The following is a 64,614-nucleotide window of genomic DNA, read 5'->3' as shown; positions in this document are numbered from 1 at the left end:
ATCATCTCCGGAAAGGTATCTTTTTCAATCCTCTCTGTCAAAAGAGGATAACCTTGCATCCAGTTCGCTTCCTCAGCATTATCCAAGACGTGAAATCGTCGGTCTAAGCTGGATTTCGGTGTTGAAGGGCTCTAATCCGCGGTCAGGTAAACCCTCTGATCCTCCTGCTGTTCATCCTTCTTCTCCTGATCTGGTGCCTGTTGTTTGTTTCTTTATTCCACATGTTGTGAACCCTAGTCCCTCACCACCAACTGCTTGACGAATTGCAAAAATTACTAAATTAGATGTGGAGCCTAAGATTAAGTATTGGGAGCTCTCTGTTGTTTGTGTTTGTCACTAGTGCCAACCCCCCTCTTCATGTTATAGATGGATTCATTCGTCGTATATGGAAGGACTTTCAGATTGATAAATTGGCATGGTTAATAGAGGTATTTTTCTTGTACGGTTTGCGTTGAAGGAACATCAGGATCAGGCTTGCAATATGAATGGCATCCTCTTCGACAAGAAGCCTTTCATAGTTAAGCCATGTTACCCGAATATATCATATGAGAAGTCTAGTCTAATCTCTATTCCGGTGTGGGTCAAATTACCTAATCTGGATGTCTGGTACTGGACCGAAAGCATGTTGAGGAAGATCGTAGGGTATTTGGATAACGTTTTGAAAATGGATAATGCCACTCTGACCAAGGCTAGGATGTTATATGCTAGAGTTTTGGTTGATATGAGTTTAGTGGATGGTTTTCCTAAGAAGCTCTTTTTCTCCAATGAAAATGATGAACTTATAACCCAACGGGTTCAATATGATTGGCTTCCTTCATGGTGTACAAAATGTGCACATTTTGGCCATGTGATTGATACTTGTAGGATGGGTTTGTCTAAGACTCAGCTACAAGTAGATGAGGATGGTTTTGGACCATTGAGGAAAGCTTTTCAACCTCGGGTTCGTACCGAACATCAACAAGGAGGCAAGAAGGATGATGTGGGGCTTGACAGTTCTCAACAATTTGGTCAGAATTCATCTGATTCTGCTGTTCAACCACCTGATATAGACACCAGGTCTGGTCCTGCACAACAACTTGATCAAGGTGATTTAATACCTAAGGTAGCCTCTAGTTTTGATTCAACACAACAGCTTGGTTGTTCTGATATGCTTTAGCAGACAAAGGTAGCTCTTGGTCAAGTTGTTGCTGCCTCTTCCTCTGTGTGGACTTCTTCTGCAGATTTGGTGAGACTACCCCCTTTACTTCTTAGTAATGGTTTTAATGTCTTGAATATGGAGCATGATGCTAGTGAGGCTGTTGATCTTTCGAATGTTATAGCGCTGGGAGCTGATCCCATCGAGGGTGATGATTAGGTTTGGTATATGAAATGTAAGGGGTGTTAATAAGACTAGGAAACAGTTTGAGGTGGCTCGTTTCATCTCTTACCACAATCTTAGTCTTATTGGTCTCCTTGAAACCAAAGTAAAGCGTAAAGGATTGGGGGCGCTTTATCTTCGTATGTTTCCCGATTGGTGTATTACAACTAAGTTGGCTTGGCATGATGGTGGCCGTATTATAGTAGGATGGAAAGGTGAGGATGTGCATGTGGACATTTTGAGTTGTCAAAGTCAATATATTCATGTTGTTGTCTCTCCAAATAGTGGTGATGAGTTTGTTTGTACCTTGGTGTATGTATCTAATGACAAAAACGAGCGTCAACACTTATTCTCTGATCTTCGGGCTATGAGTCAAACAATCACTCACCTTGGATTCTTTTAGGAGATTTTAACTATGTTGCTAATCTTGATGAGCGGATAGGCTCCCCGGTACGTTTATCGGAAGTTCAACCTCTTAGAGATTGTATGGTGATATGTAGTGTGCATGACTTGAAATACCATGGGAGATTCTTTACTTGGTCTAATAAGTAAGCCGGTTACAATCGGGTTATGAGTGAAATTGATAGAGTGCTAGGGAATGATCAATGAGAGGATTGTTTCCTCACTTTATTGGTTTAATTTCTTGCTAAAGGAGAATACAATCATACTCCCATGCTTGTCTCCTTTTCTCCTCTTCAACACTCAAAAAAACCTTTTCGTTTTTTCAATTGTTGGGCTTAGAAGGAGGGTTTCATTGACATCATTTGGGATCATTGGTGCATAGACATTGAGGGTTTTGTTAGTTATCAAATCATGCAAAAACTGAGATTGCTTAAATCTAAATTAACTCTTATTTATGGTGAATAGCATGTTCAAGTGGAGGTTTAAAAAGCTAAATTTGAGCTTCACTACTAGCAAAACCTGCTTCATGGTAATCTGGATGATCAGACCTTAGCTTCCCAAGAGAAGAATGCTATTGTTTTGCTTCGTCATCTTCAGCAAGAGTTGGATTCTACCCTTAAAAAAAAGCTAAGATGAATTGGGTCAGATTCGGAGATGATAATAATGCTTTCTTTTATCAAAGCATTAAGCACAGGATACGTCATAATAAAATCATGTTTATCCGTTTTAAGGGGAAGGATATCTCTGATCTGCCTCAGATTCATCAGCCGTTCTTTGAGTTTTACTTTGAGTTATTTTTCTTTAAGGATAAGGATTGGGTTCCAATCAATATTGATACAGTTTATCAAGGCCCAATCCTATCGTCTAATCGTCATACGATGGTCGATCTCAAGTTCACCCCTGCAGAGATTAAGCATGCTTTGTGGAGTATCCTAGATGATAAGGCCTTAGGTTTAGATGGTTATAACAGTGGCTTCTATAAGGCTTCTTAGGAGATTTTAGGAGATGATATCGTTAAGGCAGTTAGTCAATTCTTTGAGAATGGCAAGATGCTCAAGAGTTGGAATAACACGATCATTACATTGATTCCTAAAGTTCCTAATCCCTTACATCCAGGTAATTTCCGACCAATCTCTTATTGTCATGTGCTTTATAAATGTATTTCTAAGCTCATTTGTTCTAAGCTTCGACTTGTGTTGGATTTTCTGATTGATCAAGCTCAAGGAGCTTTTGTGGCAGGTAGAAGTATTATGCCTAACATCTTGCTTTGTCAGGACCTTGTCAAGCATTATGCTAGACAAAATTGTGCCCCGAGTTGTCTTATGAAGATTGATTTATGTAAAGCTTATGATACGATGAATTGGCAGTTTATCAAGGAGATGATGGTGGTCTTAACTTTCCCCACAAGTTCACCAAAATCATCATGACCTGTATCACATCCACTAGCTATGTCTTGATGATTAATGGCTCTCCCACCAAATTTTTTGTGGCTAAGCGAGGTTTAAGGCAAGGTGATCCTCTTTCTCCCTTATTATTTGTTCTTGGGATAGAGTATTTGTCTAGGAGTTTGAAACGCGTTGTTGGTACCTTCGGCTTTCATCCTAGATGTAAAGTCATTAAGCTAACTCACTTGTGCTTTGCGGATGACCAAATGATATTTTGCAAAGGAGATCTTTCATCAGTGCGAACTATTTGTGATTGTATTAAAGGTTTCTCTAAAATCACCGGGCTCCACGCTAACTCTGGTAAACCTGCAATCTATTTGGCTGGGGTTCAGAGCACCATCAAAGAGGATATCCGAAACACTTCTCAGTTCAATCTGGGTACTCTTCAGTTCAAATACTTGTGGGTTGCTCTATATTCCAAGCATCTTAGTATCGTAGATTGTGAAAATTGGCTGATATGATGACTAAACACATTAGTTCTTGGCAAGCTAAACACCTCTCGTATGTAACTCGTCAACAGCTTATCAATTTAGTTTTGATGGGAATTTCTTCATACTGGTGTCAAATTTTCATTTTGCCCAAGAGGGTAATATTGTTAATTTCATATGTCATTCTTTTCTTTGGTTTGGGGTTTCTCAATCCCATAAATCGGGAAACGTTAATTGGAGGGAGGTTTGCACTCCCAAAATGGTAGGTGGTCTTAGTGGGAGGAACATTCATATTTGGAATCAGGCAGCTGTTGATAACTTAGCTTGGCGTATTCATACTCTACAGGAGTCCTTATGGGTCAAGTGGGTACATGGTGTATATACCAAAGGGGGAAGATGAGAAATCTTTGATGCTCCTGTCACAGCTAGTTGGACTATTAAAAAACTTTTGTGCAGTGACTGTAGCCTTAAGAATTTGGATATGCAGCACAAACTATTCCATCAAGGAGGATTATGAACATAGTTTGGCGAATCAGCATAAGGTTCGTTGGAGACACCTAGTGTGGAATAGGATTTCGATACCCAAGACTAGGTTTGTTTTTTGGTTAATAGCTAGACAAGGACTAAAGACCAAAGAGAAGCTTTTTCAGTTGGGAGTGGTGGTTGATCACTCATGTCCCTTGTGTGGTTTACAACCTGAGACTCATAGACATCTTTTCTATAATTGCTCTTTTAGTCGTTTATGTGTGGAGGCGGTCAAATCATGGATTGGAATCTCCTTGAAGCCAATCACTCACATGAATTTTAGGAATCGTCGTCTATCCAAAACCAAGCAGCAAGTGTTAACATCCATTTTTACTTGCACGTTCTATCATATTTGGAAGTGCAGGAATAAAGCGGTTTGATATGCTTTTGTGCTTTCTCCTGGGCACGTACTTACCATGATCAAGCATGATATTAGTCATTGATGCCACGCGTTGAATCTCACGGATTCAATTGATTTTTGAAGCTGCAGTGCATAGTTTTTATACTTCGTTTATTTCTCTTTTCCTTATTTTGCTGGCTGTGGCTTTATATAGTTTGCTTCAGACTTGGTTTTGAGTTTTTTTTTTTTTTTTTTTTTTTTTTTTTTGATATTGTAGGCATCCCTAACTATGCACATGAAAAGTGTGTCTTGGTAGGCTTTGGTTTCCATACTAATGTAGTTCAGTCTGGGTGTATCCTCAATCTGGTTTTGTATTGTTTTGATTTTTCTGGTAAATAATAAAAAATTTTATTTGCCAAAAAAAAAGATGTTTTATAAGAAGAGGAGCAAAATAGAAAAAAAGTGTTTATAATGCAAAAACTTTAGTTGAAATTTAATATATATTCACTCTTTTAGCCATGACTTTTGATAGTAAAATCACATTAATGTAAGGTTGGGGAATTAAAACCTAGACTTTTAAGAGTTTTCCAACGATATTTTTTATGCCCAATTTCGACAATCAAGCAGAAAATGACAATCGTTAAAGTTTGCTTTGATTTTTAGTACACAGGTAAATTGACCCAATTATTTAAAATGTGCGACTAAATCACAGTAGAGCCGCGCAAAACACGTGACTGGACCATGGTTTTCGCATAAAACAGTACATATGAAAGTAAATTCATTGTTAATCACTTAATTACTTGGGAAATATATTAAAAATATATTTGATTCACACATAGGAATTTGTACTTATCAAATATATATTTATATAAATTATATCTATGTGATGAACAATCTCAACTAAAGATATAAACTAATAGTGAAATATCTCATATGTTATATACTATTGGTCCATATTATGCCCCTTTAATGAGAACTCTTTCGACTAGAAATTTAAATCCAACACGAACCAAATTCATATCTGATGCTAAAGTTTCAAAAACAAACAATGGGTGTATTTGATTTACATACAATGTGATGTTACATTTGGTGGTTGAAGACTCAAGATATATAATATTCTCTATTAGTACTCTACATGAGTAATTAATTGATTCACGCAACCATATGTAGTCTTTTCGGATCAAAAATTTAATTTTGTTATTGCTCGTTTTCAACCCAACTATTTACCCAAATTATTATAATTTTTTGCTTTTTTTAAAAAAAAATTGTGATATGCTAGAGAAATCAGTGTCGTTCCTGATAATTTTTTGGCCCTAAACGAAAATTAAAGAGAAAAAGGCCCTTAGTCATGCACTTAATTGAGAAACTTAATGCTGCAAGTTCGATTCATGCTAAATGCTACTTATGCAAATGCTAATTTAATTATAAGAATTAAATCAATTTGGGCCTCTTCATAAGTTGGGCCTTAGGCGGTTGCACCTCAAAATTACCCTCGAGAACGACCCTGAGAGAAACCTACGTATAAGGATAGAGGGAAAATTAATTCCTAGGGCCTGCCTGAAATCCTATTACTTATTTAGGTGGTAAATATTTATGAGTAAAATATTGTGGGAGAATATTTAAAGGAGAAAATAATTAGTGGGAAAAAATTCAGGTTGGTTTGGAAAATTTCTGACAAAATTATTATCACAACTCCACCCAAAAGAAAAAAAAGATTTCAGTTTCTTCATCACCCTCATTTTCTCTGTGTGCTTCAATGTCCTGGCTCACCTCGATGGAGTAAAGATTTTCATACACTGAAGTAGGGTAAATATTTATCCTCAAATAGTGGGAAAATAGTACTTTTTTATTTTATTTTTTTCATCCATTCCAGACAGTTAACTCTAGTAAAAAAAATTAAAGGATACTGTTTTTCTCTTAGTACCCTTATTCTAGGCGTGTCCTTATAGTAAGAACTAAGAAGCGAGAATCAAATTCTATCACAAAGCCATCTAAAAGCTAGATTAATAAGTTATTAACAATAATTCTCGACTATTTAATAGCGCGTGAGATTGAGCACGCTGAGGTCCAACAAAGAAGACAAAACCTATGTACGCATCACTATTTAAACCCACGCGCGAACACGTCATCTTCCAAAATAAATAAATAAATAAAATAAAAAAAGAGTAAGTATAAATATTAAGACCCCCCCTTGTTCTCCCATAAAAACTAGATACGCAAGATTTTGGTAGCCCTCTTCTCTCTCTTTCATTGTCTCCCACCACTATGAAAGACCATGATGTTTTTATCCTCATCATTCACAAATCACATTGCTTATTCAATTTAATTGTCACCCTTTATTTTTACGGAAATTCTTTATATGAGATTGTTTCACCGTGAGTTTTATCTGATACTTGGGTTAAATGGCCTAATAATAGACTCTTTTAACTTATGAGGTTTTTATTTTGAGGTTGTCTTATCATGAAACGGTTTCATACAAAACAGTTTGTTATTTTTATATTTTTTTGGTGCAAAATTATATTTTAAGATGTATTTGTCTTTTTAAATTAGCATAAAGAAAAAAAAATATTTTTCATAAAATATAACTATTTAATTATAAAAATAGAGTACAAAATAAATAAACAAATTAATATAACAATTAATATTTAATAAAAGTTGAGGGAGTATTCACTTTTATTGTAACACCCACAACTTTCTTATAAGAGGGTGGGTTAATAAAGTCCTAGCTACACAATATTGTACAATTGAATGCCACTATTGCTAGATCAAACCTTTTTTTTTTCTTAGTTTTGGTCATGGACCACTACTAGGCACTCACTAAGCTATCATATTGATTATTGATGGGCATATTTTACACTATTTAGAACTCTTTTTGATATTAGTGAAATTAGTGGGGATTAATGGTATGAAATGAGTATTCATGGACATGGTTTTTGAATTTGTCTAATCGCTATTTTGTTTCATTTTAGGGAAAAACTGTATTATATATAGTAATTTAAATGATGTAAATTAAGTGGTATATTAAACACATAATATGAAATTAAAATGAGTTTGTACTATAATATAATATACTTTTAGTAGGATATATTTAATGACATTTAATTTAAATGTCACTATTTTAAATTTCTAATGGTATATACATAGTGAATTTAGTGACATTTATTAGACCCTTTAAAAAATCATATTAAAGTTTTTCGCGACATAAGATCTAGTGATATTTCTCATAATTACCACTATAGATTATAGTAATAATTACATATGTCACTAAAGGTCAAATAAAGTGTCACTAAATCCCTTTATAGTGGAAATTAAAATAAAAACCAATAATTATTACACTAAAAAAATAAATTAGCGATATTTTTTTAATGTCACTAAATCTTATGTTGCGAAAAGTCAATTTAGTTTTAGTGTCATTATAGATATAAAGTAAAATAATTAAAAAGAATTTTAAAAAAAGTTTAAATGGGGATGTAAGGATAAATAGTTGGGTAATTAGTTTAATTGAAGGTAATGAGCATTTAATTTTGGAAAGTTGGACATGGTTTTTGAATTGTGTAGTTGCATTAGCTAAATTTGAACCGGTGTCACTACATCGATGATTGTCTAATAAACGAAAAGATAAAGAAAAAAGTTGAGTAAAATAATAAACATACATAAAAAGTTATGCAAATAGATAAAAGAAAAAAAAATACATTTTCATTTATAATATATTTTTCATGCCGAATCTTTTGTCAATCTAAACAATAAAAAATAAAAAAAATTAGTAGCATAGCATTTTATCCAAATTCAAAGTGTCTTAAGAAAAAGTTATTCAAGTTGAGAATCAAAGGCATATAATGCCTTTTGTTGGTATATATTTTCGTTGATGCAAAGCTTTCTTACATGTAATCAATCATCCAATGCCTTTAAGTTTAAGTAATAGCCAAAAAGAAGAATGTTTTTTCTAATATGGACCAAATGGAATTATGCAATTCAAGCAAATTTAAAGTCACTCTTTAAAAGTGAGAATAATGAGGAAAAACAGACTTGTAGAGTGGAGTTTTTGCATAAAAAATCCATTATTTTAAAAAAAAAAAATCTTATATTATAATTTAAAATAATACAGATTAAGTGAAACAGAGAAATACTAGAAATTAATTATGAGTTTATGACTATAAGGGTATTTATTCTCTAGGGATCTTGCTAAAAAAACATCAGGAATGTTCATCAACAAGAATAAAATCAATTTTAAATAGTAATTTATAATACATTATAAACTTTTAATTCTATAAGTGTTAATTTGTTTCTTAATTAAATATCAAAATAATATTTTTATTTTTAATTTATTTTCAATTTTAATCTTTCAAATGTATTATTATTCTTGAGCCGTTTGTTAACGTTTGTCATTCTCTAATAGTTGATATGTCTATAGTAAGATTTCTAGAAATTTTATAGACCAAACATAGTATAATCATGTTACAGTATCTTATAAAAGATGGATAAGAAATGATCAATTAAATTGATCCTTGTTTATTGATTTAAGACATATTGAATTAGGATTTTTCTATAATTGTTGTTTATATTTACGTTTAGAATATAATTGAAATTCCTAGCGAATTTGAGCAAAATGCAAAATTTTTTTTAAAAAAATTTCAAATTAAATTTCTTAAAATAATAAAAATGCCTCATATTACAAATTGAGCATTTTAAAAAAATACAGTTTTTATTCATCAATCATACTAAACTTAATTCGACATACTATAGACGATTTGATTCGACGTTATATATTGGATAAGAAAATTTAAAGCCTGAAAAGTACCTCACATCGGATAATCATTAATTGTTAACTCACACACGTTAAATATCAGATAAATAGATATAATTAAGCTCTCTAATTTGACATTAATCATTTAATAATAGCAACAAAGTTTCAAAGCTATGGAGCTAGTTGGTTGTATCACATTGCTTGAGACATAGAAGGCCACATTCACATAAAACCATATTCGGTTTGGATTTGTTTATTACTTTGTTGATTTTCTACTATGATACACCGTCTTTCAGTGAGATAATTTTAAATAAAGAGTTTATATTTTTTTTAATATACACAAAATGAACTATTTAACCTATATAAAAAATGCTTCATGCAGTGATACCTTCATATATAATAATAATATGTGTACTTTGTTGGAGTCAATTTCTTTTGTATTTTCAATTGTCTAAACAAAATTTGCACACAACACTAATGCTTTTGATGTTTCATTTTGAAAATTTAGAGCTCGACACGTAATGATTATACATTGATTTTGTCCTTACTCTAAATTATAATTGAATTAATAATTAAGATTTTGATGGGAAAGTTTAACTATTTTTTTAGGTTCGTTACAAATATAATTCTTTCATTCGTTTTTTTAAGGATAGATTAAGAGAATAAAATTAACTGAAAATCAAATTTATAATCTTATGTGAAAAATACAGTATTTGCTTCAAGCTTCGAATTGAAATAAGATCCAAAAGAATATGAATAAATTAGTTGAAAATCATTACTTTCTCGAATAAAAGATTCTAAATAAAAGCATTAAAAATTCTTTCATATCGATGATTATGAATTGCTATACTAATTGAATGCTTATCTTTTCATTCGTACAATAAAAGTTCGATTTTTATCACCCTAAAAATATTACAATTCCCTCTGTGGCCGTCTTGTCAATTCTTTCATTTCATATTATTTCTAGGAAAAGCAAAATACGCATTTATTACTTTCTAAACATTTCAACATTCATTTAAAAGAAAAACATGATAAGTGTTGAAAATACTTGGACAAGATTTCACATCGATAAAATAGTGGATTGTTGATTTGCATATATATTGGTTTAGCTAACCTTCCTACAACCATATGGTTTTGGTAAACAATGAATCTCATCAAGTGTATGTGCAAGTCAACGCTTTTGACTCGTGGGTTTGTGGGCCCGAGCCCAAGGGCATCCCGTGTCCACACGAATGGACCACGGTAAGATTATGTGACGAATTATCACGGCCTAATAATAACAATGAAATCTTTTGAATCAAGGGACCCATGTACGATAATAGCATCCAATATTGTATACAAAATGTTTAGAAAGGTTAAGATAATTGCAACTGCATCACCTCGTACAAAGAAACTATGATTGAGTTTTATCTTTCTATGGAGGCTTTCACACTTGAGAATCATATTATTATTATCATACAAAATTTACAAAACTGAGTGTTATATACAAAAAGTTAATCTGTAAAAATTTTATACCTAAAATTTAGTGCTACTTGAATTACATAAGGAAAACGATGTAACTTTTAATAACTAGTCAAACATATTTTTGTTTAACACACCGAATTATTAATAATAATAATATTATTATTATTATAATTATTATCACTTCCTCAGTTTCAAAGAAATAGTTTTAATAATAGATGACACTAGTTATATAGAAAGAGTAATATTTATTATTTATTACTACTCACCTAACCTCAACCATATACATCATTTCATATTTTTGCTTTGTAGTAGTTTATATGATTGGTAGTTTAGTGTGGAATTGGATTAGATTAGATATTCTCATAGATCCTAATGCCCTAGGTCATGAACTTTATCATAATATATTTGTGGACTACCCTTTTTAATCATGGTCTATATTGAAAAAGACATTCATGAAAAGATATATAAAAAAAAGTTTTATTAGGTCATAACATATTTTGGATATTCTTCTTTGTGAAATCAAAGATTAGCATCATCTTCCTTTTTGAAATATTTATATGGTTTAGATAAGAAAGATTGGATGGTTGTTATAGCTAGGGTGTTGAATATAGAAATATGAGTGGGGGCTTTTTTTCTATTCATTTCATCATTGTGTTGAAAGAAAAAAAAGGTGCAATAAGTGGGCATTAGCTCCTTGTTGGAAAAACAATGTCATACAATTTTGTCCATTGATTTTGATTGTCAACTATAGTTAAATATTAGTATAACTTGTTATTTATCGACTTAAAATTTTTTTATCATGTGTAAAATATTCGATTATATAAAATTTAAAAAATAAATTAGTATTAAAATATGTTACATGATAGAATATATAACAAATATTCAAGAGCTTTAACTATTAGTTTAAACTTTTGATAGTATTGGTTCCTTGACATGATAGGAGAAACCAACACAATAGAAAGTTCACGATTCAAATCTCATATATTCTTTGTTTCAAGTTGAATATATAGCATCATATATAAAGAGAATATGTGTTTTATCCCTATACCTGATAAAATATATATTTTACAAAGATTTGAACAATAAATATAAATTTTTGATTCACTTGATTCTTTCATTATAATTTCAATTAAGTTATTTGATTATAAGTTAATATATGCATTAGTATTTTTTGTTATACGTGCGCACGAATATCTATGTAGTATTTTACTAACTCTAATCTTTACCCACACTTTCTTCAAGGGAGTTTGGAGCTTAAGTTCGTGAATATCAAGATTTTTAGGTTAGATATGGTTGTAGATTTTGAGAAATTTTAAAAATCTTTCCTTTTTTATGGCATGAGCATATTAAGTATTAAAAGACCAAAAGTATTAACCAAGATCTTATATGAAAGATTTGAAGTCTAGTTAAATTTCCCTTTTGTATTAATTTGGATAGGAGGTTTGATGTTAATTAACTACTCCAATATTAGTTGTGAAAGATTAGGTGTCTAATTTTTCTTTCGTATTAAACTAATAGTTGAATTGGGTGTTGTCTTGGTTGGAGAATAAGTATTACTTTTCGTAAAAGGTCATGAGTTCGATTTTCAACCAGCTCTCTCCTTCTTTTAGCTAGGATGATAGACGGGTAAAATTATATGTTTCGCGTTGCATTGACTTAAAGTAGGCTGTTATGAGTATAAATTTGGTGGGCAGCAAATGAATATGAATATAAAAAGACTTATTCACCCCGCCCAACCCCATACCAACTCGACTTGCTTGCCCCATATTAACAATGTGATACTTCACATCAATTTTGTATATTCTTTTATTAAAAGCTATTGAAAAAAAATTAAGGAATTAAATTTTTCCTAATACATTGAATGATTTACATAAAATTAGATATATGATTAAATTAATAAGAAATTATGACAATAAAGAGTGCATATGAAATGAACATGAAGTGAATATGAGTCAGATATAACCTTATAAGGTGAGCATACATATAAAGGGTAAAAGTTATGTTTGAGATGTCTCTTATGGTAATAGTACACCATTGTTTCTTCTCATATATACTTCCACAGAAAAAAAAGGGCACAATTTTCACTAAAAATTTCCAATTAATCGAAACAGTCGGAAATTTTCGATTGATTTTCCGACTGACAGGCGTTAGTCAATTTCCGACTAAATTGCTTCTGAATTAGTTTTTCGTCGCAATTTTAAATTGGAAAAAAAGAAAAATTTTAAATTTAATATTTCCAACTAATTTCCGACTGAATTTTAGTCGGAAAAACTTCCGACCGAATTCCCACTAAAATTCAGTCGGAAATGTTTTTACAATTTTGTGTGTAATTTGGTTAGTCTGTCAACTTGCATTTGTCTGCCAACTTATTTACTAAAATCCGTTTGTAAATTTTTTTTTTTAGAAATTTGTATTTATTTACTTTGGTTTGTATCAACTTTATTTATTTTGTTTGACTTAAATTCACAACTCCTATTTATTTTGTTTAATTTGTTCACTAGTTTAATTTGTCCGAACTCGAAAAGTATATTTTGTTTGATTAGTTTAATTTGTTTATCTTGTTTGACTGAATCTCCTATTGTTTGTGTATTATTATTTTGTCTCTCGTCATTAATTCTCTCCAACTAATAATAATACTACTCTAGTACGACTAATTATAAACTAATACAACTAATAAGATACTTATACTAAACTAATACGACTAATAATATACAAATATGACTAATAATATATTAATAATGCACTAATATGACTAATAATATATTATACGACTAATTACATAGTAATACTAGACTAAGACTAATAGTTACGACTAATACTACATATAATAATATGCTAATAATAATAATAATAATAATAATAATAATAATAATAATAATAATAATAATAATCAAGTAATACAACTACTTATATACTAATACTAATACTACTACTACTAATAATAATAATAATAATAATAATAATAATAATAATAATAATAACAACAATAATAACAATAATAATAATAATAATAATACGACTAATTTGATTAATACGAATAATTACATACTAATACTACTAACAATACACTAATACGACTAGCTAATACTACACTAATACGACTAATTAGATACTAACACTACACTAAGACGACTAATTACAACTAATACATACTACATTTAATAATATGCTAATAATAATAATAATAATAATAATAATAATAATAATAATAATAATAATATTATTATTATTATTATTATTATTATTATTATTATTATTATTATTATTATTATTATTATTATTATTATTATTATTAACTAATACAACTAAAAAACTATTAAATTACTAAAATGCACTAATATGAGTAGTAATATACTTATATAACTAATAATAATACTAATACTACACTAATACGAAATACTAATACTAAGACGACTAATCATATTTATACTATTCACAATACACTAATACGACTAATTATATACTAATAGTACACTAATTTGACTAATAGTATACTAATATAACTAATATTATACTAATGATATACTAATACGATTAATAATGCACCAATACGATAATAATAATATTAATAATAATAATAATAATAATAATAATAATAATAATAATAATAATAATATACAAATACGACTAATAATAACTAATACGAGTAATACGACTAAATAACTAATAAAGTACTAATAATGCACTAATACGACTAATAATAACTAATACAACTAATACGGCTAAATAACTAATAAAGTACAAATAATCTACTAATACGAGTAGTAATATACTTATACAACTATAATTATGCTAATGATACACTAATAATAATAATAATAATAATAATAATAATAATAAATTAGACAACTAATACGAGTAATAATATACTATACAACTAATATTATATTAATGATACACTAAAACGGCTAATAATAATAATAATAATAATAATAATAATAATAATAATAATAATAACAACGACAATTTACACTAATACAACTACTACGACTAATTACATACTGATAATATATAAGTACTACACTAATTATACGACCTTTTTTTGAGTAAACACTAATACAACTAATAATGCACTAATACGACTAAATAACTAATAAAGTAATAATAATGCACTAATACGAGTTTACAAAAGTTTACAACGACATCAGGGGAGGAGGTAATAGAGTCGGGTGGAACCATATAGTCTGGAATAGGATAACCATCCCTAGAAGCAGGTTCATAGCCTGGTTGACATTCAACAACCGACTGAAAACAAAACATCGTCTGAAGCTTGTTGATGTCGTCGATTCCGCACTTGCCCGATCTGCGAATTGGAGAGTGAAACAGTAAACCATCTCTTCTTCCAATGCCCCTTTAGTCAAAAGTGTGTAGCTTATTTAAAGGAGTGGTATGAGACCAACAACAAAATTGAGACTCTGGAAGATACCCTCAAGAGGAACCAACTCGGGTGCCACAAAAGGAAGCAATTTGAGGCCACTCTTTGCAACCTCATTTATGCAATATGGAGCGCCAAAAATGAAGCCATGTGGAGCCACAAAGTACCAATGGTTAAACAGGTGGTAAACAACGTCAAAGACGCCTCGGAGACCAGACTCAAATTCCTAGCGTACCTGAGATCTAATTCAGCGTGAAGCTCACCTACAGATTTAGTTTCTCTTTTGGTGGTTTTGTTGTCTCGGATACGTCTGCAGCTCTTAAGTCCAGAACTTGTTTCATGATTGTTGTTGTCTTAGGTCGCGACCACTTTGTCTTATTTTTAAGGTGTATATAGGCCAGGTTATTTTTTACTCTTTTGTTTTTGTCTTGTCAAGTTTGGCACGTTCTCCTGACATAGATAGCCTTGTTACTGGCTTTGCCTTTGTGTGTAGCTTTTTGAGGTTTCCCGCTTACCTGCTTTGCACATAAAGAGTGAAACTTTGAAACCCTTCCTAAAAGGTGGGCTCTGTGTTCACACTGATGCAATCATGGGGAGAGAAGTTGGAAACCTAAGGGTCTCTGTTTCCTTGTATCCCGTTTCTTTGATTGGCTAATACAAAAATCTATTCCGCAAAAAAAAATATAATAATAATTATAATTAAGTAGTAGGAGTGTTAATTATGTTATACGTTCAATAACATAGCTTAGAATATCATTTATCAACAAATGGCCTATTAGTTAGAGTGTGGATGTTATTTCTATGAGGTTTTGGATTCAATTCTTCCCGAAGACATTTGTGTGTAAGCTAATTGTTGAGTTGTTTGGTGCCATGTGGGTGCGTAATGGTTGACACGTGGGCGTGATGTGTTCCACGTGGGTATGACGTGGCATATTCATTCAGCCAATTTTTTATTTTTTTTTCCGACCAAAGGTTGGTCAGAAATGTGGTAGGACATTTTTAAAAAACTTTTTCTTGTCATTTTCGGGCGTGATGTGGGTTCCACGTGGGTATGACGTGGCATATTCATTCAGCCAATTTTTTATTTTTTTTTCGACCAAAGGTTGGTCAGAAATGTGGTAGGACATTTTTAAAAAACTTTTTCTTGTCATTTTCGGATAAATTCTGAAATAGTATTTTCCGACTAATTATTAGTGGGAAATTAGTCGGAAATTTCTTACTATTTTCTAACTAGCTTGTTAGTCGGAATTTCCAACTAACCATGGTTAGTCGAAAATTCTGACTGTTTTTCTACTAAAATGAAATTCCGACCATTTTGAACCGACTATCCCAAAATAGTCAAAAATCAGTCGGTATAGCTATACCGGCTGATTTCTGACTATTTTGGGCAGTCGGAAAGTTGTTGTTTTTTTGTAGTGTTCCCACGTCCTTAATGAACTACACTTATGAGAGACCATTTATCGGTGAGAGGATCATAAAACAAGGAGTCTATATGTTAATAATTATAGTAGTTGGGCTATTAAGCCTCACGTATGAAGAATATCTCACAGTGTAACCGTTTCATATAAAAATTCACAAATTCGTGTATGAGACGGCCTCACCGTGAGTTAGTTCTCTATGCATGAATTGAATAGTCCAACTGATGCAATTATTATTTATTAACATATGAACTTCTTGTTTTGAGTTTGTTTTACCGAGAGACATTTTCTCACAAGAGTAGCTCTTAAGGCAATTCAACATAATTTTTAAAAAAATTCTAACTTTTGAGAGACCGTCTCTTTGAGAGACATATCTTAAGCCCAACTCATTAAAAATTAATGCCTACTTACCGTATTCTTAATGCCTACTTACATTATCCTTAATGCTTATGTTCTATATGCTTAATGTCTACTTTTAATATCTTAAATGTCTACTTATATTATTATTAATGCCTACTTACAATATTTTACAAAATATATAATAGGCCGGCCTAATTAAAGATGGTCTCTCACAAGAATTTGTGAAATTCTAATACTTTGACTAGATGATGGGCCTAGACCACCTTAACAGGTTGGGTCAAGGGAGTAGCAGGTCTCCCCAATTATTATGAATGAATCAACAATCATCAACAGAAAAAGTCAGTTCCCTCTATCTTGGGCTCATATTAATGTTTACGTGTTCAGAGAAGAGTAAACATTACTCCAACTATCTGGCGATAACCCAGCCCATTAAAATATTTACAGCCCATTTTCACAACAATATATCAAGAACTTATTTTTGTATGAGAGCGTCTTACCATGAGACGGGTCTATATAATAGTCCATTTCTTCAATTGACTATTTTAAGATCATAAGTAATTGTTTTAAGATTATGAGTAATCACTCTAAGACTACAAAAAGTGATTACATTAAAATTATAAGTGATTACTTTAACGTTATAAGTGATAATTTTAAGACAAAAAATAATATTGGGCCAGTCCAATAAGGATGGTCTCACCGTGAGACCATCTCATTTTAAGAATTAGTGTATCAAGAAAGACTCTTAGTAAAACTAATCACATACGCGCTGATCCATTTTCATTTTGGTGGTTTTTTTATTGTTTTTTGTGGCTGCGATTGCGATCAATTTTGTCTTAAATGCGATCAATTTTAACCTTAGACTTAGAGTGATCAATTTCAACGTAAAGTATATAATCTTAAATAGATCAATTATAACCTTTTAGGGGTCGTTTGGATTGAGAATAAATATTTAAGGGGGTAAATAAAAGTCAAACTAGGAAGATAAAGTTTGTTAGATAAATGATTAAAGGAATTTTATTGTTGGAGAGTAAAAGAATTAATTAGAAGGTAATGAAAAATAGAGACTATATCAATTAGTTCCCTTATTTTGGGGTACAAATTTATTCCAAGGGAGGATGGGGTAATCTCTTAACCTCCAAATTAAGGAAATCAACCTCTTTTTTTATTCATCATTTTTAATTTACTCTTATTCTACCTTTATCATAATTATTTTGATAACTTCATTGAATCTCTAATTACCTTGTTATAATAGTTTGACTTTTTTTTATCCTTTAAATGTTTACTCTCAATCCAAACAACCCTTTAAAGCTATTAACTTTGATCTAAAAGTGATCATTATTAATTTTAAAGTGATTAATTTCAAGTATATATCCTTAAATAAATCAATTATGACATTAAAAAGATCAATTATAATCTTAAAGTGATAAGTTATATATAAAGTTATTAATTGTAACATTAGAACGAACAACTTTAACTTGATAACTAACAAGTTTAAAATAATTAATTACAATCTTAAAATATAATGACTAAACAAAATTTTTTTTATCCTTCTCATTTTAACATCCTTATTATTTAATCATATATATATATATATATATATATATATATATATATATATATATATATATATATATATATATATATATTCAAAACACTAGATGATAATGTGAAATGTACTAACTAATAGATTAAGACTAAAAGATGGTGTCCTGTGTCCTATCTCATTAAGATCGAAATCAACAAAATAATTTTGTCATAGAAAACAACACGTTGAGATTTGAGATTTTGTGGTGGGAACTTGGAACAACAATTTGTTGAAGCAGCCTCCACCACCAAATTCTATGTTCAACTCCATCCACAATCCATATCTTTGTCACACTCCTGTCTCAATTTAATTGTCATATTTTTTATTTTAGTCAAATATATTTAATTTATAAAATTTTAATTTTTCAGTACTATTTCACTATTTTAACTTTTTATATTCTTTTTTATGTTTTCTATTTAAATGTCTAACTATTTTAACTCTATATACTTATTTTTTAATCGCCATGTCAAAAGCCAATAAAATACAAATAGTACTGTTACATTGGAATCATGTCAATGTCATCATTTAGTTTACTAGATAACTCTAGTTTTTCCATATTCTATGTGTTAGCAAATATATTCTCTTTATTTATCCCATTCACGTCTTTTCTTTTCATTTGCCTATTTCATTTTTTTTTAAGTATCTAATTAAACAACTTTTATCTCTCGTATTATACTTGAGGGCATACATAATCCTAGTAGTTATACTTCTAAAATTACATTAAATTATAAATTTATCGTCAAATTAAACATCACTAAATATATTCAATATTTTTGTGTTAATTTCATATGTAAATATATATATATATATATATATATATATATATATATATATATATATATATATATTCGTAATTAATACACATATCTTTTTTTATTTATCCAATCCTTAATAATAATAATAATAATAATAATAATAATAATAATAATGGAAATTTCACGTGGTAACCCTGAGGTATTGGGTTTTCCATGCGGTAATCAAAGTTTTTTAAAAATCTACGCGGTGGCCCCGAGGTTTACCCAATTCATCCTTCATGACCCTTTAACTCAAAAAACGTTTGGAAACGTAAATTTAGTAATGATAACATTTATTATACGCGTATTTAACCTCTTTACTAAATCCCATTGCATCAAAAGTTCATATTTCCCTAAAACATAAACCCTAAAATGTGATTTGGGAAAAAGATGAGAAAGTTAGGGTTTATGTTTTAGGGTAAATATAAGCTTCTAATGCAATGGGATTTGGTAAAAGGGTTAAATAGGCGTACAACAATCGTTATTCTTACTAAACTAACGTTTCTAAACTTTTTTGGGTAAAAAGGTCATAGAGGATGAATTGGGTAAACCTCAGGGTTACTGTAACACCTCAGCCCAACGGACCGCCGGCGTCTACCCATGAAGATTGTAAACCGGCCCCACAAACAAACGCAAGTCTTTCAAACGCACTTTGGCCTCACTCTGCGCACCTAGGAAAACTTTTCAGGAGGTCACCCATCCTAAGATTGCTCCCCCTCAAAGCACGCTTAACTGTGGGGTTCTTAGCAAATGGGATGAGTAGTCTATCAATCATTTTTAAAGCTTAATTCAGGGTATCACACTCACCCCCACTTAGGAATACAACGTCCTCGTTAGACCGTAGCTTTAGGATCTTTTCCCCTGCTAGGTGTACTGAACACACAATCAGCCATGGTCGCAGGGTTGCTCTGATACCATTTGTAACACCTCGGCCCGTCGGACAGCCGATGACTACTCATGGAGACTGGAGACTGGCTCCACAGACCAACACAAGTCTTTTCAGCGCACTTTGACCTCATTCGTGTGCGCCCGAGAAAACTTCCCAGGAGATCACCCATCCTAAGATTGCTCCCCATCAAGCACGTTTAATTGTGCAGTTCTTAGCAAATGGACTCCCATGAAAAGAAGATGCACCTTGTTAATATGAGTAGTCTATCAATTATTTTTCAAGTTAAATCCGGGGTATCATAGTTACCATGTGAATTTTTAAAAAACTTTAATTACCACGTGAAAAACTCAATACCTCAAGATTACCAAGTAGAATTTCCCAAATAATAATAATAATAATAATAGTAATAATAATAATGATAATAATAATGATAATAATATTATAATAATTCATTTATTCATTTATAACTTTTGGTGATTAAAATGATCATGTTGGTGAGATGATAGTCTGATACTCTAATAGGTTTACAACCGCCTTGTATCACAATTCTCAGTAAGACAACGACAAGAGTTATTATCCCAATATTATTTAAAGGCTTACATTTAGGTCGAATATATGTAATAGTATACTTATTAATACTAGAAAAATTTAACATAATAATTTAATTTTTCACCTGTCCACCGTGAATAATTACACTTTTCGAATATTACCTAATAACTTAAGCTGTAAGATAAGTTTGCTCGTAGCATACCCTATCACAAAATAACCTGCTACTTCAGGTCATTTTTACTTAAAAAAAAAAGAAAATATAAAATATAAAACAAAGTACACAAAAATGTTAAGAGTTGGGGTTGGAAAGCCGGGGTGACTAACAGTGGTGGGCCTCGTGGCACTAGATTGGTGTAAGGGCTAAGGTGGTGGAAGAGGCGTGAAAAAGGTGTATTATTTATTTATTTACTTATTTTCTTTTTCATAAGTAAAAAGACTCGTAGCAAGTCATCAAGTCATAAGATGTGCTACGGGCAACAAAGATTATTAGAAAATAATGCAAATGTGAGACTATCGTAACAAAAATTTAAAATATTAAATTATTAATGTCAACTTTTTGTTAATAATAACAAATAATTCTTTTTAATTGCTTTTAACAACAAATTTTTTTAGAAATAACAAAATTAAGTTGTTTTTAATTGATTTGACTAGGCATATTTTGCCAATGTAATAATTCTATCATTAATACAATTATGTATAATAAAAATTGTAAAAAGTTGATATTAATGATCTTTGCATTATAATGAATCAAAGAAGACATCATTTGACTATATTATAACTTATAAATTAATAATAAAATACAACTTAAAAATGATTGATGAACAATATCGAAACTCAAATGAGACTATTAAGATGAATATGAGTAAGTATAACGTTACATAAAATGAAAAAATTGTTCATCTCATCTATTGCCCATCTAATGTGAATAATCCCCAAATATTGATTATTTGTAAATAACCAAACTTTTATATATTTTTGCTAACAACACCCCTTGCCACAAAATAATATTATTGTAGGTATCTACTATCAAAGAGGAGTATAGTTAGACCAATGAAAAAGCATAAGAAGGAAGAAAAAATGAGTGTAACGACTAATAGATTCATATAGAAATAATCAATAATAGAGATTATTCACTGCAGTCTGCAGGTGGGTAATAGGTGAGATTATCTGAGACAATTTTTCCTAAATAAAATACTACTCTCTATTTCTTTTCAAACGTCCTATTTGATTTTTGGACATTATTCATCATTTACTGTTAATTTGCATTTTATGCTTAATCTATAAGTTAAAACATAATCAAATGATATCTTGTTTGATTTGTCTCAACATAGGTTTATATTATCTAGTTTTTATAATTTTAAATTGTGCACAATTAGAGAGATATTATTACGATTTAAGGTTAGTATTAGTTCATTAGGAAAAGAAACAAAAATTCCTAATCAATAACCGTGATTTGTAAATCACCACAAAAGACAAAAAGAATAATATTAAAATAAACAAAATCAAAAAAGATAAATTAAAACAGCAAAACTCTCACCCAATCACATCCTGCCACATAAAGGTGATTTATTAACCTCACAAATAACTGTTATTTACTAAGACTTTCTCGAAAAGAAAACAGAGGACGTCCTTCGTTCTATGTTTGTAACACCCCTGAATTTCCAACCCCTTAAACAAAACCAAAATCGTGAAGAACGGGAGGAAATTTGGGTGTTACATAAAAAGAAAAGGAAAAGAATTTAGATAAACGTTAAAGATTGACTTTAAAAAGGTGAATGGAAATTTCGGCAGCATCTCTGCAACCATCGAACATGTGGTAGAAAAATCAACACAATAAAACATTAAACTAATCTAAGGCATCATTGCCTTTACAAAGTCAAAGGTTAATGGTATGACATAGATTATGCTTCGCCCTCATTACTCTCCCCCAATGCAATGCAATGCAAAAGAAGCTCCAATACCTGCTATGCCTGTCTATGATCCTTCTGCTGCTCAACATTAGACCAAAAGCCAATGTATCATAGCAGGACAACCATAGAAAGTCATCAAACAACAAATATAAACACAAACACGTACACGTCAGTATCTAACATCAAATATAATAAAGCCAACCTACTAGATAACATTAGGTTATATAACAACATAAGATGATTTCATAAGACACAAGTACAAATAGCCACCGTTTCTTTTCCACCTATACTTCTTAATCTCATTACGTCCTTTCCAATCGAAACCATGTGTTCTTAGGTAGAATGCAGGTCTTCACACTCCACTTCTCGAAACATAAACTCTTGTAAAACATGCGTAGTATCAACTCAACCAAGGAATTATAATAGACTACCAAACACATGACCTTAGAGAGCTTTTCTATCCTAAAGTACGTGTGGTCATAGTCTAACCTTGGGATTGGTAACTCTCTTGAGGTAACTTAACTTAGGCGCGCTTGTCACTAGCATAAACTATTCTATCAATGAATAAATTTTCTATCAATGAGTGAACGTTCTATCAATGAGTAAACGTTTTATCAATGTGTAAAATTTCTATCATTGGATAACTTTCTATCAGTGGATCTTTCTCTACTTCATGGCATAGTGACACGGCCAAGGGCGTTATCGGCCACCTGGCGCCCATGGCAAAGTATGAGCTCATACCCCCTCTAGCTGACCCTCTCGGGTCCTACCTTCGGAAAAATAAAACACACTGGGGTAACACCTCGGTCAAGGAGAGGTATCGGCCACCAGGCACCCCCCATACGGTGATCCCGTCGGATCTAATCTAGGGGACTACTAAATCAATCGGATATAATCCAATTGAGTCACGCCAACTAATTTGTAATCTAATGCTTAATCAAATGGGAATAACTCCTGCTTTCTACTATCAATGAGTGCCCTAGGATAGCAAAATGCCAAAACCCACTAAACAACTCAAATGAAATATGAAATCCACTTATAAAGGAGTCATTCTAACTCAAAGTAAGACACAATCCAATTCTTAAATAGATAAGGGAATGGTCCCCGCCTTCTACTAACACTCACATTCTCTAAATTAGTCTAGGCGCAAGGATTTCATAATCGATAGCTCTTCATATAAAGTGTACTCACTAGTATCTTATAGTTTCGATGCAATGCATTTTATTACAATAAACAATAATGTCTTAAAGAGAATTGCATATAAGGGTTCGTTACTGCGTGTACGTACCTATAAGCGTCACTGCACGACCAAAAGTCACAAAAGTCACCCATCTAAAGTTCTACCTTCCTCTTATGAAATGGGCACCTATATAATTAGGAATAAAACTAATAAGTCCCCTTAACTAGTGATACCAACTAAGTACCAAAGTAACCATTATCACCCATTCAACATGAGTTTTTGATTACTCTAGCACGCACACAACTCATTCAATACAAGTCATGATCATTAACTCAACAACAACACAAGTCTTTCCATCAATTTAAGAATAAAAGGATTATGTAAATCGTTCCTTTACACCAACCATATTTGAGTTATATTGATTCACGTTACCTAAAAAATAACAAATCACACTTGAATCTTACGATGTTAATATAGTGCTAAGATGATGATAATGACAAATCTTAAAGTTATCACATCGCAATACCATTTACATTCTCTAAGGTTAGAAAGAACTATAATCCAACATCATAACAAGTAACTTTAGCAACCCTCGACGATAAGTTGACATTATGTTCATGGCTTTATTAAAATTATGCAATTATAACTTCAATGACGACCTATCAAGAGTGCTTGTAATTCACAACCATCAAATTACAATAATTAGCAACTATTACTCCCAATTAACAACCAAAACCATAACTATAGTCAACTATAATCAAAATCATTAGTAATTATCATAACAATAATCAACCAAGTCTTAAAACAACTTATAAGGTTACTTAATTAATCACCACACCACCAAAAGTAGCATACAACACACCCACTACTAGTAATAAATCAAACCCCAACCATTTTATGTTCAAAGATGATACCTTTACTATTACTCATTAATAAGATTAAATAAAATTAATACAATCAACCCAAAACACATTAACTTGGTAAATTCCAATTAAAACAAGAAATCAATTAATTAGAGGAAGTAGAGTATGGCTTATAATGGGGAAATGAGAGAAGAAGGGTGAGAGGACAAGTGTTTAGCGTGGTGGTGGTGACACAGGTGGGACAAGGCACTGCGGTGGGCCTTGGTGGTGGTGCAGGCAGCCGCTAGCTGCTGATGGGAGGTGCAAAATGCGGCTGCTACTGCTGTTTGGGGGCGTCTGTAACCGGCTGCTGCTGTGGAGGGTGGAGGGTGGAGGGTGGAGGGTGGAGTTCAAGGCTGCCGCGGCTGGTGTACTGGTGGTGGGTGTCACGCGTGGAGGGGGAGAAACCCTGCTGGCGGCGGTTTGGAGTCACAAAGCGGTGAGGGAGATGGGTTGAGAGGGAACACGTGGGTTTCTTTATTTATGAGGAAAATGAGAGCTCTCACTTAAACCCTAACTCATCTTATATTAGGGTGAATCTTCTAGCAAAATCCAATTAAGAAGCCTACCTTTATGCTCACAAATTTTTAATAAAAAAATAATTTTAATTCGAACCTTTATAGTTTAGTGATCGCAAATCTATTTTTAATAAAAATATATTAATATTTAAATTGTATATGAAAGAAATTTGTTAAAACTAACTCAAAAATAATTTAATATAATTATAAAATCTCCAAAAGTTATTATAATAATAATTAATGACGTCATAAAAATGATGGGGTGTTATAATGTTACTCGGAACATTTGCTTTTTAACGCAGTTAAATGTACTAATTCAATCCTAAATATGTCAAATTATATATAATAAAAAATTATAAAAATTAAATGTTATTAATCTTTATATTGAGACGAATCAAACAAAATTTCATTCGACTATATTTTAACTAAAAAGTATATATATTAAAAATTAATTACAAATTAAGATTAATAATCTAAACGTGTAAATAATTTGGAACGGAACAAATACCATTCATTAGACTCGGCGTTAACTTTAATGCAAATGCAGAAGTGCGCCTTTCTTTGTTTTCTTTTTTTGCATCTGATTTTCTACTTGGCTTCAACAGAAAGATTCTGTCCAATTTTTTTGTTTTCTTCGATTCTATATTTCTATCCCAGTTTCTGAAAAATTGCCACCTTTTCTGTATAAAGGCGGTGATTAGCTTTTACGAGATGAATAAAGTCGCCTTTTTTCATTGAAATTCGCACTTATGTGCTCAGGAACTCACTTATGGGGTTTTCTGCTACATTTCAACCTCATATCACACCTGCTTGTCGTCACCATTATCTTAAGGTATACTATATTCTTTCTGTTTGTTACTATATTGTTTTTTTTTTTTTTATTGTAATTTGTTGATGATTTAATAAGGTTTTTATTCTTCATTGGACTCTAGATTCTGGATTAATTGCCGTTTTTAATGGATTATGGGGAATTTCATTTTTTACTACTGTACTTTGTTGATGATTTTATTAGGGTTTTGCGCTTCATTGGACTTGAGATTTAATGGATTATGGGGATTCTATTTTTCATTATTGTACTTTGATATTGTTTTGGTATTGTAAGTAATGGTTAATTTGCTAATTTTGGTATAAGTGTTGTGAGATAGTTTATTCATTGATGGGAGGTGAAATTGAGGTATTGAATGATCTGGGTTTAGTAGAAATTGGTGGCTGTTGCATTGAACTATGGTAATTGATGTGACCTTGCAATATTTTCAAGGGTATTGGCTTTTGGTTGAATGAAGAGTCAAGGTTTGAGGTGAAAAAAGTTGCAAATTAAATGCTTCTGTATCATGAGGCAATATATGCTGGTATAGGCATTTTCTTGTTGTGCTATTAGCCTATTATTGCCTTGAATCTTTGATTAGCGTTGTTTTGTTCCTGTGAACACATATTCCAGATGTTCAATGAAGATTAGTATATTGCAAATCTAATAAAAAACCCAGAAAGGCTCAATGATTCTATTTACGATTCCTTTAAACAATTTGATACTTTTGGGCTGTCTGACTTACACAGTTTTGTTTTGTTTTGAATATATAGAGAACCTTAAGGATAGTAATGTAGACGTGATTAGATCTTAAGTCACTGGTACCTTTGTTAGGGTAGTCGGGAGGGGAAGCAGTGAGCCGAAGGTCCAAGAACGGTTGTATATCGCTCTAAGGTGCACCAATGAACATGACCATTTGCAAGCAATAAAATGAACTTAAACATGAAAATAAATGCAAGACAAAGACACCAAGTTTAAATAGGTTAATCAAATGTTGGCTACATCCTCCATCTTAGGCTAGTATATTGTATTCATGCGTTTAAAGGATAAGATAGTTTGAAACCTCAAAGCGTACATGAAGGAATTTCATCTTGGAGATAAATGTGTCTGAGGAACAAGTAATGGATACATTGGTAAGAAAGGGTATTGACTATGGGGGCTCGAGCTTTATACATAGCTGGCTTACTTTTTACAAAGGGAGGGAATGCAATACTTTAAATCGGCGAAATTTGGGCAAGGAACTCAATACAACAGCCATAAAAAGACTTGAAGAAAACACTGATCTGGTCTGATCGTTCGACCGCTTGCTGCTGCAGCCCCAAACTGTCTTCCTTTGCTTGCTTCCACGTGGCTCCTTTGGTCCTCCTTTTGTTCCAAGGCATCTTCCTAACAGCTGTCCTAAGCAATATTCTTTTCTTGTGCGCCAAAGAGTAACCCAAACAAATCAATCCACCCTTGTTTCTTGTACTATTAAGTCATGAAATGATATTTTTACCAACAAACAAGCCCAAGGTTTGGCTCAACTTTGTTATACCAATCTTTCGGCCAAACTTCTTCCACCAACGTATGTCATGAAAGTAGCCATGACCAAAAAGAGTCTAAAACTCAATTACTCTCCAACCTCGCCTCTCTGCAAAAGAGCTGATTTCACCAACCAAGAAAGTGTGATATCCAATGTATAACACATATTTATTGATGGTTTGTCAAATGGTCAAACATTTTCTAGTTTTCTTATTGGATGTTGCTTTGTAACGCAAAAAAACTGTCCAGTGTTATAACGATGGAACGAACAACGATTAGTTTTCACAAGACAACATATCTTGAACACTATGTTACTTGGACTCGAGTACTGATGTCGGATACTAGTACATGTCCAAGTGTCGGATACGTGTTGATATTCATTTTTACGCCTAAAATAAAGTGTCTAAGTGCCATACCAATGTCCAAGTATCAAGGATCGGAAACGGGTACATAAAGCAAAATGAAGAGTCCGAGTAATATTCTGAACGTTAATAGGATTGCTGTAAAGTCTTCTTAGTGATTACTGTATGATTATTGTATTTTGCTGATATAACATTAAGACATTTGTGTAATTACTCATGTTCATCCAATATTTCAGTGAAGCTCATGCCTGATCCTCACAATTTTACGTTTTTGCATCCTTGCAGTTCTGCTCTACCGGAGTCCATGATAGGCATAAGATATTATCTTTTGTGACACCAGTAAAGTGCTGTGCTTTTCATGAGATCAATTCAGTCGTGGGAGATAGGAAATCCAGCATCAACACTAATGGGGCACCTGAACCTGCACGGGTTCTCCTTGAGCGGCTCTTTTCACAAACCCAAAAACTGGAAGAACACATGAACAGTAGTTCTGATTTTTTTCAAAATGCTAACTCGGGTTTTAACCTTGAAAATTTAGAGTCTGACCTTGAGGCTGTATTAGAAGCCTTGAGGACGAAAGAGGAGGACGTCGAAGAAGCGGAAAGAAGGGTGGCGTTGGAGCATGCTGAACTGAAACGGGCAAGGGAAGAGTTAGAGTGTCGAGAGAAGGAGGTTGCAGTCGCTTGTTCCAAGCAGGAAAAGTTGGAGGAGGAATTAAGGCAAGCTAATTTGAAGTTAGTTTCTCAGGCACGGCACATCAAAGATCTGAAAATGCGACTGAAAGATAGAGATCAGGAGATCGCCACCGCAGAATCGTCGTTGATGTTGAAAGAAGAAGAAATGGAGAGAATGAAGCGCGAATTGATACGGAAGCGCGAAGAAGCTGCCAAGACTGAAGCTCAGTTAATAGCCAAATCTCAGCTCTTAGACGAAGCCAATGACGTCGTGGAAAAGCAAGATATTGAACTTCGAGAACTGCGAACAGCACTACGGGCAAAGCAGCAAGAGATTGAAGAAATGTTATTTACTCAACAGCTTGAATCGGAAAATTTAAAAGCTGCAGAGACGAAGTTGGAGAAGCAGACAACGGAGTGGTTGCTAGCTCAGGAAGAACTCAAAAAACTCGGGGCAGATTTATCGAAACGCATAGGAGAGAGTAAGGAGACTATGCAAGATTTTCGGAGGGTCAAAAGACTTCTTAGTGATGTGAGATCCGAGTTGGTATCATCGCAGAAATCGTTGTTCACGTCAAGAAAGAAAATGGAGGAGCAAGAGATGGTGCTCGAGAAACAAATGCTCGAACTTGAAGAGCAAAAGGAAACTATTGTAACTTACATGAATAGCCTGAAAAATGCCCAAGTAGAAGTGGAAAGTGAAAGAGCAAAGCTTAGAGTTGCGGAGGCTCGGAATAAGGAATTCGAGCTGGACCTGTCGTTGAAGCGGAATCTATTGCAGGATCTACAAGAGGAGTTGAATAACAAAAAACGTTTTTTGCAACAAGCGATTGCCGAACTGTCTTCTCTCCGAGAGGAGCTAAATACGAAGACTAGTGAATTTGAAGAAACGAATAAACTTTTGGAGGTTAAGGAGAAGGATTTGGTGGAAGCAAAACTGGAAATTCAGCACTTAATATCTGAACAAAAGTCCCGCGAGATCATTCTGCAAGAAAGAGATATAGAACTACGCGCTGCTAAAACGAGGTTAAAGGAAGTGAACACGGTGGTAGCAGAATTAAAAATGATCCTAAAGAAGAAAGAAGATCAGCTAACGGTTGCTAATGGCATGCTAAAAGAAAAAGACGATCACGCTGAGGTGATGCAGCACGACCTAGACGATGCAAGACTGATGGCTTATGAAGCTGAATCTGTTGTCGGAAGAATTGTCGATCTCACCAAGGAGTTGGTAATCTCCTCCAAGGAGGACAGTCTCGATGCCTCGAATGAATTGGGTGAGTTCCCATCACCATCGTTTGGGAAATCTGCCGAGGATTTTAAGTGGCAGATGAAACAGCTGGAGGATGAACTTGAGTTAACGAGAGGGAATCTCCGGGGAAAAGAGATGGAGCTTCTGGCGGCACAGCGACAACTCGTAATCAAGCATGAGGAGTTAGAGATGGTTCTTCGGAGATTAGAAGAAAAAGATCTAGAGGTGAAAGAGTTAAAAGAGGAAAGGGTTAGAAATGCTGATGATTTGAAGAAACTCTCCGTTTTGGCGCAAGAAAGTGTTGGACTGAAGAACTTGGACGACTTGGCTATTGAGAAGCTTCAAATTGAAGCTGCTCAGCTTGAGGTCGAAGCTGCGACCAGTGCGTTACATAAACTGGCGGAAATGAGTAGAGAGCTCCTTAATAAGGCTAGCTTGAGTATCGATGCTGATCTTGAAATTGACGTCTTTAAACAAAACGGGTTTAGCCCGAAGCGATGTGCAGATGAAGCAAAGGTCTTCGTCCAAAATGGTTTTGAGTCAGATTCGAATATGGTTGAAAGTAACGATTGCTTAACGGAGATTAAATCTGAAGTTGCTCGTCTTTCAGCTTTAACGGAAAGGTTGGTTCAGGAAGCTGGTGCTACCGGTGCTGCGACTTAGTCGTTATTTAGTTGTTCTGCTTGGTATTTCGTGTTTATATGCATAGCCACTCAGTTATTTGTTAGAAAAGTCGATTAGAAGTTTCGTGGCATTGCATGCTCGAGTTTTTTCGAGTTCAACTTTTCTATTGGAACTTTGGAAGTATTTTATACCCAGTATTAGTACTGGTTTAACTGATCACATGAGCCTTTCTGGGGGCTTAAAGAGAATTATAAGGTTTTACAACAAACTGCAACATGTAACCACTAACAAGTCATGAAAATCTAAGTCGCAACGGATATATTCTAGTGTCTTTGCTAATTTTACTACATTGCGATTTCTAATGAAGTACTAAATGTGGCAAAATGAGTGAAACGGGAGTAAAGAAGAGCGAAATGAGTGCGGAAATCGTTTGCTCATACAGATTGCACTTCCTACTAGTTAGAATCCCGGTGTGTCCAAGTCCAAAGAAAACGACAATTTTCTCGAAAACCCCCTTTTTTTCCTTAACTATTAATCTATCATATGTGATATAGGTAGTTAAATCATGTACATAGAGGTGTTCAAAACAGACCAAACGACTCAATATTTACCCGGCCTTCTAATCGAATTCAACTTAATCCGACTTTGAAATCTAGAAGGTAGAAAACTGGACTTGGTCGATGATTTCAAATTCCCAACTTTCACTACACCGGCTAGTAGAATAATATGCTCAAAATAGATCTAAAGCGGAAAAAGCAGACTACAAAACAATATTTACATGTTACTAGATAAACGGAAGAAATTGTTTAGATTAACGATTTATACACAAGCATATGATTTTAGGGAGCTATACAGTTAGTAGAGTACTTGTAACAAGAACTTTTTAGGTTGGATATGTTCAACTGCTAGAAGATAAAAATGGATATGGACAGAGCTTGCGGCTTGGTAGACGGCCTACGAGAACGAGAAGTACCTTCTCGAGAGGTTACTGAGGCCATAGAACGGGGAATCCGTGTTGTGATTTGCTAGCACCATCAGTAGTCTGATCACTGCCCTGGTGTTTCTCTCTTCTCATTTTTGGTTTGGTAATCTTTTTCCCCACAAAAAGCCCCATTTTCATCGCGGTAAACAGACCTAAAGCCATAAGAAGAGGTCTTACGGCCCAGTGAATATCCTCGAGATGTTGATACTTTTTCAGAATCCCCGGACAGGAATTGAAAGAGACCACTTCTACTTCAGCAGGATCTGCAAAAACCTCTTCTTGTTTCTGACCAAACTGTAATCTTCCCGGGAAGAAAACCGTAAGGCATCCATTAGGATGGATGTGTTTAATCTTTCCGGTAGCCCATAATCCCCTCTTCCGAGGCCAATCGAATCGGGGATTAAAAACATTGGCTTTAAGCTGCACAAATTGGCCCACGTGAAAAGGCTTTGCCATTTGGAGCTCTGAATGGTTGCCTTTCCATAGTGTTTCCAACCCGATGAACCCAACAGCCGTAGATCCATCACGGGTTATTGAATGAAGGATTCCGACAGGTGAATGCTGTTTTTGCTCTTCTCGCAGGCGCACCCAATCTCCAGCGGCAAAGCCATGTGTGACACGCTCAAGGGTTGATGTCCGAACTCTCAATGGATCGTGGATTCCATGGACCTTCACCAAGACCGAGTAATCTTTACCATCGACGCTTTCGAAGCCAACAACTTTCCCTTCTGGGATTAGCATGTTCTCAATTTTAGAGGACTTGGCTGCCTTTCTAGACCGCACTATGTCGCCTTCCTGGAGAGTATCTTTGGAAAGAAACCACTCCGTGTAATGATGCTGGTTCGGCTTGCCAATGTTTGATTTACTCTTTAAAACAAAAGTTGTCTCTTCATTCACGATAGCATCGTGTGAGCTGCACGATCAGAATATATGTGAGATTCCCAAAAGAATACGTTGAAATGGCTTATAAAAGACAGAACAATTACAAACATATTGACATAGGTTGTCTCAGCATTCACAATTTAGTTCTTTTTACAAATGTCGGAGAAACCACTCTTTTCTTTCTCCGTTTTAATTGTTAACATGCCTTTCATTTAATCGGAATGCACCGATTTTGTGCAAGATAGGCATAGAGCAAAAATGCAATAATGACATGATGATGCGGTAATGAGAATGATGGGGTTATCGTAATGCCAAATATCAACCAAAACTAAAAGCATGAGATGTTTCTCGAAACGGCCCAAAACACTTTTTTACAACTTTACAATGCGGCAATATTCGTTCGTTTTTTTAGCAAACCTTTACAACGCGGCTGATGCAATGCAATGCGATGTGAACTTGATTTCATTGTGAAGAAAGGTACAAAGTTCAGGACACATTTGCATTAGTAGCACAAAATATCCAGAAGAAATAATAATGATTATGAATAATATGCGAATTACAACCTCAATATTTATTTTTTGCGAATCACTACCACCAAAGTATCAAAGCTTACAGGTTCAGGCCAAAAACACAGAACTCCGACCACTTAATCTAAACTTCTGACCACCGAAATGGTCGGAATTGTGTGTTTTGGCTTGAACCTGCAAACTTTGACACTTTGGTGGCTGTAAATCGCAAAAAATTAAATATTCAGGTTGTAATTCGCAAAAGTGCTAAACTTTAAGGCTGTGATTTGCAAAATTATTCTTTGATTAATGATCTTGAAAAACATTTAGTTTTCAGATTAAAAGGCTACGAGAATTAACCTCTTGAGTGCCTGTAAGATGTCAGTCATTAGAGGACGGTTTCGGAAGTCAAATTCAAAGCAGCCAGAAAGGACGTTCTCGATCTCATAAGGAAGACCATTCGGTATCTGTGGTTTCTCTCGATTAAGAACTACTGCGCGGTAAATTTGCTGAACTGATCTCCCACACCAAGGTTGATCCCCAGTCAACATTTCCAAAATACTGCAGCCATAACCCCATGAATCACTCTCAAATGATATTGGACCTCTTACCTCTGGCTCCCATTGTTCAGGAGCCATGTAGTTCGGGCTACCTACGGTGATCGACGCATCAGAGTTTGACAACGGCAGTCCCAGAAGAAGATATGAAACTCCGAAATCCCCTAATATTGCTTTATCAGTCTCGTCAAGAAGGAAGTTTGAAGGTTTGAGATTGAGGACCATAATATCAAGGGAGTGCAATTCCAATATTGCTTCAGCCAGATTGATTCCGTACCTAAGTGTATGACATACGACCATGGTTATTAGAATCTCAATCCTAATCTACAATTTTACGATCTTATGATCAAAAAAATAGGCAATCGATCCGGATCGAAGGTAGAATCTTAAAGTTGGTAGGATCCTACGATCCTACATATCTCAAGAATTTAGGAGGTAGGATATAACAAAATTTTATGATCCTACAATTCAACAATCCGATCCTACAAGGGTAGTCTCAATTGTAAACAAAATCTTATAATCAAGATTTCACGTATATATAAATACATGTAAACTTATTATAACAATATGACAATAAAATTCAAGTTTCTTTTGATTTGCAATTTAAATGATTATTAAAAGTATTATATTTATAACTAGGTGAAGTGAAATAAATTTTGATTTATACCTTAAACTTTAAAAATAATAAATATAATTGATAATCAGCTATCCAGAGCATATTAATGCATACTTTTAGAATCATACAATCTTACAATCCGATTCCATCGATTTTGATCCTACCCCCTCATCGAATCTAGGTAGAATCTCGATCCTAACAACCTTGCATACAGCGATAGAAAATATGCCTTAAATGTATGAAACGAATGAAGAAACGTAGAGAAATCGGTATTATTCAATGACCAACTCACAGAATATTACCTCAAGACATCAGGTACTGAGAGTTTCCCGCTTCTAGAACGAGCCATCTTGTCCCCAACTGATCCCTCGTAGAATTTCATGACAATGCTTATCTGTTGAGTACAAGAAGGTTATAAGCGCAACAAGAAATTCCCCGTAAACACAAAGTAACTCTTGCAAACATTAAAATTTGAAATGTTTTGTTACCTTCCCGTCTATAACTGAAATCCCGTGTAGCCAACATACACCTTTCATTGCACGAAACTTTGGAAGCATATCAGCAAACTTGTCCAAAAAGGCCTTCACACTATCTTCCTTCATTAAGTTCAGCATCTTTATGGCCACTTCATGATATTCATCGTAATCTTGAGCAGACCTGTGATGGGTCGCCAACCAAACATCACCAAAGAGACCCCTTCCGATTCGATGCCTCAGTTTCATTGATGTGGGGTCGATCCACGGGCTAGCTTCATTAGGTGTCACCACAACAGTCCTCATATTATCAGCATCTCCTTCGTAGATCACAAACTCAAAAGGAGTTGGTTGTTTAGATTCAATTTGATCGGCCATATCTGCTGGAAAGTGGAAACATCAATAATCGGAAATATTCATTCACTGCCTTGTACTCTGGCCAAGTTTAATCATAAAAAGTAAAACCAAGCTAAGACAAAAACATATTTTACACAATTTTCACATAAACATATGCTCGGAGAACTTTGTTATTCCATTGCTAAAAAAGACTAAAAAATTACACGTGGGATACAGAAATAAAGTTGCAAGGTTATCATGGAATTTGGCATGAATAATAGCATGTTTTAATTCGAGATCATTTACTTTCTATAAGCAAAAAGAGTGGCACAAATTACTGATAGAGACCGTAATGACTTTTCTAGCTCACAACCCTTAAATCCTGACTAGGCCTCATCAAATTCACCTCCAAAATCTACTAAGAACCTCTGTTGTTAGGAATTTGGATGCTTCACTTAACTTTAAATACAATAAGACTCTTACACTATTCAATTCGGTTAAAATCCTCAGGATAATTTGATAAAATAGTCAAGCTGAACACTTGAACCATATTTTGTTGCGGACATGAGTATGTGATTCGATCAAAATAGACTCGAATCAAAGTGAAGCAGTCGTTTAACAGTTTCTAGTTGCTAGCTATGTTAGTCGGGCTCTTCATTTTGCTTCACATACCAGTGTCCGATCCTTGATCCTCAAGCATTGGTATGGCAAACGCTTTATTTTAGGCAAAAAATTGAATATTTAAACATATCCGACACTTGGACACGTACCAACATCCAACATCAGTACCCGAGTCCAAGTAACATATATTGCTAGTATAATTATGTAAACTACCACACTCAATTTATAGATTTCTCCCAAACAAACTTTCATTTTTTATCATAGAGCACCAATCAAATGAAAAACGATATGTTTCCTATCAAGAAATCAACTCAGCCAAAAACTTACATTTATGGTTGTAACCCTAGATTGTGTTACATCTTTATCATGCCCCTCATTAAAGAGCCTGCTAGAAGGATGTAATATACATACATGACACTAAATATTTCACTTAAAATAATGAGAGGTTGATAAAATTCGAAATAATAGCCTCTGATACCATATCAGGACACATTCCCAATTACATCATCACAATCATGATCAAAGAACACAATATAAGATTCGAAAAAGACTCTGATACCATGTAAAGTAATCAACCCAATCAAAGCACTTTTCAACTACAAGATCACAAAAGGATGAAAGAATAACCCAATATACATGCCATAATATCAAATCATAGCACTTAAATGAAAATCTCTACATGAATAAGCTCCTTGCAATCTAATATACTAAAGTTCATGCAGTAAAAACTAAGATTAAGCTTCATAATCACACTCATATAAGACATCACAACCTATCAGATACCAATTACAATCACATTAAGTAAGAATTAAAGATGGGAACAATTTGTAACAAATTCTTTGATCCCATTTTACAAAGATAACAAATTAAGCAAACAAAAACAAGAAATTTACAAAAAATAATCACAACCCATATCAGATAAAAGAAAGAATGACAGACCCAGTAATCATAAAAAGAAATAACATCAAAAAAAGGGGATGCCCAGAAAAGTATAAAAAAGAAAGAACTCACTTGAACTGACAAAACCGGAAATGGCCTAAGGATGAAACAGAAATTGAGTGATTATGGAAGAATTAAAAGGGAAAAGGATGAATTTAAAGGTAGTTCCAATTCCATGGGGTTGAGCAATTTGGAGAAACGTCAGCAACAAGCAAAAACGGTGGAGTGAGAGAGTTTTAGACTCCTTATTTTAAAGGGTTGAAAAAAGAAACAATCCTTAATTTGATGGAACACCCAAGCTAAAGAAGAAGAATTATAGCAAAGACCCTATATAACAAGCTAAAATAATATATATTTAAAAAATATTAATTAATTAATATTATAACAGATAATGTAAGTTATAAAAAAAAATAATATGTTTGGTTTTAGGTTGAGGTGTTTGTTTGGATTATCGGGTCAATTTCGGATGAGGTGTTTCGGATCGATTTAAAATGATTTTAGTATTATTTTAAATTTATTTTGAAATTGGGTTAAGTCGGGTTCGATTCAAAGGTCGGGTGAATATCGGAGCATTAAGTCTATTTTAAACACTTCTAGCTTTAGAGTTATAACCATTATTTATTATTTTTAATTAATGGGTCAACCTATTTATAATAGGTCTCACTATGAGATTTCGTTTCGATTATACGATGGAGTAATGATATAAAAACACTAAATGAAAATTAAATTCAAGCTTTTCAATTGACACAAAATTTGATTTTCATTACGGAATATTAAACTAATTTGTCAATTTAGGAAATAATATTTAGTGGTGTCAGATTTGTAAAGGAGACTTTAAGAGAGAAGTACCTTTGGATTAAGGAAAGTGAGATGATCTGACCCCGTGAGTGGTGTACCTGCAACCACAAAGAAAGACTAAATCGGAGGCTGATGTCCCGAAAAGCCCTCCGATGCTTAAGTCATACCGAGAAAGGTAAAGGTAAGTGATAAGTGTAAGTATGAGTATGAGAGTAGAATTGCGTAATCTGATTTCTGCAGAAGAATGATCTATTTATAAGAGTTTCAATATAAGAATTGTAACTCTTGGATGGTTATCTTTGTAGTGCTGCCTCATAGAGAGTATGATCATGGAAGCGACATAGTGACGACAGTTATCTTGAGATGATGGACGGTTATCTTTGGAAGTGTCTTCAGTTGAAGTAAAAATGGAAAATTGTTGTATAATATCTAATTAGGATGAGCACGTGACTTTGACCATTATTGACATTAGGGTCGATGTTGACTTATATTTTTGATCCTTGACTTAATAACTAAGGGTATTTTAAATATTTTAAATATGTGAGATTTCTAATCCCCAACAGGTGGCTTACTGGCTTGGAAGAAGTGAGTGGCAAAACTAGAAGACGCCACCGCATGACACTAGTCGAATACTCGAATTCGACCCAAACAATTATGATTTGAAATTGATTGGAGACTTCAAAATTTAAAGGTGCACTTTTTTTTTGCGGGGCATATAAGAGAATGCATAAAAGAGAATCACTACAAAATATATATATATATATATATATATATATATATATATATATATATATATATATATATATATATATATATATATATGACAAATAAGAAGGATTTTAAAATGAGAAGGGTAGGAAGGATTTTTGTTTGGTTACACTATATACAAAAAAAATACTATGTTATAAATTAAGAACATTTTAAAAATTATTTTATAGTTACCTTTCTGTGTAACATAGTTACTTTTACAATTATGTATTTTTGGCTCAATCGTGACCATAAATTTTTTTTTTAGTGAAATCAAGGGTTTTATAGTCCTTCTTACCCTTCTCATTTTCAACCATTTGTCAATGGATTCCTCCCATATATATATATATATATATATATATATATATATATATATATATATATATATATATATATATATATATATATATATATAAAATGTTTTTTTATTAGTGGTGCAAATTAAATTAATTAATAGCAAAAAGAAAAGTCTTCAAAACCTAGATTCTCAACCTTCAAATTTTATATTATAATACATATATATACATATTAGTATATCGTTTTCCGTTATTTACTTATTTTAGTTGCATCATTTGCCTAATTGTTAGTACTTGTCATTTGATCATAAATATTTCATACATAGTAGGGCTAGCAGCTTAATTTTATAATCCAAATTTAAACTTTTTATATTATACAAGTCTAGATTAAAAATAAATAAATATAATATAAGTTTATAACAAATTCAAAATTGATTTTAAATTGTGTAATGAATCAGATCTAGAGCGATTCTAGCGAGTACGTCGAGTATGGGTTTTTAATAGGTCTAGAAAGAGGATTTAGGTATGAAAATCCTAAATCCAAAATTTAGATCCAGAACCAAAAATAAGGGTGAGTCCAATAAAGTCTTAAACCCACCGTAACCATCTCTAACGAAGAGAGTAATATATGAGAAAAATGTAATCGAGATATGTTGTTTGATTTATCAAATCATACTTCTTCCTAAACTTTTTTATAATTTTTAGTTATGTAGTTCGATTTGATTACACGATTGTATAGCATGTTTAGCTCAATAATCCATTCAAATAAACTCGATTTAAATAATCCTAACCAAAATAAATTAACCCAAAACCTAACCCCAAGGGGTTGAAATTGGGATTAATAAAGTATTCATTTACAAATTGATACTTCATCCATATTTCTTTGAGTTTACAACATATACACTTAAAAAGATCTATAATCTCAAAGTGACTAAAATTTATAAATTTATATCACTACAAATAAGTATTGAATTGGCGAGAACGCATTTCGTCGCCATTTGATAGCTAAATGGTCAAAAAGTGGGTCGGGCGACGGGCTCCAAGGCGGTCGCCTTTTCGTTTGTCGCTAATCTAAAAATGGACGCCATTTCCCTTTTTCTCAGAAAAATTTGGCGACCAATGGATGACGTCTCTCCCATCGCCCAAAAGAAAACTGACATGGCGACAAAATGTCTCCTCGCCAAATCTCTCGCCAGAGGACACGACCAACTGGCGACCAAAAGCCTGTCGCTTGACGGGCGACCACCATCTCATAGCCTATTCGTCGCTTGGTATGGGCGACTACCATGTCGTCGCCACGTTGTCGCCATATATATATATATATATATATATATATATATATATATATATATATATATATATATATATATATATATATATATATATATATATATATATATATATATATATATATATATATATATATATATATTATATTGTTGTAATATTAAGATAAAAATATATACACATAAAACAAATAAATAAAAATAAAGAGCTGGAAATATTATATATAAAACTAAAGTTTATTTACAAAGTCACAAAAATTACATATATTTAATCATTGATTTGGAGGAGGTGGAGGAGGGGTTGCTGCAAATTGAGATGCGATTAAATTAATTTCAAAAAGAGTTCTTGTTCTCTTTGAATTTGTTCAGCCAGCCTTTGGTGAGTCTCATAGGCAGTCTGAGCATTTCCCATTCGTACCGCTTCCCATAATTGATTGTTGAACTCCATTTTCCGTGCTTCAAAATCCGCAAACCTTTGTTGACTGATGGTATCATAATCAGGTTGTGCAGGCTGAGAAGACGAAATATCCGTTGGCTCAGGTGGATAAATAATTTGGGAGGCGGACCCAACTCCAAATACCTCTTTGCTTTTTTTGTTTTTTTTTGCTTGACCCGCTTTCTACATTTTTTATAGCATCCAACCAAATTTGACTTGGATCACCGGTTGGATGCTCCTCCATCAAAGCACGATATTCATCCTTCAATAAAACAAAGAAATCAATTACAAATAAACAAAGTATTAATTGATACTTAAAAAAAAAAGAAATAAACAAGTTTAAAACATTATTACGTTAACTTTTTTTGACTTGCTATTAGTCCATTGGGAACAATCCCCAGTTTCAGTGTCAAAGACCCCATGTGTTCGTGTAAATATTTCATAGCCTGTGGGTCTTTGACCTTTCGATTGTTCCTAAAATATATTAAAAAAAAAGGATTTAAAATTAAACAAAAGATAATAAAAAAATTCAATATAATACTACTTAATTAACTAAATACTCACCAAATCCCGCATTGTTCTGGCGTGCGGGACTGGGTGGCTTCAGCTTTGTCTCTTCCTCCACGTCGATTGGAGGAATTCCTAGCCGAAACAGCTTTATTATCTGGGCGTTCCCAATCAGCCTTCCATCGCGCCCAAGTCTCATTATCGATGGAAGGAGGTTTAAAATCAGGCTTGCTTTTCAATGTCGTGCGCCATTTGAAAAGCATATTCGCATAGCGCTTTGCGGGTATTTCCTCCCATGACTTCCGAACGAAATGTTCGAGGCGAGGGTCCCATTTGTATTGTTTCTAAATACATATATGTTTCATCAAATAAAATACTTAAAATAATGTCTATATAATAGGTCTGAAAATAAACAACTAGATAAGAATTATACCTTAAATTCATTAAAATAAAAATCTTTCGTGGGTTTGGTGACACCCTTCCAATTACGACTTTCAACATCTTGTTTATAGTTAAAGGTTGCCCTTATTTTTGAAGCAATGATATTCCCGGATATCGGATTAAATCTTACAATAATTAACAAAATTAGTTTACAATGAAATTTTAATAATGAAAAAATATTAATGATAATAAGATTATAAAAAAATTTACTTGTTTATGGTTGGTAGCCATGGAAGATTCGGACGAGGATCATCTCCATCGTCCTCTTCCATATTATTTATGGAATCACTTGGAGTATTTTCACTACTCCCATGAACTTGGTTATTGTTTTCTTCATTGCTATTGTCGTCGTTGCTAGTCGACAAATTATTCAACAAGATGTCGCTAGCCCAATCATTAGGGTCGCTGCTCATTTTGCCTATAATATTTATTTCAAACCCTAATATTATTTTCAACTAAAATTAATCTCATCCATACCATAAAATGTCCCAATTGACATATTCTACAACTAATATTCAAGTAAATGAACATTTCTACCTACGTAATGAATATTATCATCCCAAACTAAACTTTTCTACGTATAGTATTAAAGTAATTCGAAAATTACATTTAAAAATAACAAAAAAAAACTTGGAAAAAATTAACATTAAACATGCTCAAGTTATACCATAATTCGAAAATATTAAAAAAAAAACATAAAAAAATTTCGAAAGAAAATAATAACATCATATTAAAAATAAATTACTCCATAATTCCAAAATTACATTTTAAGTAAAGAAAATCTGGAAAAATATAACATTATTCGAAAATATCATTTACAATATGAAAAAAGAAAAAATCGAAAAAATTAGCACTAAACATGTTTAAAAAATTCCATAATTCGAGAATATAAAAAAAAACATAAAAATATGTCGAAAATAACATTAAAAAAACTTGGAACAAAATAACATTAAACATGCTCAAATTATACCATAATTCGACAATATAAAAAAAATATGCATAATTCAACATAAACATCATGAAATAACATGAAAAAACATGTTGAAGATGACAATGTACTCCATAATTTGAAATCAAACATAAAAAAAACATTCAAACATAATTTATCATCATAATCATTAAGAAATAAAAAAAATTCGAAAAAATAAACAATAAACACTAACCTTTTAGTAAGAAGATGAGAATTTTAGAGTTGAAGAGGAGTAGAGAAGATGAGTGGTATAGGGTTATGATTGTAGGAAATGAGAAATTAGGGCAACATATTACGTGTTTTGTCATCGGGAACTGGCGACCAGAAGCCCCCTTGCTGGTTCGTCGCCACTCCTCGGTAATGAAAAACCTTTGCGTGCAGCTATTTGTTTTTTCGTTTCATAGAAGTTATTTACCATCCTATTCTCTTCTGGTAACACTTCGTTCACAATAGCACAAATATCGTCGTAATACCTCTCAATGAGACGATGGTCTGTCTTCAGGTTTGTAAGTCGACCAATAATAGACATCTTGGTGTCATTTTTACAACCTTCAAATAAAGGACTATTTACAGAATTTAACATTTCAAAGAACTGTCGACACTGAGGGTTTGGATATTCGTCAACGTGTACCGGTGGTTCATTATCTACTGACACTACATCATACTGGGAGGGAAGAAACTGATGGTAAGTGTCTGGAAATACATTAGCTACTGCATCATGCACCATCTGTGAGTATGGATTTGGATTGTTTGACGATTGCTCTCCCACTAACGCTACAACATCAGATGTTGTTCTTACCTCTATATTTTGATGATATTCTCACTCATAGTAACTTTCAACAAACCCTCTTCTCATTAGATGTTCTCTTATTTCATCTGGTTCCTTATAACAACAATTTTTACACTTTTTACAAGGACATATAATCTCAAAACTCATGCTATTTGTACGAGCAAAAATCTAAAAACTCTTCCAACCCTCTCATAAATCTTAAACTAAACTTTTTATTTTTTCGTCGGTTGTACATCCAACTTCTTTCTTGCCTAAAATTCATTTTTAACACCTATATATAATATAATAATATAATTATTCAACTGATTAGTAAAGTAAGTTAATGACAATAAAAATATATAAAACAATTCATGAAAATAACAATATATGATAATAATATAATTATTCTAATAACAATTATTAAAGCAAATTAATGACAATAAAAATAAAATATAAAGTAATAAAAAAATATAAAAAACTCATGTAAATAACAAAGGAAATAAAATATTTACTAATTAAATAATAAAATTAAATCAATTTAATGAATAAAAATAAATAAAACAATTCATGTAAACATAAAAAACAAGCTACATAATAGAATAAGAAAATCACTAACCTCTTCTAATTCTTTAGTTTCCGAAATATACAATGCACAACAATTTTACGTCTTATTTATACAAATATAGCGACAACACGGCGATTACAAATCTATCGCCATTTTTCAAATTCAAATTCAAAAAATACGGAAAAAAACGGCAACGAGATGGCAACTACTAAATAACACGTAGCGACCAAAGGGCTTCCAACTTTTCCGTCACCTATATTTTAAAAAAATTAAAATATAAAACAAAAAATTAGCGACGAGATGGCGATTATGACGCTCGTCGCCAACAATTAAAAAAAAACTGTCTTCTGGGCGACTAAATGGCGACCACTAAAACCCGTCGCCAACTATTAAAATAAAAAAAAATACTGTCATTTTGGCGACTAAATGGCGACCACTAAACCCGTCGCCAAATATTAAAAAAAAAAAAAAGCTACTGACTTTTGGCGGCTGAATGGCGACCACGTTACCTGTCGCCAGAGTGCTTTTCCATTTGGCGACTAATATGGCCCTCGCCTTGCCGTCGTCACTGGCGACCAACCCTTTCCCTCGCATTTTTTCCATCGCTATTTCAATAGTTATTTGTAGTGTATACGTTTGTTGCCCTTCTCCCTTTAAATCCTTACTTATTCAGGTACTGAGTTAATGGCTTTGACTCTGACTCTAAAATCTAATGAACACTAACGTCAAAAGAAATATTCATAGTTGCATTAGGAATTATTAATCATGATTTTTCTTATCTTAATCAAGAGCAAATGAGCAATTTTAATTTACACGTTTGTTGTTTATGAAAGAATATTGATCCATTATTTTTCAGTTTTGTTCTCTTTCTTTTCCATGAACACAAATTACATTACTTCTATATTTTAATTATTCACATTAATTCTTGTTCTTAAATGTTAGGAATATTTTGTATATATTAAAACATAATGTATGGTAGATATAAGTTTATTATTTAGTATCCCAAAAAAAATTTTTGTGCTGATATTTTTTTTATTACAAGCAAGGTTGAGTATAAGGGTTAATAAGAATCGAATCCAAATCTCATCAGAAGAATATTTATTGAGATAATTTTCGATTCTCGATCTTAAATTATTGTGTGTTTTGGATAAACAATTCGTGTGGTCCAAAATATAGCCAGAGTCAATGTTCCAGTTGCCATATATAAATAGTATGGCAGAATTTCTTTAATGGCTAATATTTTGTTGTTTATTAATTTGAGGGGACCTTTAAATTTTCGTATGGTGATATTCAATATTTTCTGCTTATACAAGTTATATTCAGAGTATGCAAATACTCAAAAAAAGTTCCGAAATTTAGGTTGTGACACAAATTTTACAACAGCTTATATAAGAATTGAACGCTAATTATAAAGAAGGATAAAATATCAACAGATTATATCCTTATGGGAAGAAATAACGGAGTTCTTAGGAATTAATAAAAGAATTTTCTATTGTTTTAACTTTTTTTTTATGAATGTTAATCTTTTTCAATAGTGTTACACTGCAAATTTGAGAGAAATCCTAAAAAATATATTTTAAATAAAGATATGTATAATATTTATATAATTTGACGCTTTTTTTATTTTCAGTATAATTTTAGTGGAATATTCAAGAATAATGGATAATTTTATAGTGATTGAATTTGAAAGTCAGTCACTACAAGTCTACAACCATAAAATCTCAATCGTTAATTATTTTAGTAGAGTCTAAGCTATTTGTTTTTTGCTAATTAAAATTCTTGAAATGAAAATAAAATTTAAAAAAAAATAAAAAATGACTGCTAAAATGTATTTATTTGTTGACATAAAGTAACAAATATTCTTAACTTTTATTGTAGAACTTAATATAAATATTTTACAATTATTTTTATTTATTTAGTTAAATTTATTATAGTATATATAGTGATTGGCATTAAAACCAACCACTACAAAATTTATCATAAAAATAAATAAAAACTAATTTTTATATAGTGCATAAATTCTAGGAAATCATTAATATAATCATTTAGTATTCTTATTCTTGCAGACAATGTTAAAAAACAATCGTCAATAAAACTTATTTTCAAAAAATTAATCATATCAATTTTCTTTTTTGCGTACAAAAATACAATAATAGCAAAAGTTATGCATGATTCGGTAAAGAACTCGAAACTCTATTTGCAATCATAAATTAACAAATCGCTAGTTTGATTTCACATTCAATACTCTTATCAAAACCATTACACTATTTTTTTATTTTTTATTTTTACAAATTCTTCATTTAAGATCGTCTCATCGAGATGATTTAATATGAATCGATTAAATTTTAATTTATTAAAAAAATAAAAATAAAAAACTGTTATAAAATGACAACAGTAATTTGTCAAATTAAGCTTAAGTTAATTAAATTTTTTAAATATAAATGATTTGGACAACTTGTATGTGCCTTTTCACCGTGAGACGATCTCAGTTGTTTATACTTAATTATTATTTATTAAAAAATATATCTTTGATAATTATTTACAAAATCAAACAATTGTTATTATCTATTTCAGTTATTACATTTAAGCGAAAATATTTAAATTTGATAATGATGATATATTTGAATCATTCTTTGCTAATTATATTTATAAATATCTATATGTAAATAAAAAATATAGTAAAATCAAGTGAGAAAAATAAATAAATAAATCAAAGAAATAGATCCTGCGTCATGTGTGTATTTGATAAACAGTATATATTTTCTAAGCTGTGATTTAATATTGGTTATTACTAATTTAAAAACCTAATTTGTCGCAATTGAAGGGGCCGGTGAAACGTCAAAATATAAAATTAAGTAAAATAAGCAACATAGTTGAGATGGTCGAGTTGGTCTAAGGCGCGGGTTCAAATCCCACTTTCAACAATTTTATTTATTTATTTGTTTTTTTTTTTTTTTTTTACTAAATCATCATTTTAATTCGTGTTGGAACAACCTAACTACGTAATTCATTTTCATGAATTAAGAAATAAAATAAGCCAATTTAATTGCTTTAGTTTTATTAACAGTTTGTGTTGCATGCTTAATATTGCTTGAATAATATATAATATATATGTTTAATCACTAATTTTTTTATTGAAACCGTCTCACCATGAGACGGTCTAAATTGGGTGAGCCTAAAGTCTTTTAAAAAAACTACTTGTTGTAAAATTCAAATTTCATTGTTTTTGATGTTTTTTATTTAATAGATTACTTATGTGGACTCGTCTTTTAGTGAGGCAATCTCATATAAGACGTGCTGATGTTTTATTGCACTTTTAGTATATGATATTTTTTATACTTGTATTCACAATCTAAGAAATTAACATTTTTGTACTGGACTATGTATTAAATTGAAAGTAAATTTAATTGCTTTAGTTTCATTGAATGTTTGTGTTGCATGCTTAATAATGTTTGATTAATTAATGTATGTTTTAAGTATATGTACAATCTAACAAAATATAACATTTTTAGACTCAGCTGGTGTTAAATTGGAGGTAAATTTATGCGTTATATCTATAATTTATTAGAGATGTCTAAAAATTTACTCAATTTAATCAAATCGATCTTTAGGTGATCATTTTTTAAAGTTCTCGCCAATCTTTTATTTTTTAAAATTTCAACATCTACATGACTGTTCTTCTAAAGATTTGACATTTCATTTATTTTTTAAAGATTCATCTTACATGAGTTTTTTTGCTCAAAAGGTCTAAATAGCACCTTAACTGTTACAAAATTCACATTAATAGTTTTTGGGTTGGGATGTTTGAGTGGAGTGGAAGGGAGAGGTGGCGGCGCAGGAGAAGGGGGACGAAGGATAAGGGTAGGAGATGGGGTGGCGTAGGAAAAGAGGTAAGCTCAGTGGTCATTTAGACCTTTAGAAGAAAAAGTTACGCAAATGTTGAATATCTTTATACGATTGATCAAAAGTCAAATCTTTAGAAGAAAAATTTATGCTAAGGTCGAATTTTTTAAGGATAGATAAAATATCATACCTTTAAAGGATAACCATTTAATGGTGGGATCTTTAAACTTAATTTCAGCGAGTCTTGTATCAAATCGTCTTTTCATGATATAAGTTTATATATAATTAGTTTATTTCTCTAACTGATTATATTAAGATTATAATTGATTACTTTAAAACTATAAAACAAAACCACTTGAAAATTATAGGTGATCACTTTAAATTTATAAATAATCACTTTAAAATAGTAAATGTATTGGGTCGGCCAAATAGTAATTCTCACCTAAAGGCTGTCAAAATTTAGAAGTATTAATTATGGTCACTAGGTTGATTTCTGACCAGGTGTTTCGGGTTGGTTTGAATTTGAATTTTGCGTCCATATTATATTTTATATAATTGTAAATCATTTTTAAAATCAGGCCAAATTAAATTCGATTATAAAATCGAATAAGTCATCAGGTCCGCTTTGATCACCTATACGTCAAATACAACACAAATGAGGGTTTTTTTTGGCTCAAGAATGGGAATATATTGATATGGCAAATTACATGAAGTAATTCTCAACCACACTGCACCAAAACATATTCTTAAAAAAGCTCAATCTTTTATGTATTTATCTTAGTCTTTACATTTTATTTTTACTTTTTTAAATGTCGGGTAAGAATAATTCTCTACATGAAGAAGGAAGAGGGAGTAATGATCTTCCTATAAGTGATGAATCGGACCCCTATCACATGGAACTGAAAGTCTTGGCATTCTAACTTTTACCATGCCGATTATTATGTTTCAATGCCGTCTTAAGACAGAGACGGGGCAATGAATGAAGGGAGAAATGTATGGTATTTCAGAAAGATTGATCACTACTCACTCTATAACAATGGAGAAATGAATAGATAATCTAATGAGCTCTGATCTACTTCCATAGGCAATTTGTGAGCAACTAAAGTTACCAACTAGTATAGTTCAATAACTTGTTATTGGGGTTGTACACAAGATCCACCCAAGAGGAGAGTTGATTCCAAATTCCAATGATGTTCCATCAAAACCAATCGGTATTAGGAGTTGCCCATCAAGTATATGTGTTAGTCAACCTCTTTCTAATCGCTCGATGTAGGATCACATGTTAGTTATTGTCCAACAGACCGCTTCATCTATCAAATTGCTTGTAAATGGGCAATACTCTCCAAGGTACCAAAAAATACAGGATACAGCACTTAACATATTCACTAATATGCAGGATCAATGCACAATGACTCCTAAAATATCCCCTATCAAACTCTCTTTACATATGATATTATAAGGTATACAGCTAAAGCAAACAAAGTTTAAACTCAAATCATTATGTCCCATGAATTTGGGATAGCATGAAATGATACAAATATTAACAATTGGTGGAGACATTTAAATTGTTTGCTATAGTAGTTGTTTAGGTAGTGTTTAGTGGTCTGTGGTTCAACTAGTTGCTTTCAGAATTATAGAACATGTGTCCCAAATAAAAAATAACGCTTTGAGGTTTTTGTTTACATTTTTGTCAAACAAAATACAAATTACATTCTAATGGGCACTCACTGCTTTTACCAAATAATATTAATTGAATAACTATCTATCTTATGTCGAACATGCCCTTAGCCTTTCCATTATTCAGCTACATATCCTGATCAATTTTGTTACAGAATGGTTTGATCCGATCTGATCTAACGATTTAAATGGTACAGTCCAGTATGAAATTTTTCATTGCCCAAATTTTTTGTTTGGCCTGATTTTAGTGTCAGGCCAGACCAAATTAGACTGTGTGCACCCCTAATTAACAATCGAATCACAAAGCATAGTAACTGATATTAACATCCAAATTTCCCAAATGAAGCATTGTATCATTTATACCATTAATATATATATATATATCCATTCATTCACATACAAATATTCAAATAAAACTTGCAAAAAACAAAAGAGTAATCACATTTAAGAAACAGGAAGAACCTTCTTAACAATTTCATCACTAAGAGCAGCAATTTGAGAATCCAATGATTTGATGGTATCCTCCTTCTGCTTCTCTAAACTAGCCAAAGCTTCTTGAAGTTCAGTTTCAACTTTCTTCCTACCTTCAGCCAATTTTGCTTCAACTTCAAGTTGAGTTTCCTTCTTCATCTTATTCAAAGCAGCAGAAATCTCAGCACGTGCAGCACGCATGACGGCATTAGCTTGTTCTTCAAGTTGTTTTACTTCAGAAGAAGTATCTTTAACATCAGCAAGCTTTTCTTTAATGGCGGAATCACGTTGATCCATGAAATCTCCCAAAGGAGTAAAGTAAATCTTGTCAAGAGCGAACATAAGTAATAGGAATTCAGCCATTATGATTGGGAGTGTAAGATTGAAGTCAAAGAGTGAAGCCTTTTCGATTTCTTCAGCAAGAGAAGGGTGAGGAAGAAGGAAGGAGAGAGAAAGTGGAGTAACTGTAATGGCGGCAGATTTTAGGAGATTGAAATTGAGGGTTTTGAGAAGTGGGTATTGTTGAGAAGGGAGTTTGAGAAGTGGGTTTTTAAGGGGAGAGAATTTGGGTTTAGGGGTAGTGGGAATTGATGGAGTTGGGAGGGATTTAGAAGAAGAGGCCATGAGCATGTTAGCCATGGCTGATTGTAGAGCTTTCTCTCTCTAAGATGATGAAGAAGATGAGGAAGATGAAAGTGTTAATGGTGAGAGAATTTTGATTGGGAAGAAGAGGAGGAGATTTTTGGAGGAAGAAAATGGGGGAAAAACGGGAAAGGTTATCCCAATCTATGCCACACAAATGTGGGTTCCAAATTGTGGTAGATTGGTATTTGTCATTTCACATTTGGTGGGAATCATACAACAAAGATTTTGATTTTTTTTTTTTTTTCAAAACAAATCTATTTTATAATGTTGTTTTCTTAAAAAAAAAATTCATTTTCTATAGTTTTTTCTCAAGTAGGAGTAATTCTTTTTGTATAATTGTCTTTGTCTTAATGATGTTCTAATTTGAATGTGGGTTAGATTTTTAATTTATAAAAGACAATGGTCTTTAAGAATAATTTGCCTAATTAGTGTTGAAAAAGCAAACAATACTCATTTTGGGGTTCACTTAAACTTATTTTTGAGATTAGTGTTCATATAGAAAAACAATTACACAAAGCTATTTGATTGTGATTTGGAAGTTCCAAACCTCTTCATTCTATCCTAATAAAAATAATTCTTCTACAAATAAAAGTAAATCTCAAAATGATAATATTCTAATTAAAAAGAGAACTTACAGTTAGAGGTATTATAAAATATTTGATATAATTTTAAAAATCAGTAATTTATTCAAATTTTGAAAAGTCGGATAATTCGGACAAAATATCCGATTTATAAACCAGATACCGGATCTAGATCAAGGTATTTGCAAAACTGGATATACAGATATCCTGTTTTCTAATTTTTATTTGATATATATTTTTTTCTATAAAAAACTTTGTTTATATTGTTGAATGTACTAACATTTACAATTCTTAACTATTACTAAGTTGCATAACTAATTTATTATTAATTAATTAAAACATTTGATATCCAACCATAGTCACAAAATGATTTTTTTCCCAACTTTAAAAAATAAGTTTGATGGAAGAAAGAAACCGAAATGAGCTTAAATTTTTATACGTAAAAAAACGCAAATTATTTTTTAAAAACCCAATAAAATAAAAATAAAAATAAAATCGCATATCCAATATCTGATACCTGATTTAATCCGAATCATAACCGAATCATGATTTTCTTTATCCATAAAACTAGATATTTTTAAAAATCTGAATTCATATCGATCTGATATCCGATTTTGAACACGCCTACTTGTCGTAGCATGTCAACCATTCAAAATAAACAACATTCAAATAATCATATGCTTCCTAACATTGCCTATTCATTTAAACAACCATAAAATCTGTATGACCTCATGTGTTAAACACTTAAACCCAACGAAAACTGTCAAAGAAAACAAACAAAAAAAAAGTAAAACTAACATATTATATTGCATCAAAAGCTAATGTAACATAACAATAAAAGTAAAAACTATTTTGAAATTCTATTTTGCTAGGAAGAGTTTGAGATCTAATATAACTTTAGATTATTTTAACTTTGGATAGAATTAAGAGGTTTGGAACTTTCAAACCACAATCAAATAGTTTGGTTTCTAAATGAACACTAGTTTAAAAAATATATTTAAGTGAACCCCAAAGTGGATATTTTTTTTCTTTTCCAACACTAATTAGGCAAATCATTCGGTCTTTAAAACACAAAGAAAATTTTTTTCTATTGGGTGTTACTTAGACTAGTAAAAAATTTCAATCCAAATAAAAAAAGATTTGTATGTTTTGAAAACCAAAATTCTCACATGTAAGTAATATACTCCATTAGCTGTTAAAAAATACTAGGAAGTATTAGAAAATTCAGTAGTATCTTAATTGAAATAATAAAACTTTAAATTTGATTCTCACTGATGTACCATGCAAAAGACATGTAGAATTGATTTGAAATTTTGGTGGTACATACAAAAGGCAACTACAATTGATAAGTTAAATTTTCCAAACATTAATATATGAAAAGTATTGGGACCTTAATGGATGTACGTTATTTTTCTTTTTTAGTTTAAAGACAATATTACATCATTCTCATTTGTTTTGTTATACTTTATATATATTAAGAGTCTATTATTATTATTTTGTTATATTTTTAAAAATTGATGATTAGATTATGAAGTACTATTTTTTCTCATCTGGTCTACACACATTATCTCTTATGTATTATTCATACACTAAATTTACACTTTAACCACTCTATTTTGATGTTTTCCCTATATACTTCCCATAAAACCAAAAAACTAAGAATTACCAAATATAGCAAATCATACAAAGGAGTACAAACCTCAGCAAGACTGCAATACAAACTACCACCCCAAGCTCAAGATCACTTCAAGTTGTTCTTTTTTTTTTTTTAACCTTGGAGCAACTGAGTAAGCACATAAAAACACTCGCAAGAAAAGTATTGGTTACATATTTACATTGAAGGTGCCAGTCTGTCAGGTAGAATGGTGGATAGATACCGGCAAACCTCAGGCAGACTTTGATCATAATCTTACCAGATATAATTATAATTTTGCGTGAACACTTAGGTATATACTAGTGAAAAATCAGAGCCTAAGCTTAGACTTCTGCTATGCTGTTCAACATCAGATCCTATAACTTGACATGAAACTCTTCATAAGCAATCGAATTACGCCTAATATATGTGTAGACATTATTATTGTACTATTATTTAGAAACTATACATGCTACATCCAAGAGAAGCCATTCAAATAGAAGTATTTCTGTACAAATGATAAGGCTTAAATTTCTACCTGGGAAACTCAGACAGCTTTTCGGTCTATTGTCACGAAAAGAGAACAAGCTTCTTAGGCAACCAACAGACCTGCCTGTCCACTTCAATGAATTGGGTTGCCTTTCGAATTGTACATGCTCTGTGCTGGAATTTCTAGAATACAGGAGCCATCCTCTGAATAAATGAGTGAGAACAAGGTCATTGTGGTTTAACTATCCTGCAATTGACACCTTAGGTTCTCCAGATGTTCATTGGCTGCTACCTCTATTTTCGATCTTTCCTCCTCGTCATTCTGTCTTCTGCATGATAGGACATCCCAGCCATTCAGTTCCGTCATTGCAGAAGCCAAAAAAAAGAAACTAGAACGAAAAAATAAGTGACGAAGTGCAGATATCCTGCAGGTCACTAATCAAGAGAGCACGAAAATAATGGGTCCAAAGACTAATTTTGTCTAGTTCATTCTAAGTTTTAGCCTCAATTTATCAAAAGGAACAAAGTATCCTGTAATCTTCTCTAGATAATAGAATGAATCAAAAGAACACCAGACATTTGCACGTAATAAGCAATATTTCATCACAAGTTATGCAAGCACAACCTCAGGAATGATTCCACCTATGAAGAACCAGTACAGGGCATTATATTGAAGATGCACTTCCCACTACTAAGCTCAATTACCTCCATATAGGCTTATAATTTCGGAAAGATAAAAGAGAGCAAGAAACAAAGTCCTACATTGCGGCAGGCTAGGGAGATCCGATTCATTTTCTTTATGGACTTCAAGGTAGGCTGATGGAAGGGGATGGGCTAGGGTTGGGGGGCAGCAAAAATCAAACTCAGGATCTCACCTAGGGAAAGTGGTACACGTTCCAACTGAGACAAGAACCGATTCTCCTACTCGTTTTCTTGATCTTCTTTATGAGGTTATAAGCGATCGACACATGCTGAACAAAGCGAAGCTGCAACAAAGATCACAATATGTCAAGTTAGCACAAGCCACAAAGCAGAAGTAATACATTTAATCAAGCGTCAGAAACCAATCTCTAAACATCTTAACATTCTGGATAACCAACAGGACACACTTGCAGGTTAAAATTTCCAGTAATACACTGCAGTTAATGAGAAGCAATTTTACTAAAAATGCAACTTCATTAGCAATATCTGCCAGTTTCAGAACCAATAGCTTCTTGCAATTGCTTCAAAGAAAGCTCAAAATAACTTAACATAAGGTAATTCTTGTTCTGCAAAAGAAAAGGGGCGTGTTTGGAAAATTGTTATTTACTTGGCTTTTTGGTTGACTTTTGACATTTGACTTTTTGGTTGGTCAAACAGACAAAAAAGTGTTTGGTAAATGACTAATAACTTTTAAGCCTTTTTAGTTAAAACCAAATGCTACCCAAAATAGTGGTTTAATCGGCATTTGGCCTTTTGAACCCGTTTTTTTCTAACAAACAAGCAACAACACATCAAACATCTCCATAACAATTAAATAACTGGCTTTAAGAGTGAGCAAATTAGTCAATACTTCCAGCCGGTTGAACTACCCAACCATAAAAATGTGGCCTTTATGTCACGTTGCGGCCGTTTTGTAAGGGGATTTTAGTTGACTGTAACAAGATACCGCATTTTGTCGCCCAACAACTCCAACTAATAGCTCTAGCCAAATTCCATTACCAAACAGACAACTTGATCTAGAGAACCTAGTAGCTAATGTCCCTTTCATAGATATGGAATACAACTTCCCAAGATAAAAGCAAAAAAAACAGACACAGCAAATCAAACTTGGAAACAACTTCTCTGCTTGTCTCACTCTGAAATTTGGATTTTAGGTTAAGGCTATTATAAGCCTTTGGCTGGTTCAATATCATAATGCTCTTCAGTTGTAGAATCAACATAACTAGCAACACTCAAGTAGCATAGGCCGCAAAAGTGGACTGAGCTTGAGTGGCATAAGGTCTATTTGGCACAAGCACCACGACCGATGAAGGTTAAAATCTGCACGACCTCACTTGTCAGGTGATGAGATATAATCATATAAGTAAAGTCTAAGGCTTTTCATTTGCTAGGACTTACAGGTGTTGAGTGGAATAAGAGGCCATTCTCTACCAGTCTTTAAAGAAAGGAAAAGGTAAAACAAAAAAATTCAAAATGAACTAATATATACATATTATTTATTAGACACAAACAGGAGATCCATTGCAATATATAGACATCACTTACAATTTTAATTGCTTGTTCCTCTTGTAAACCAATTGGTGTGTCAGTCTGCTTTTCATAAGAGAGTCCTTAATCATTTAAAAAAAAATCTTGGAACGCTCGAGATTTTTAGCTAAGTTTCAACATCAACATATTACATTAAGCACCACTAAACAATCTTAGGACATGCATATGCTCTTTTGAAGATATACCATTGTATTCTACTCCCCAAAAGAAAATTGCACAAAGAAAATTTTGTGTTGTCTAGCACACAGTTCACAATAAATAGGAATCCACATTTCTTGACTAACTAAGCACACAGATGAAGACAGCCTTACAAGATCACCCATATAAATACATCCAATAGAAAACAAAGTGAACTTGCAATGCATACAACATCAGACATCATATCTTGTCGTAGGATTATGTACCGCAAATATTTATTTCAGGAAGTATATCGTTAGATATATCAAACTAGTTTTGCAGCAGGCATTACAAATTGTGAAGCACAATGAGTATGTAAGAAAATATACCTCATCCCCATCTCGGATGCCATAGTACTTGATATGGTCATCGTCATCTAAAAGCTTCTGACCACAATAAGATAAACAAAAATGTGCCCATACATGACGCCTATCAGCAAAAGAGAAAAAAGGAAATTAGTAGAGAAAATGAAATGAACCGAAGATCATCATAAACAACGATGAAATTATATTTCTTTGGATTCATTTTATTCTCTAGAAGTGATTTCTTCAATTCATACGTAAGTGTGAAATCTATTACAAATAATAATGCGGAAAATAAACTACAAATACAAGATGATGTTTGTAGTGTCTCCTTTGTGTATGGCAATTGACTCCTTACTTGAATGAACCAAGAATTTAACAACACGGTAGAGAAGATATGTTTGCAACGATAAACGTCACTCAGAAATCTTGATATAGATTGAAGGCGACTACAAGCTTTCCTATTGTGATATTTCCCCCACAAAGGCACTTGAGTTATGAGAATGGAAATTCACAATGAGATACAATCAATCACATCAACCGATTAGTATGAACCAATTGAACTAATGATTATGTGTTTATGTAGAAATTAAAACCAAAAAATAATAAAAGAGTTAATACTCTTCTATGTTTCAAGAGATTGAGAGAAAAATGAGACAAAATTTTTTGATATTCAAGATGTAAATGATTTCCATGCACTCACTCTTATTTATAGAGTTGAAGTGACATATGGATTCATCCAAAACCATAGATTAAATATAACTGATGATTATCAGATAATTATAGATAATTATGATGAAAAACATTTTTTCATAACAACACAATGCTCCATGAACCGAAGTTTTGATTCACGAACAGAAGCACTGTTCTGAAGTGCTCGAATGAGCATAATATGTGCTCGAACGAGCATAAGCCAAATCAACTTCCAGAAACTTTCTGACGCAAAAATTCCAAAGTGCTCGAACGAGCACATGCCTAGACCATCAGACAGTAGCTTTGAAAACAAACTGCCAAAACATCACTGACGTGCTCGAACGAGCACACCCTTGCTCGAACGAGCATCTTGGCCGAGCACGTTTGTTTTAGTTCCGTTGTTACGTTCCTGCTTAGTCTATGCTTTAAGCCTTTGGATATTGTTCTACATGGTCTAAATACTCAACAAATTCGATCATACCACGAAATTTTTTCAGGTCCCGTCATAGGTAAATGATTGAAAGCACTCTCCACGGACTGTTTCAGGTCAGAAATCTTTGCAGCTTTAACGACTTCAATTTCTGCAAAACAACGAAATTCATACCTACGTGTGAGTATCGATCATTCATGCTTTTGGTGTGCGTACGTATTCACCTTCCCAAAATATCGTCCACGGAAGGCAGCTGTTTTCATTATCTAACTACTTCACTAACATAGTCAATTATTCATGAATTATCTTTCCCAAAATATCCAAAGATCCTCCACATTGACAGCTCGTGTTTAATGAGACCGTCTCAGCATGACACGGGCCCGTATAATTAATCCGTTTCTCTAATTGATCACTTTAAAATTGTAATTTAACACACCAAATGAACATGGGCCAGCCCAATAGAGATGGTCTTACCATGAGGAGTCTAACTCCAATGATTCAATGATTATTTTCAAGTGAGATTCCCCTTCTACAGATTTCCCTTTTGATTAAGTTTTATGCCTCTTCACCTGATGGTAAGGAGTTCTTGTTGAGTAAATCCCTCCAATCCTTATCAAAAGTATCATTTATTCAGGCCAAAAAAGATGAAGCTTCTGCCTTTGTGTGATTTTGTTAAAAATGGTGATGTCTTCAGGGTTGTCATGGGAATTGAAACTCTTCTATCAATTTCCTTCCAAATAGTGCCCCTTAATTGACTCTGAATATAGTTTCATAGCGTTTGCTTTGATCGTGCAGTCCATCTTGCCTACTGCTGTCCAAGTGGATCGAGGATAGGGTCGGATGTGGACCAGGTCTAAGTGGACCCAGATTCATATTTGTTTTTAAATTGAGGATTCATATCTGAATACGAATTTGAAAGTCCAATTTGTCAAGACCCAGATTCGGATACACGAATTTCACAGATCTAGGATCGAGTTCGGATCCAAAACATTTCCAAGCTTAATTTGGCGCATTTGATTGAATTTTGCTTTATATTGCGATATTAATAAAATTTAGACTTTAATTAATGATTATAAAATATAGAACTATTAATTAAAATCTAAACTACGTCTAATAAGATTATACAAACCATAAATATCCTTCTACTATCAATCTAATTCCAAAAGTTTCTTACATAAACATTCGTTTCTTCATAACATAATTGAAAATCAAAATAACGCTACTTGATCAACAAAGTAATTTCACAAATTCTTAAATGGTCTCATGGTGAGACCATCTCTATTAGGCCGACCTATGTACAATTAGTGTTAAAGTGAACACTTACAATTTTAAAATGATCAATGAAAGAAATAGGCTAATTATATGGATCTATCTCATGGTAAACACTTACATACAACAAGAGCTAAAGTAAATTAGTAGAACACTAGTGTTTTTTAAATTATATATAAAAAGGGCAATAGCTTATGTATTTACAACATATCAATCTCCTAAATAATCTCCTAAATATTCTATTGTTGGAATTTTGTGACTCGAACCGAGTCTAAGAACGGATTGAGGAAACAAAATTCGGGTCAAAAGGGTACTCCATGTTCCCATGATGTTGTGGTGGTTACTACATGTTCCCATGATGTTGTGGTGGTTACTCCATGTTCCCATGATGTAATTATGGGTGGTTACTTTGTAACATTAAGCCATTGTTGTTAGAATTAGCGATGCAAAACACAAAGTGAGGAAAATTATGAGAGAAAAAGTTTGAAGAGCCATTGTTGTGGTTACTCAATGTTTCTCATTGATGTACCTATCACATAGACAGCGAACCACAAAAATTTCTCTATATGATTTTCTTTATTATTTGTTTGAATCTTTATTGCTTTTCGTTATTATTTTTCGATCTTTCCTTCCGTTGTTGCACAACATCTATTATGCACTAATTTAAGAAGAGCATACATAATGAAATATTTGTAACATTCTATTATTACTTCCTACAAAAACATGGTTCAATCCTCTTCGTATCATAAAAAGACAACTTTTTTTCAGTATACTGAATATCAACTGAAAATCAAGATTGATCATCAAGCCATCAACGTCTCGCACAACTTATCAACATCATCAAATCCACATTTGCATAAGTAAATGGAAAAAAATCAATTTGACGAGAGAGTTGAGAGAATGAATTATACCGAAAGAAGAGCCATCTAATTTGACGATGGTGAGATGAATGGGAGCTTGATCAATCTTATCATAAGAGACACTCTTCCTAGAACTCACAATAGACGATGCAGTTGAAGCTGACGACGAATTCCGACAGAAACTTCGCCGAGATTTTGACGACGACAATAAAGATGACGGAGCAATGTCGAATGAAAACCTAGACAGCTGTAATCTTTCTTGACCTTCATAATGACCTCCGAATAACTCTTTTTCATGGTTCGCAATCTTAAAGCTTAATCTTCGCATACTCGACAAAATTTGATTGAAATGAAATTTAAAAAATGCTAAACGAACAAAAAATGGAAGATTATTCTCAGAGTTGCATGCGGCTTTAGTGGCGGATGAATGATGGAAACAAGGGATGTTTGTTGATTCGTAGTTGAAATGGACACGCAAAATGAGAGGAAATTTAGGTTCTAGAATATATTAAAAACTGGATTTGGTGATCACTATTAGGTTGAAGAAAGGGAATGAATGTTCGGCGATATATGTAATATGATTCTTCAAGATAGAGAGAGAAAGAGGAGAGAGAAAATATGGAAGTGCAACAATGGTGTGCCCGCCCACCTTTGTTTCGCTTGCTACTTAGATCAAGAATCAAGATTTTTGGTTACCAAATATACCAATTACGATGAATGATGATAAATTGATAATCAATGGGTTACGCTGGGAATCAGCGCTTACTCTTATTGTTGAGTTTTGATGGACTACTTCCTTGTATATTCGCACCTGAATGTGATATGTTATATAGAATAATTTCACTAATGTAATACTTCCTTTGTTCTTTTTTACATGCTACATTAGCATTTGCACATAAATTAAGGATTCTGATGACCTAGTTTATAGGTTACTGTTGATCAGTAAAAGTATAATATTTTATTGTTGTTATTTTTAAAAGAAAAAGGAAAAATAGTTTAGATTAGATGAATAATTTCAGATTTAAGTTGGATTTCTGTTTCATTTCCCCCCAAAAAAATATTTTCCCACCCAAATATTAGAGTTCCCTCCAATATTACAAATTATCAGCAAAAGTAAAAATTTTTACACAAAAGTCAGCATTAACACATTTCATCTGTCTATAAATAGATCAAATTCTTTATAAAATTTCAACACTTCTTCATTTCAATTTCTTCATCTGCTGTCCTCCCCTTTTAAAAAGTTCATAAGAATTTGGATCCAAACCTATTTCTTTCATCAACTCTACAAAACCAACAACAAGCAATCAAAAACAACAAATGGCTGATGTTTAAATTCAAGAAGAGGAATTTATTATTCCTGATATTGAGGTATTTATTTCTTTCTTTGAAAACCTTAATATAGATTGTGAATATGACATTTATAATGAGTACACAAGTGAGAATTATGGAAACATCGATGTCAGTTTGAGTTTGGAGGAACCCATAAGCCATGGTCAAACATTAACACAGGAAGAAACAGAAACAGAAACATTAAGACAGCAACCAGTAGGTAGTAAGAGGGAACTACCAGTTCAGACCAGAAAGTTAATTGTACAACAGTTAACTAGTTTGTCTACAGAATCAGATAGACGTTTGCCACGCGGTACAATTAAAACAATTGCAATTCAACATAACACATCTAGATGGACAATATCAAGGCTGTGGGAATCAGCCAAAACATCAATGCAAAATGGCATTTTAATTGATGTTAATAGTAGAAAAAGGGGAAGAGTTGGTAGGAAACCAAAAGTTTTTGACATGAATTTGCTGAATGCTGTTCCGATTGAAAAGAGGACCACAATTAGAGCAATGGCCTCTGCATTAGGCATTGGTCATTCACAAGTTTATAGAATGATGAAATCTGGTATTATTAGAGCACATACGAATTCTATTAAACCAAAACTTTCTCATGACCACAAAATGAGAAGAGTCAACTTCATTTATCCCAAATAATACCACCCACTGTTGACAACATACCAAAATTCTCACTTATGTATAATGTTGTGCACATAGATGAAAAATGGTTCTACATGAGTAGGGCAACACAAAGGTATTACTTATTTCCTTGGGAAGAGGAGGAACCATATAGATGTGTGCAAAATAAAATTTCATAGGCAAGGTGATGTTTATAGCAGCTATTGCAAGACCTCACATTAATGCTACAGGTGAAGTGTTGTGGGATGGGAAAATAGGAATTTTTCCGTTTACAGAAACTCATTATGCAGTGAGGAGGTCAGAAAACAGACCAGCGGGTACAGCAACATTACGAGCAATAACAAGAGTTACACGCGACATTCTACGAGACAAACTAATCACTGAAGTGCTACCAGCTATAAGATCAAAATGGCCAGCAAATGGGGTGAAAGATATATGGATTCAACAAGATAACGCCAAGCCACATATTTTAATAAATGATCATGCATTCAATGAAGAAGCAAAGAAAGACGGATTTAACATAAGACTTGTTTGTCAACCAGCCTCTAGTCCAGATATGAACATCTTGGACTTGGGATTGTTTAGTGCTTTGCAATTAATTCAATTCAAGTCATTCCCCAAAGACCTCAATGATCTGATAAAGGCAGTCAATGATGCATATGACACTTTTGAACCAAAGCTTTTAAACTACACTTGGATACAGTATCAACTGTGCATGATAGAGGTACTAAAAGCTAAAGGCGGAAATAACTATAAGAATCCACACATTGAAAAACAAAGACTGGACAGGCTGGGTATGCTGCCCAGGCAATTAGAAATTCCACAAGAACTAATTGATGCAGCACGACAATTTTTATCTCATGGTATAATTAATCTCAATGATCTTCCGCAAGATGATTGAAATTAATTATCAATATGTAGACATTTTGTAAAGGAAACAGTATGTATGACAACATTTTGTAAGTATACAATTATGCATACCTCTCCATTTAGTCATTGAGGTAGTTATGTCACAAAAAAAAAACTAAGCAAGTTAAACATCATTCATCATTCCAATTTTCACTTGTGTACGTTTATTTAACTCTCAGATTTAACGATTAACATCATTTGAAATTGTGCAAATGTAGGTATCTCAGCCTCATCTTAGTGCTTGAACCGGCAATAAGACAAAACACATTAACCATGTGTTAATATCTACTGCTCATGATTTAACTCTTAGGTGACAATGAAACACAGTACTATCTACACATTTCATCAAGCAAATAACAATCATCATTGAGACATTAACAAAAAAAATATTTTCAATAAATATAAACATCATGAATAATAATTAAATAAGTTAGAATGCTCATGAGTTAAGACCACGAATTGTCGTCTTGCGTGGCCTCTTTTGCTTAGGTTGCACCTTATCGATTAATGCATAATCCTCCTTATCTGGTAAACCGTAGTACCAAGGTGGGGGTTCTTGATCAGGATCTTCAACACAATTTAATTCCCAACATTTCAAATAATAATGATCATACCACAAACCAAAGATATTATCGTATTTTTTACATTCTCTTTGGGATTCAGTTAATGAGTCGCATGCTTTTTCCTTTGTGTCCATCTCCTTAATAATCTTATGTAGCAACAAAAACATAACAGAGGAAGTACACATAATAAAAATCTTATCATTAGTAATAGACATTAAAAAAAAAACAGGTTAGATCAAAGTTTAAAAAAATCAGAATAAGAACATGGATGAGAATCATTAATCAAAACAGATCTCATCAACTACTAGAACAAAAGTTTAAATCATCAACTAAGAACATGGATAAGAATCTAAAAAAAAAACAGAGAAGATCAAAGTTTAAAAATATCAAAAATAACAGAATCAAATTCAGAATCAAATTAAAGTAAACATGAGAAAACAAAAAAAGAGATCAGATCCAACACTAAATAAATCGAAATAAGAACAAGATCATACAACATCATATTTCAAACCAGATCTGGTGAAGGACTAAAACCAGATCTTGATTTTGGGATTAAAAACAGCTCAAAAACATAATCAAAAAAATAAAAAAATCAATATCATAAACGTATTAAAATAAACATTAAATAAAAAAAAATAAGAGCAGATCAAAGTTTAAAAATATCAAAAAATGAACATGCAAGAGAATCATTAATCAAAACAGATCTCATCGACTGCTACAACCACATCATCGTTTTCGTAATTTAAAACAAACCAAAACCATAATCAAAAAAATAACAGAATCAAAATCATAATCAAATTAAAATAAACATTAGAAAACAAAAAGAGATCAGATCCAACATTAAATAAATCGAAATAAGAACAACATGCAACAATATCATAAATCAAACCAGATCTGATAAAGTACTAAAACTAGATCATGATTTTCGGATCAAATCATACCAGATGAAAGCAAAGAGTAAAAAGAACACAGATGAGGTCCAACATTAAATTAAATCGAAATAAGAACACGCAACAATATCATAATTGAAACCAGATCTGGTGTAGAACTAAAACCAGATCATGATTTTGGGATTAAAAACAGCTCACAAACATAATCAAGAAAATAACAAAAACAAAATCATAAACGTAGAAACATAAACATGAAATAAAAAGAAAACAGAGTAGATCAAAGTTTTAAGAAAATCAAAATACGAAGAACATGCAAGAGAATCATGATTTTAGGATCAAAGCATACCAGATGACGATTAAAGCAAAGTTTATAAAGAATATACCAGAAGAACTAGAGAAATTTCGGAAAACCCAGATGTAAAGCTTTAACCAAATACAAAACCAAAGATCACAAATAAAACCAGATCTAATCCATCCTTTCGTCAGAAATAGTGAAAGAAAACCAAAGAAATGAAATCAGAAACGGCAAAGAAATGAAAGGAAACCAAAGATCTTTAGGGTTAGAAGTTTCCAGAGAGAATGAGAGAGATGGAAAGGGGGAAATGGCAAAGGAAGAGAAATGGGATTAGGGTTAGGAAAGGTACCGGTCCATTTATATAAAGGAGTAATCAATGGTCAGATCTGGGCAAACAAAATCCAACGGTTCAGATTCATCTCACCATTAATATAAGTAGTTGGAAAGGTTGGTTTAAATGGGAGAAATAATTAATTGAGATAGTGTATTTAAATAGAGGAAATAATTAATTGGGATGGTGGGTTATGGGAGATTAGTTGAGTTTTTAATGAGAATAATAAATAATGGAGGGAAAATTAATTTTAATTGGAAATAAATAAAGATTAAATAATGGTAGGTAAAAAAGTTAGAGAGGTATAGAGTAGGATAAAAGTAGGGATAGGTAGAATTTTAAATGATTGTTTTATTACCAAAAATAGAAATGTAGCAAGTAATATGAAATTGCCAAAAATAGAATATGTAGCAAGTATTATGGAACGGAGGAAGTAGTATAATAGAAAGGAGGTGATATTAATAAAGATTCTTTAGCCTTGAGACAAATTATAATTGTTAAAGCATTTAAGAATTTACGAAAAATCATTGGCTAAATCGAATTCGTTGCATTATGAAGGTGTATCTATTTCAAAATTCAAAGGATTTAACAGATTAATTTTACGTAGAAGTAAATGTTATTTTGATAAAAATCACAAACAAAAATAACGCAAACCAAATAAGAAATATGGTTTGAAGTTTTTATAATTATGTTGGATTGAAATTTCTAAACCGATTTTTTTTTTGGATTAGGTTAATGCCTACAAAAAACCGAAAATCAAAATTTTAAACCGAATTAAAATAGGAACTCAACTTTACCTTTCAAAAATTCAAGTTTGATTTTGTCATTCCTACTTATAATACTATAACTTTTATCTATTTTTTGATTACTATTTTAGATTTGGACTTCGATTTGCAATTGAAATTTATTTTTAATTTGGTTTGAATTAGACTGAAAAAGTTTAAATCGAATTAATTTAGTTTAATTTGATTTGGATAGTGATTAAGTTTGTTTGAATTTGGATTGTACAATGAAAAACTAAATTGAATTTCGTATTATTTGTTTTCAAGTAAACACCAAATAGCAAATTGAACTATCCATTGGGTAATCAATCCATTACTAATAACATCAATAAATACTAAAATTCAACTCAACAACAAAAATATATTCGTCTATAATTAGTAATGGTTAGTTTACCCATTGAGT

The 64,614-nt window shown here is 32.3% G+C and overlaps 5 protein-coding genes across 7 annotated transcripts; 2 read left to right on the top strand and 3 right to left on the bottom strand.

The window, feature by feature from the left end:
- Positions 1-3,891: 3,891 nt before the first annotated feature.
- On the top strand, positions 3,892-4,537 carry LOC130802479 (uncharacterized). Its single transcript, XM_057666498.1, has 2 exons — positions 3,892-3,995; positions 4,120-4,537. Exons 1-2 carry the CDS (start codon positions 3,892-3,894, stop codon positions 4,535-4,537), a joined length of 522 nt encoding a protein of 173 aa, XP_057522481.1.
- Positions 4,538-25,687: 21,150 nt separating this feature from the next.
- On the top strand, positions 25,688-30,668 carry LOC130802416 (uncharacterized). The gene is made up of 2 exons (XM_057666427.1): positions 25,688-26,017; positions 28,159-30,668. The coding sequence occupies exons 1-2, from the start codon at positions 25,955-25,957 to the stop codon at positions 30,457-30,459; spliced, it is 2,364 nt and encodes a 787-aa protein (XP_057522410.1). The 5' UTR covers positions 25,688-25,954; the 3' UTR covers positions 30,460-30,668.
- Positions 30,669-31,181: 513 nt separating this feature from the next.
- On the bottom strand, positions 31,182-36,629 carry LOC130802417 (E3 ubiquitin-protein ligase KEG). 2 transcript variants are annotated; one of them, XM_057666429.1, is made up of 5 exons: positions 36,405-36,629; positions 34,452-34,819; positions 34,266-34,357; positions 33,151-33,624; positions 31,182-32,315 (listed from the first exon to the last, which is right to left on the bottom strand). In XM_057666429.1, the coding sequence occupies exons 2-5, from the start codon at positions 34,812-34,814 to the stop codon at positions 31,406-31,408; spliced, it is 1,839 nt and encodes a 612-aa protein (XP_057522412.1). In that variant the 5' UTR covers positions 34,815-34,819; positions 36,405-36,629; the 3' UTR covers positions 31,182-31,405. The 2 variants fall into 2 exon arrangements, with proteins under 2 accessions (XP_057522412.1, XP_057522411.1); XM_057666428.1 differs by having other exon boundaries at positions 34,452-34,816.
- A 12,370-nt stretch (positions 36,630-48,999) lies between these two features.
- Positions 49,000-50,000, bottom strand: LOC130802940 (ATP synthase subunit b', chloroplastic). Its single transcript, XM_057667065.1, has one exon. The coding sequence runs from the start codon at positions 49,775-49,777 to the stop codon at positions 49,112-49,114; it is 666 nt and encodes a 221-aa protein (XP_057523048.1). The 5' UTR covers positions 49,778-50,000; the 3' UTR covers positions 49,000-49,111.
- Positions 50,001-51,918: 1,918 nt separating this feature from the next.
- LOC130803278 (uncharacterized) lies at positions 51,919-59,246 on the bottom strand. Of its 2 annotated transcripts, XM_057667480.1 has the most exons (5): positions 58,519-59,246; positions 56,390-56,489; positions 55,243-55,342; positions 53,362-53,472; positions 51,919-52,815 (listed from the first exon to the last, which is right to left on the bottom strand). In XM_057667480.1, the coding sequence occupies exons 1-4, from the start codon at positions 58,793-58,795 to the stop codon at positions 53,362-53,364; spliced, it is 588 nt and encodes a 195-aa protein (XP_057523463.1). In that variant the 5' UTR covers positions 58,796-59,246; the 3' UTR covers positions 51,919-52,815. The 2 variants fall into 2 exon arrangements, with proteins under 2 accessions (XP_057523463.1, XP_057523464.1); XM_057667481.1 differs by lacking the exon at positions 51,919-52,815 and having other exon boundaries at positions 52,839-53,472.
- Positions 59,247-64,614: the final 5,368 nt, after the last annotated feature.

Source organism: Amaranthus tricolor, chromosome 16, assembly GCF_026212465.1.
Source record: "Amaranthus tricolor cultivar Red isolate AtriRed21 chromosome 16, ASM2621246v1, whole genome shotgun sequence".
NCBI lineage: Eukaryota > Viridiplantae > Streptophyta > Magnoliopsida > Caryophyllales > Amaranthaceae > Amaranthus > Amaranthus tricolor.
This window is presented reverse-complemented; position numbering and strand designations above follow the sequence as displayed.

Excerpts from the sequence above, each read along its gene's own strand:
- LOC130803278 (XM_057667480.1), bottom strand. The coding sequence starts at position 58,795 with ATGCGAAGATTAAGCTTTAAGATTGCGAACCATGAAAAAGAGTTATTC. Across the intron at positions 55,343-56,389 it reads GGACCTGAAAAAATTTCGTG|GCGTCATGTATGGGCACATT; the intron begins GTATGATCGAAT and ends TTTTGCTGATAG. Across the intron at positions 53,473-55,242 it reads GCATCCGAGATGGGGATGAG|CTTCGCTTTGTTCAGCATGT; the intron begins GTATATTTTCTT and ends TCTTTGTTGCAG.
- LOC130802940 (XM_057667065.1), bottom strand. The coding sequence starts at position 49,777 with ATGGCTAACATGCTCATGGCCTCTTCTTCTAAATCCCTCCCAACTCCA.
- LOC130802479 (XM_057666498.1), top strand. The coding sequence starts at position 3,892 with ATGGTAGGTGGTCTTAGTGGGAGGAACATTCATATTTGGAATCAGGCA. Across the intron at positions 3,996-4,119 it reads CAGGAGTCCTTATGGGTCAA|CACAAACTATTCCATCAAGG; the intron begins GTGGGTACATGG and ends TTGGATATGCAG.
- LOC130802416 (XM_057666427.1), top strand. The coding sequence starts at position 25,955 with ATGGGGTTTTCTGCTACATTTCAACCTCATATCACACCTGCTTGTCGT. Across the intron at positions 26,018-28,158 it reads GTCGTCACCATTATCTTAAG|TTCTGCTCTACCGGAGTCCA; the intron begins GTATACTATATT and ends GCATCCTTGCAG.
- LOC130802417 (XM_057666429.1), bottom strand. The coding sequence starts at position 34,814 with ATGGCCGATCAAATTGAATCTAAACAACCAACTCCTTTTGAGTTTGTG. Across the intron at positions 33,625-34,265 it reads TCAGTACCTGATGTCTTGAG|GTACGGAATCAATCTGGCTG; the intron begins GTAATATTCTGT and ends TCATACACTTAG. Across the intron at positions 32,316-33,150 it reads ATCTTACAGGCACTCAAGAG|CTCACACGATGCTATCGTGA; the intron begins GTTAATTCTCGT and ends CTGATCGTGCAG.